The sequence below is a fragment of the Chenopodium quinoa genome, unplaced genomic scaffold, assembly GCF_001683475.1.
Source record: "Chenopodium quinoa cultivar QQ74 unplaced genomic scaffold, ASM168347v1, whole genome shotgun sequence".
In the NCBI taxonomy this organism is placed as follows: domain Eukaryota; kingdom Viridiplantae; phylum Streptophyta; class Magnoliopsida; order Caryophyllales; family Amaranthaceae; genus Chenopodium; species Chenopodium quinoa.
Window position 1 is genome coordinate 2,373,186 of NW_018744466.1, and position 72,089 is coordinate 2,445,274.

The 72,089-nt window shown below is 42.1% G+C and overlaps 2 protein-coding genes across 7 annotated transcripts; both read left to right on the forward strand.

Annotated features, from left to right (window-relative positions):
* Nucleotides 1-22,547: 22,547 nt before the first annotated feature.
* On the forward strand, nt 22,548-23,375 carry LOC110697544. The gene has a single exon (XM_021874910.1). The coding sequence runs from the start codon at nt 22,548-22,550 to the stop codon at nt 23,373-23,375; it is 828 nt and encodes a 275-aa protein (XP_021730602.1).
* Nucleotides 23,376-42,689: 19,314 nt separating this feature from the next.
* Nucleotides 42,690-53,433, forward strand: LOC110697512 (retinoblastoma-related protein). 6 transcript variants are annotated; one of them, XM_021874873.1, is made up of 19 exons: nt 42,693-43,144; nt 43,725-43,867; nt 44,808-44,912; nt 45,192-45,334; nt 45,429-45,525; nt 45,625-45,671; nt 47,106-47,304; nt 47,547-47,613; nt 47,748-47,927; nt 48,013-48,206; nt 48,550-49,426; nt 49,959-50,115; nt 50,255-50,327; nt 51,575-51,769; nt 51,883-51,999; nt 52,104-52,248; nt 52,361-52,467; nt 52,787-52,902; nt 52,982-53,433. In XM_021874873.1, exons 2-19 carry the CDS (start codon nt 43,775-43,777, stop codon nt 53,124-53,126), a joined length of 3,057 nt encoding a protein of 1,018 aa, XP_021730565.1. In that variant the 5' UTR covers nt 42,693-43,144; nt 43,725-43,774; the 3' UTR covers nt 53,127-53,433. The 6 variants fall into 6 exon arrangements, with proteins under 6 accessions (XP_021730569.1, XP_021730565.1, XP_021730564.1 ...); XM_021874872.1 differs by having other exon boundaries at nt 42,694-43,144; nt 43,763-43,867; XM_021874875.1 differs by lacking the exon at nt 42,693-43,144 and adding an exon at nt 44,020-44,098 and having other exon boundaries at nt 43,763-43,867.
* The last annotated feature ends 18,656 nt before the right edge of the window (nt 53,434-72,089 follow it).

The following is a 72,089-nucleotide window of genomic DNA, read 5'->3' on the forward strand; positions in this document are numbered from 1 at the left end:
AAATTAACATCATCCGCCTCCTCTGATACTCCTCGAACTGTTTTTTGGGAAGTAATAGAGAAGAGAAGCATCGAGGAAAACCCTATTGGAATCCTAGACAGAAGCTCAACCTGGATGGATTCAATCAGGGCATATCTGACAAACGGTACACTTCCGGATGATCCTCAACAGGCGGCAGCACTGAAAAAACGAGCCACCTGTTTTGAAATGATAAAAGGAGAACTTCACAAAAGGGGGTACCTTCAACCCTTCTTAAAGTGTGTTACTCCAGAAAAGGGACGAGAGATACTAGACGATCTTCACTCTGGTTATTGTGCTTCTCATATAGGCGGTAGGACGATTGCTCAAAGGGCAAGGCGGCAGGGCTACTTTTGGCCTACTTTGGAAGCAGATGCAATGGAGATTGTGAAAAAATGTGACAAGTGCCAAAGGTTTGGCAAACTAATTCACCGTCTGGCTACTGACCTCACTACCATTCATAGCCCACTACCGTTTTCTAAGTGGGGCATGGACATCCTGGGTCCATATACGCCTGCTACAGGCGGAAGGAGGTACATACTTGTTGTCGTCGACTACTTCACTAAATGGGTGGAGGCGGAGGCTGTAAAGGGAATTAAGACGAAAGATGTAATTTCATTCATTTGGAAAAATGTCATCACTCGGTTCGGGGTTCCCATGTCCATGGTTTTTGATAATGGTCCCCAATTTGAGACGCCTGTTCTCAAAAGCTGGTTGGGTGACCAAGGAATTGCAAACTACTTTGCATCTGTCGGTCGTCCACAAGCAAACGGCCAGGTAGAAGCCTTTAATAAAATCATCTCAGACGGTCTCAAGAAAAAGATTGAACGAGCAGGCGGCCTATGGGCGGATGAATTACCACATGTTCTCTAGGCCATTAGGACGACTGAAAAAGGGGCGAATGGAGAAAGTCCATTCCTCCTAACTTACGGTGCGGAAGCTGTTCTTCCAATAGAACACTACGAGCCGACTCTTCGAGTAATGCTATATGACAAAGAGGCAAACTGGGAAGCCATGCGCCTGGCATTAGACTCACTTCCTGAAAAGAGGGGCAATGCTGTCTTGCGCCATGAAATCTATCGCCTGAGAATGACTAGATCATACAACAAAAAAGTACACAGGCGTCCACTCAAAGTAGGGGACTTTGTACTTAGAAAAATGGAAGCAGTTGGTAGGGCTAATGAGTCTGGCAAACTAACTCCCAATTGGGAAGGACCCTACCGAATCTATGAGGAAGTGAGGGACGGTACCTACCGTCTGGAAACACCAGACGGACAACCGTTGCCTCGAACTTGGAATGTAGATAATCTTAAGAAATATTTCTTTTGAATGATGTAAATTGTCAAGAGCTACTTAATAAAAGTGCATTTACTATTCAATTTTGTACTAAGAGGGGCACGCCTACTAACAAATAGTCGGCTACTCTCCATGTTTAATTTTTATTACTTAAGAGGGGCATGCCGTCTGTACCTTTACAGTCGGCTACTCTCCATTGAGTATTTTACTCACAATAGGGGCATGTCGTCTGGACATATAGTTGGCTACTCTCCATAAGAAGATGGCCGACTGGTTCCAAACACAGTCACCCCCCTAATACTTAGCTAAAAATATTAGGGCCTGGCCGACCCTGTGCCTAACAGGCGGCTACCCTCCTTTTACTTAGCACCTACGTTCGCCAACGAACTTACCAAGGCCACAGGCCGAATGATCAGACCAGGCGCCAAGCCAACTGATCAAATCTACAAAACTAATACGACCTGTCCCATCATAGCAGGCGTCCGGCGGCATCCCTCCGGATGAAATTCGTCGCAGAGAGCAGCTCCCTTTTGGGTGGAACATTGCTCTATAAACTAATTACACGGCACCTATACGACTGTCCCCAAGGGCAACCACGTAGCCGTTTTTGAGACAAGGATAACTCTATCACTAACCAAACCAGTGGTAGCAGTTGACATCTGAGTCAGATGACCGCCTGTATTACTTGGGATAAATGCAGGGGGTACCTCTTGAGTTAATAGCCAACAAACATTGGCGAATCAAGGGGTCTAGCCGGCCTCCGCCGCCCGGTACCTCTACTTCTCAAGCAAGAGTGACGGCGACTGAGTAACTCCAACGTTAACTCATAGTCACTCCCTCAAATTTGGTAGGGAACCTAAAAGGTTTGAGTAGACCGCCTGTTTTTTGGCAAACAGGGGCACTCAAACCCCTATTCCTACTAGGTAACCTATTGAGTTAATAGCCAACAAACATTGGTGAATCAAGGGGATCAGCCGTCCTCCGCCGCCTGGTACCTCTACTACTCAATCTAGAGTGTGACGGAGACTAAGTAACTCCTATGTTAACTTATAGTCACTCCCTCAAACTTAGTATGGAGCCTAAAATGTATGAGTCGTCCGCCTGTTTTTAGCAAACAGGGGCTCTCAACCACTACTCCTGCTAGGTTAACAAATTATGATTTAAAAGCCAACAAACATTGGCGAATAAAGGGAAACAATCGGTACCCGCCGCTTGTTATCTCTACTACTCAGTTCCTTGGCGACTAGGTAACACTCATGTTTACTTGGTCAGACCACTTTCCTACTTGGATAAATTTACAAATGACAGGACCGCCTACCTAAAAAGGATCCAGTCTTTAAAATAGTTCGAATACCGATTGGATAAATGGCCGACTGATCGTCTATCCTGGAAACAGACAACCAGTCGTCCAGGGGCATAGGCGGCGTGACTAACTATCCGTACCTGTCTACAACTATCGGCCATGCAAAACAGTCGGTCTAGTGAACAATTGGATATTAGAATATGGAATACTTAGACAAATTTGAGGCAAAACAAAAATTCATTAAAAAGAAGCCGGCCATTAAAGACCGGCAAAATATTCAAAGCCCCGGCCCCCTGGCCGGGTAAATACAAAACAAACGGCACGCAGGTCGTGGAAAGAATACATAAAGCTTAAGAAGGGGGCAGATCTTCAATATTAGCAGCTGCCGCCTGGTCAGCACTCTTCTTGCTGGACTCGGCTTCAGCTGCATCCTTTTTTGATGCTTTATCCCCAAGCGGCACAAGCGCCACTACCGGCTCCTCCTCCTCCAACGATTCCTCCAACGCCTCTTCCTCAGCAGCCGCCAGGATCTCTTGATTATAAGTATCCGAACACTGGCGGTACGTTCTTTCCCAAGAGGCAAAGTCGGCACTGGGGAAGAGGCGACCCCAAGTCATGCGCTGGATTTGAGCGGAGTCTTCCATCATCTCCCGGACCAGCTCTTTCTTCTCTTGCTCGGCCTTTTCCGAGAGCTCTTGGGTAAGACTCTTCTCCTAGGTCACCAGGCGTTCCTTTACGCTGGCCAAGGATTTCTCCATGGCTTCGTAAGAGTACATTTTTAGGCGAAGAGGTTTCAGCTCGGCCTTGGGATTTGTAATGGTCGCCTCCAGCTCGTCATTCTTCTTCTGGGCCGCCTCTAACTGAGCCCGAACAGCGGCGGTAGCCTGCGCCTGATAATAAAGAATATCAATGGTCAGAACTTCATTTTGGGCAATATGAAACATTGCCTTATCACAGTCAGAGGCGGCCATAGCTTTTGCAGCCTTTACCTCTTTGTTCTTCCGATCAAGCGGCTTGCGAAGGCCGTTCACTCGGAGCAGGGCCTAAGTACAAAGAAACAGGCGTCAGTTTCCAAACAAAAAGAAAACAGGCGTCCAGAAATTCAAATACTCAAAAATATGCTAAGTATACCTCAGCAAGGACCCCTGCAATCCCGTCAAGGTCAAGGGTGCCGACACCCCTGGCCGCCTCCCTTTCAGCTGGAGGAACTGCCCTGATCATAGACTTGGCCATCTCTACCAAGTCAGGCTCCTGAGGGCCGGCTGCATCAAGCATAAGCAAACGGATTAGACCTAGTAAAAAAAGGAGCGAGTCTAAAATTTACAAGGACAACTTCTTACCTCTAGGCGGCCCAGTTGGAGTTTTAGAAGAAGTGGCCGGCTGTTTCTCAGCCGCCACCTGTTTCCTGGCAGAACCAGGAGAGCTCCCAACAGTCGTCTTCCGGGTCTTGGGGTCCGGCTGTTGGGAAGATGAAGCTCTTGGAGCACCCGTCTAAAAAAGAAGAAAAAAGTCAGTATATGCATAAACACTCCAAAAAGAGGGTGAAAGGTTCGGAGCTCACCAAGGGTGCCCCCTTCTTGGGGGAGTCGGTTGAAGCTTGTTGCATGATAGAGGCCCGCAACATGGTCGCCGCAGTCTTGGAGGCAGTGATCTTGCTCATGGCGTCAGCTGCAAAAACAAACAGCAAAGTTAATAAATCATAACAAGAAATGTATGGAACAACAGAGTATTCGACAGGCCGACTACCTCTTGAGCACCGACTGCTGAGGCCATAGGCGGCCAAAAAGTACTCGTCATAGAGCCACTTGAAGCTCGGGACACAGTGCAGGGGTACTTGCTCTCGTACCCCTGAAGTAGAGTCGACCCTCGACTCTACTTTAAAGAGTCCTTTATCAAGGATCTCTTTCTTAGCCTTGGGGGGAACAGGCGGCATGCTGCGGCCGCCTGCAAGAAGAGGCGGATTCCTGTTCCACCTATTGAAGCGCTTGTTCAGTTTAATGTCTGAACTCTCAATGATGAGGAAGGTGCTCCGCCAGTCCTTCCACTTGTTTGCTTTACCTCTTGTCATGAGGTAGCCCCTGTGGCTTGTCAATTGATACCAGCCGGTACCGCCTGTCTTAGGGGTCCGGCTGAGATAGTTCATATGGGCGAAAGCCTCGAAGCTCGGCTCCACCCCGTGCAGTTCGCACCCGGCCACATAGCCGAGTACGTTGACCCAGGAGTTTGGGGCTAACTGCCATAACCCCAACTCATACCCATCCAAAATCCGATGAACAGCCGGATGTAATGGGAAGCGAAGCCCTGCCTTGATGGCCGCCTCGTAGCAGCCAAAGCAGGCGCTATCATAACTGGAACCAGCCGGCCAGACGACTGTGTCTTCTGGATCCGGCACAAACACTAGATAGTCAGGGCCCATGGTGTGGTTTGCAATAAAGCTCTCCACTTTCTCTTGCATGGCTGTGATCCGGCCCCGAGGTACCGTGCAGTAGTAGGGGGGTATTTAGCTCTCGGTAAGAGGCGGATGGCTCTGCCCAATTGTCCCCCTTCTCAACTGCGTGAGAAAGTCTCGCCTCTTGCAGGCGGCTGTTTTTCTCTTCTGTGTCCAAAGAAGCATGGCCAGAAGAGCTTGACTCAGAATCGTCCTCTGACGAGTCCGAAGAGGACGACTCCTCCCCTCTCCCGGAGGGGCCCGCCTCCTCTCTTTGAAAAGGAGCAGATTTGTTAACTGTTAAATGGGAAGGGGTCACTATGACTCCCCCCACAGAATTGCCGGCATTCAGGCCGCCTTGTTTCACTTCCACATCTGGCGCCTGGTTAGATGTTTCACTAAGCGGCACCCTGTGGGAGGAGCCGTCTGAATTTGAGATCCTAGCTGTCTTTTTCGTTCTGGCCATCCTGCTCTGCATAGACACAGATACAGTCGGACTTTGTATAAAGGCCAAAGATGGGTCCGGAAAAGGGCAGGCGGCACTCCTAGTCCTAGATTCAGCCGTCCCCGGTGACCGGCTGATCACTAACCTAGGTCGTGTCGTGTGCTTCCGTGGTGCCATTTCAAAAAATAAAAAGAAAGTTAAGAGTAAGAGAACTGACAGTTACCTGAACGAGTGACGGTTGATGAAGTTCTGAAAATCCTGTGCAGTCGGCTTGTCAGAACAGGCGGTAGGCAGAAAAGGTCCGAAATGTCAGAGCAAGTTCAGGGGTCCGAATGTTCTCAAAAAGTTCTCAAAGTGTGAAAATGACTCAAGACAACTCTCCCTTATATAGGCGAAGTGAGAAGGCGAAGGGTCACTTTCAGAATTCAAAATTTGGGCGGGAAAATCTCTCTTCCTTTGGCCGACTGACACCTGTAGAAGGTCGCTGCCTGTTACAGTGCGACACCTGTCACAGGTAACACGTGACCAATCACGTGCCACCTGTGAGGGGCAAATGATTAGGGGATTTTTCTCCCACCAATCGGAATGCGCCACGTGGGCCAATCAGGACCTGCCAAGTGTCTCCCAGTTGGAACTGTCAGGGCTTGCCACGTGGCACGCGCTTATTCGTCCACCTTGGACCTGTTATGTCACGACATGTGGCATACTCCATGCCTAATGGAGAAACCGGTCACCCAGGCCCAACTTCCGAGGGAAGCCCAATCGGCCCTAGGTTAACCTAAACCTAGGATGGGCACGTTTTCCAAGGTTATAAATACCTCTCTTAATCCTCATTAAGGGGGGATTACGAAATTATTACGGAAAAAACACATTAATTACACACAGTAATAACCGGCTGATCTCGCTAACAAAGCAGATTACCTACATTAAACGCTCTTACCTAGAGAGACCCAATCACTTTAATTTCCGCATTAATTACTCCTTAATCAAGTACTAACTTGACCGTTGGAGGCGGAGCTCCCAGGAGTCTCCGTTATTTTGCAGGTACAGGCGTCCGGTTCCAGTCTCGGAATTGTAACTCTCCCGCAGGACATCAGAAAACCCCGAAACAACATCCATCCAGGTAGAGCTTCGGTCAAGAACTCCAATGGGATCATGTTCCACTTGGCGAAAATACGAATTCCCCACTGGTTCAAACCCCCCATTTTGCACCGGTTTTGAACCGGGCTGGATTTGGGGGGTGCTAAAACCCCATAGATTTCGCACCGGTTCAAAACCGGTGGGAATAATGACTTTTTGCACCGGTTCTTGGGGAAAACCGGTGCCAAAAACGAACTTTTTGCACCGGTTTTTACTTTAAACCGGTGCCAAAAGTCTCCAAAAAAATTTGCATTTTTTTCACTTAATTTGTACCAAATACTTATATATAATCATAATATACATAAAACACATATATTTTCTTCAATAACTTGTAATATTACACTTTAAAAAACTAAAAAAAATGGCCATATAAACACTAACATATATATTGTCTTCAAAAACAGCATATTATCTAAGTTCCAGCAGGAGCTGTCCTGGTCTTGTGCTGGTGGCTGTTGTGTTGTTGTGTGTTCAAACTGACAGGCTGCTCTGCTGCTTACTGTGCGGCTGTTTCTGTTCTGCTGCACTGCTGTCCCTTTGTCCTGTTCAGGCTGGTTGGGCATCTGTTTGCTTCTGTGGCTATGTCTCTGTTATGTTCAGGCTGGCTGGGTGACTGGTTTGAGTTCTTAAGCTGCTGTGTTTCTGTTCTGCTCTGGTCAGGCTGTGCTGGGTGTTTGCTGCTCTGCTGTAGTGCTGTGTTGCTTCCTGGTTTGGCTGCTCTAGGTCAGGCTGCCTGTTTTTGCTGGGTTTTACTGCGGCTGCTATGGTGCTGTGCTGGTGGCACTTTGCTATATCTAGAGATCACTTATGGGAAAAAAAACTCAATGCCAGAAAGAATAATCCATCACATGCAAGGCACGAACAGACTAGAATAACAATTTACTATGTAGTCAGCAAAGATCACTCAAGAGCATTTGTAACATTAGTGGTTCCCACTTCTCAGACTCTGGCCATTATGTGCATTACAAAGTTGATTACCTTATAACAGAATACGTAATGTGAAGTACTTCCTCCTATCTTTTTTGAATGGCCTAAGTTGACATATATGGTCAGCATAAGTCAAGAATAGATCATAAAATTTTGATTACCCTGTCTTGAATCCTGAAGACATCTCTTAATTGATAAAAATAAAGACTTTGATAAAATCCAATGTCTGTTTGTCAAGCATACATCAGAAAAGATAGATATATGCAAACAACCACGAATTATATTGCAAATCTTTTCTTACTGATATATCGTGTTTTGTGTATATTATTTGGCTTATTTTTATTTAGTTTTGTTAGTTTAGTTGAGTATTTGAGTCCGTTTTGGCGTATTTTGCTTTAGTTTGGATAATTCGATGCTTTTATGGGTAGTTGTGTTGTTTTTAATGAATTTCAGGAATAATGGAACCAATTTGGATGAGTTATGGATCCATGAAGTAAGCCAAGGCCCATGAAGTTAAAGGATTGAAGAAAAGGCCCTTTTAGAGGTAGGCACGGCCGTGCCTACTATGAGGCACGTCTGTGCCTCTAAGTATACAGCAGCGCCTTACTGAAGACCCTAGGCACGTCCGTGCCTAGCAAAGGGGTATGTCCGTGCCCAGGTAAAGAAGCAAGCACGCCCATGTTTAAACACCCAGCACGTCTGTGCCTAGAAGAGCAAGAAGGCACGTCCGTGCCCAGCAGTCAGGCACGTCCGTGCTTGGAAGACAGACTCAGCAGCGTTTTTATTTTTAGAGAGGCACGTCCGTGCCTCACACTAGGCATGTCCGTGCCTCCTGAAATTTCAGTGCGCCAAACTTAGGAGTTAAATCTTATCTTTTTAGGTTTATTTTTATACCTTTTAGCCTTGTTTTTAGAACGATTCATTAATTAATTAAGTCTTGTTTTTATTTTTATTCTCTCCTTAAGAACTAGTTCTCCATTATTATTTTCCAAGTTTTTGTAATTCAAGATTCAAGCTTTCTACTTTCAATTTTATTCAAGATTTGGTATTTATTTTTCATCCTTTGTTATTTAATTATGTTTTCATTATTTATTATTGTTTTTGTTTCTTTAATCATGTGTGAGTAGATTCTTTAATTCAAGGTCTAGTGTAGCCCTATTATTATTGATGCATGAATTAAATCTTTAAATTCTTTAATAACTTTAACAATTGAATTGCTAAATTGATTGTGATTATGTCAATGCTAGGTTAGACGTAACTATAGTATTGCGATTATTCCATTGTTTTTATCACAGCGAGAGTTGGGTATAAACGGATTTGAGTAAATTAATTTAGGGTTTGATTCATATCACGAGAGTTGTTATATTTGATAATGGGGAAATTAGAGTAATGTGTTTAATGTCTTTAATATGCATGATACCATGAGAATAGGATTGATTGTATGTTAGGGAAGCCATTGATACTCGAGAGAGATCCTTGGTATTTATTAGGGTTTACTTTTCCCCGTTCGATTGAAATCGTATGTTAAGGGTAGAATTACAATTGCATCGATAATAATTGTGGTGAAACTAGATCTTGGATGTTTTAAGTACTTTATTTAATCATCTCATTTAGTTTATTTTCGAATTCTTCTCATACTTAGTTCCTTAGATAATTGATTATAATTGATTCTTGCTTAGTAGAAATTCGAGTCTATTAAATTATTTCTGAACCTTAGTCTCTTGGGATCCGACCCTTACTTACCAGTCTACATTAGTATTGGTCTGTTAGGTTATTTTTAATAGGTACGCGACACGCCTACCAAATTTTGGCGCTGTTGCCGGGGACTAACGGTTTCATTAGAATTATTTGTGATTCATCTTTACTAAGTTTATTTCGTTGCTTCGGCTATTTTCCTTTGTGTTTTTGATACTTTTCTCTAGTTTTTCTTGTGCATGCCCACACGACGCTCAGGTTCTGAAGATCTTGAACCATTTGATTCTGAGATCGAGGCAACTATAAGAAGAAGGAGAACAAGGAACAGACGCAGGAGAAACATGGTAGACCAACCAACGAAATCCCTCTTGGAGTATGGTATTCCTGATACGACTATCGGAGTCCTTTCAAGCATCATAAGACCACCAGTCACGGCTCAGCACTTTGAGCTCAAGCCACGGTTCATACAGTTCATCTCCAATGATTCATTTGCAGGGCTACCACATGATTGCCCCGTAAATCATATAGATAGCTTTTTGGAGAAATGTGATACTATGAAGTTGAATGGTGTTACAGATGATGCAATCAGACTACGCCTTTTCCCCTTCTCACTTCGAGACAGGGCAAAGGAGTGGTTAAGAGATGAAGGCACTGGCTTGTTCGATACATGGGACAAGTTAGTGAAGGCCTTCCTAGTGAAGTTTTCAGGGAATGAGAAGACTGCAAGATTGAGGAATGACCTACAAACTTTTAGGTAGTCAGATGATGAGTCTCTCTATGAGGCTTGGAGGAGATTAAAAAGACTACAGAGACAATGCCCTCACCATGGCATTCTAGATTGGATTTTGATGCAGACCTTTTACAATGGCATGACTCATGAGTTCTGTATTTACATAGATGCTGCGTCAGGAGGTTCTCTCTTGACAAAGAACCCCACTGAAGCTAAGGAGCTCATAGAGAAGATGGCGGCCAATGATAACTATCATCCTGGAGGCCGAAACACTGTGAAAAAGGGAGGTAAACTTGATGTTGATGCTTTTACTATGCTAACTAGTTCTGTGTAGGCACTAACAAGCAGGTTTGATAAGTTCCAAGCAGGAACTTCTAACAACCCAAAGGAGTTGTGTCGGTTATGTAATGTGCAGGGTCATGTTGCTCCAGATTGCCCACAGATTTTGCAGAATACGGAAGAGATGTCAATCGAGCAAGCCAATGCTTTCTACTCCTCTAACCCAAAGAGGCCTTATGACCCTTATTCCAACACCTACAATGAAGGATGGAAACACCATCCTAACTTCTCATACAAAAATTCCCAAGCACAACAAATCCCTCCACCACCACCTCCCCCCAACACCTACAACCAACCACCACCTGGTTTCCAACAGAAAACACCCAATTCCCACCAACCAATGCAACAACAACCTCAGAAATCAAGCCTAGAGGTGACATTAGAGAGCTTTATAACCGCAACAAACAGTGCCATCCAACATCAAAATAGCTCTATCCAACAGTTGCAAGCTCAGGGTAAACTTATGGAGAATCAGATAAGCCAATTGGCCAACCAATTTAGCCAAGCCCTAAAGACTCTAGGAACCTTCCCGGGCTAGACTGAACAATCTCAAAAAGGCCAAATGAAGGTCGTCACCCTAAGGAGTGGAAAGCAGTTGGAAGATCCTCCTACCAAGGAGCCATCAAGAGAGGTCATTGAAGAAGTGGGTGCAAGTGAGAAGGAAGTAGAAGATGCTAGGGTCGAGGAAGCATCAAAGGAAGCACCACCAAAGCCACCTGCTCCATATATGCCTAAGGTTCCTTTTCCTCAAAGATTAGCACAAGCTAAACTTGAGAAAAAGTTCATTAAGTTCCTCGATGTTCTTAAAAAGCTTCATATTAATATTCCATTCCTATATGCCATATCTGAGATGCCTTCTTATGAAAAAATTTTAAAAGATATGGTATCTAACAAGAGGAAATTAGAAGAGAATACTACAGTTGCTTTGAATGCAGAGTGCAGTGCTATTTCGCAGAACACTCTCCCTAAGAAATTAGGAGATCCATGTAGCTATTCAATTCCAGTGAAGCTTGGAGATATTGAGATCGACAGGGCACTATGTGATCTAGGTGCAAGTGTGAGCCTCATGCCACTGTCTATATGCAAGAAGCTGAAGATGGGTGAACTCAAACCCACACGCATATCTCTGCAACTTGCAGACAGGTCAGTGAAGTTTCCTTTGGGTGTACTTGAGGATGTACCCCTCCGAGTAGGTAAGTTTTTCATTCCATGTGATTTTGTTGTGATGGAGATGGATGAGGATGTAAATGTTCCTATCATACTAGGTAGACCTTTCTTAGCTACTACAGGTGCAATTATAGACATGAAGAAAGGTAAGATTACTTTTGAAGTAGGTGATGAGAAATTGGAATACTCACTTTTGAATGTTATGGGTGCTCCTTCTATGGGAGACACTGTTTCTCAGGTTGATGTGCTCGATGAGCTGCAGAATGAGCAACTTCCCTTGAATCAGAATGATGATGCTCTTGAACAAGTGCTATTAGGGAAGGAAGATGATAATGGAGATTGGCAGTCTAAGGAGTATACCAGGTTACTTGATGAAGCAAAGGCCGATCCAAATCAGAACCCGATTAGAGAGACATTGGAAGTAATGAGTATTTGGGAGAGTTCTAAGCCTCCCGAGGTAGAGTTGAAACCCCTCCCCTCTAACTTAAAATATGCATATCTTGGTCCAAATAATTCATATCCTGTTATTGTCAATGCTAAACTCAAGGACACAGAATTGGAGCAATTGCTCAACATTCTGAAAACATATAAAAGTGTCATTGGTTACACCATTGATGATATCAAGGGCATTAATCCTTATTTCTGTATGCATAAGATCATTCTTGAAAACGATCATGCCTCTTCTGTAGAACCTCAGAGAAGACTCAATCCTAATATGATGGAGGTAGTTAAAAAAGAGGTTCTGAAATTGCTTGTTGCAGGTATAATCTACCCTATCTCTAATAGTAAGAAGGGAGGTATGACCGTTGTCAAGAATGACAAGGGTGAGCCAGTCGCCACTAGAACTGTCACAGGATGGCAAATGTGTATAGATTATAGAAAGTTGAATAAGGCCACACTGAAGGAGCACTTCCCCTTACCTTTTATTGATTAGATGCTTGAAAGGTTGGTAAAGCATTCCTTTTTCTGTTACTTGGATGGATATTCAGGTTTCTTTCAAATTCACATCCGTCCCTGTGACCAGGAAAAGACTACTTTCACATGTTCATATGGCACCTTTGCATATCGCAGGATGTCATTTGGATTATGTAATGCTCCTGCCACCTTTCAGCGATGTATGATGGCAATTTTCTCAGGACTTATAGAAAACTCTATGGAAGTATTTATGGATGATTTCTCTATCTATGGAACATCTTTCGATATATGTCTTGAAAATTTGAAAAAAGTGCTCCAAAGATGTAAAGAAGTTAATCTAATCTTAAACTGGGAGAAATGCCATTTTATGGTACAACAGGGAATTGTCTTAGGTCATGTCGTGTCTAATAAGGGTAAAGAGGTTGAAAGAGCTAAAATAGAGGTCATAGAGCGCTTACCACCTCCTAACTCTGTAAAAGGAGTTCGAAGTTTCCTTGGTCACGCAGGTTTTTATCGGCGTTTTATTAAGGATTTTTCGAAAATTGCTAGACCTTTAACTGAGCTATTGGCCAAGGATGTCCCTTTTGTCTTTTCTGATGCTTGTCTTGAAGCTTTTAACAGGTTGAAAGAAGCTTTAATCACTGCTCCAGTCATGCAACCCCCAGATTGGAGTCTGCCGTTTGAAATCATGTGCGATGCTAGTGATTATGCGGTAGGAGCCGTGTTGGGGCAAAGGAAGGAGAAGAAGCTCCATGCCATATACTATGCTAGCAAGACTTTGAGCTCTGCTCAAATGAATTATGCCACAACTGAAAAAGAAATGCTAGCAGTTATATATGCTATTGACAAGTTTCATTCTTATTTGGTAGGTTCTAAAGTCATCATACATACAGATCATGCAGCATTGAGGTTCTTGATGACCAAAACACATGCCAAGCCTAGGTTGATTCGATGGATTCTACAGCTACAGGATTATGATATCGAAATTAGGGATACCAAAGGGACAGAGAACGTTGTTGCAGACCATCTTTCCCGTCTTCTCCTTGACCCCGAGGATGGAGATGATACTCCTTTTGATGATTCTTTTCCTGCTGAACATTTACTAGCTTTATTACAGACTGAATCCCCTTAGTTTGCTGACTTAGCTAATTTTCTCTCAACAGGTACAATGCCTCATGGCTACTCTTCTCAACAAAGGAAGAAATTCTTTTCTGAGGCAAAGAGATACCACTGGGACGATCCCTTCCTTTACAAAGAATGCGCAGACACCATGATCCGTAGATGCGTTCCAGAAACCGAGGTAAGTAATATTATTTCACATTGTCATGACTTACCCTGTGGTGGACATGCAGGCCCCTCGAAGACAATTGCAAAGATTTTGCAATGTGGATTTTATTGGCCTACGATGTTCAAGGATACCTATGCCTATGTCAAAGCATGTAATAGATGTCAACGGACGGGCACAATTTCTAAGAAGAACGAGATGCCACTTAACAACATACTCGAGGTCGAGTTGTTTGATGTGTGGGGGATAGATTTCATGGGTCTGTTTCCCTCTTCTCATGGCAACTGTTACATATTGCTAGCTGTTGATTATGTTTCAAAGTGGGTGGAAGCAATAGCCACTCCAACCAATGATGCTCGGGCGGTAAGTAAGTTTTTCAAGAGAGTTATTTTCCCTCGTTTTGATTTACCACGTGTTTTGATCAGTGACAGGGGAACACATTTCACGAAGCATCGGTTTGAAGCAATGTTGAAGAAATATGGAGTACAACACATACTTGGCATTGGCTATCACCCACAAACTAGTGGCCAAGTTGAAGTGTCCAACCGAGAAATCAAATCTATCTTGGAGAAAACGGTTGCAAGGACAAGGAAGGATTGGTCAGTTAAGATTGATGATGCGCTATGGGCATACCGAACGGCCTTCAAAACGCCTATTGGTACAACCCCATATAGACTTGTGTATGGAAAGGCGTGCCACTTACCAGTCGAGCTAGAACACCGAGCTTTTTGGGCTATTATAAGATTAAATTTCGATGCTCAAGAGGCAGGAGAAAAGAGATTATTACAATTAAATGAGCTAGATGAGCTCCGCCTTGAAGCCTATGAAAGTTCAAAGTTGTACAAAGAAAAGACTAAAAGGTGGCATGATAAGGGTCTTGTGAGAAGGGAGTTCAAAGAAGGGGATCAAGTCCTTCTTTTCAACTCTAGGTTAAAATTATTCCCTGGTAAGCTTCGGTCTAGGTGGTCGGGACCGTTCAAGATTAGGAAAGTCTTCCCCTATGGCACTATTGAGTTGGAAAACACAAGAGGGGAACCTTTCAAAGTCAACGGACAGCGAGTGAAGCACTACCGAGTCGGTGATCCCATCGATGAGGGGGTGGATATCACACTCTTGTCCCCATCACTAAGCTCCTGAGAAGCCATACGGTCAAGCTAAAGACCTTATAAACAAGCTCTAAATGGGAGGCAACCCATTCTTGAGTTTTTACTCTTATTTCGTTAATCTTTCTTTATTATTTTCATTATTTTATCTTGATTTTTTTTTTATTTGATTCTTATGTCTAGTTTTTGTTTTGTTTGTGGTGTTAAATTAGGTGAAAAGTAAGCAAAAAGAAGAAGAAACAAGGAGGAAAAGCGCTAAGAAGAAGGAAAAAGGAGAAAAATCAAAATTTGTAGAGGCACGTCCGTGCCTCCTTATTAGGCACGTCCGTGCCTCAGGTTTTCCGTATTTCACTTTTTTTTATTATTTTTATTTAAAAAAAATCTGAATAATTAGGCACGTCCGTGCCTCTGAGGCAGAGAGATCAGGACTTTAATTTCCAGAGAGGCACATCCGTACCTCCCTATAGGCACGGCTGCTTTATATTTTTTTTTTCTCTTTCTTTTTCATTCTTAAACTAAACCTTCGAAGCTTTCTCTCTCCTCCTTTCCTCATAAAATTCGCCCCTCCTCCTTCAATTACTCACTCAATTTCTCAATTTTTTTGCATCAATCTTCAACATTTTCATCTTTCTACTCAATTCTCACACTCTATTAACAACAAAATTCAACCCAAACCCCAATTTGTGCAATTTTTCAAAGAACCCTAGATTTAAAAATCAATTTGGGGCTTTTTGATTTGAGACTTTTTCAAGCAATTGGGAAGCAAGAAAGGGATTCAAGGGTGATTATTGCAACGTTTGTTGATCATTTGCGGGTACCTAACACCCACCACACCTTGGGTAACCCCTTTTCTCATACTTTCTCTCTCTAGGTTTTCATGAATAATTTTTTATAAGTTGCTCATAAAACATTGTTAGAGATTGTTGATTGTGTTTGGTTTGTTCAATTTGTTTTGATATTTGTGATTATAAGTTTGTGTAGTGTGATTGAGAAACTAATATTGATTTTGAAGCATTGTTGAAGTATTGTGGATTTTTGTGAGTTTGTGGTTGATTAATTGATTGTTTCTTTGTGTGCTTGATTGATATACATTGCTTGAAAAATTGAAATCATGGCCTCCTCATACAACCAAAGAAGAAATAGGCCTAGGATCACCTCTTCCAAAAGCCTTAGAACCCCTCCCGTTCCACAACCTCCTCCCGTACCACATGCCCATATTCCACCCACTGAGACATTCGGGATTGATTTCAAGGGAAATGAGGAACACATGAAGAACTTTCTTCGCATTAGATCCCGACCCTTAGTGCATACACGGTTCCTTGACCAAGAGGCTATGGAAACCTTGGGTATGGGAGGTGAGGTCCAACGCATACTTAGTCGGCTAGGATGGAGTGGTTTCTTAGCCAAACATGCCAACACCTACTCCAACATTACATACGAGTTTCTATCTACCTTAGAAGTCCGTCGTAGACCCGACGGCCACACCCCTAGAGACGTTTCATTTAATTGTCTTGGTGAACGTCACACCCTTACGGTGAGGGAAGTTAATGTCTTGCTAGGCTTCCCCACCTTTGGCTAAATAGGTAGGCCAAACTACAGTAGGTTGACTGGCTATAGTGACCTTAACACATGGCGGGATTTGACTGGGCTAGATGACTACGACCCTAGCCACTCTAAGACCTCATGCATCATCCACCCAGCCATGAGACTTATCTGCCGACTCTTTTCCTGGACCCTATTTGCTAGATGTAACACAGGGGGAGTTTGCTTGGCTAAGGAGCTCTATTTTCTATGGCATTTGTTAGCTCACCCCGACCCCACTGAGTATGATGACATGATTAACCCAGAGGCATGGTTTTTAGATCACCTATATAACGTAGCCATGGGGTCCGTGGACATTGCTATAGGTGGTATGCTTTCTTTGTTGGTTGTTGGCTATGTGCAAGATTGGGCAGGTTTGGACCAGTACAGGGTCGGAGGCCCCACCACACTGAGTTTTCAGAGCTTCTAGCAGATGAGTTGGGTGAAGAGGCGCCGTCAATCCCAAGGTTATGTGTGGTTGGTCGGCCGCCCCACTCTACCCCGGCCGGCTTCCTATGCTTATCTCCTGAGGTTTGGGATTCCTTAGGTGGCCGGGAGGGATACTTGGATTATCCCTCCTGATTTCATGTGGCCACCGCAGCACATCGAGGGTGTCCCACTACCTATGGGGGAGGGAGCCCAATTGCCCGGTGGTGAGGGGCATGCTTATGGAGGAGAGGGGCATGCACATATGGAGCAGGATGTTCCACATCAGGAGCCGCCAGCTCCACCTAGCCTGGAGGAGCAGATTGCCTCCATGAGGACTGATCTCAACCATGTCATCCTGAGCATGGGTGACTTGAGGAGGGACGTCAGTGACACGCAGAGGGCGGTCACAAACCTGTCGATGTCCCATGATAGCATGGCGACCACTTTCGACGACCTGCGGGATCAGCTCGCCGCCTTCCAGGCCGAGTTCTTTGATATAGGGGGCATGATGAGACAGCATTTCCAAGGCAGTCCTAGCACCGGCCCGAGGTATGGTCCCCCACCCCTCCTGATCAGTAGTTTGCTTTCCCTTCCCCCTGTTTATTTGCTTTGTTCTATGCATACATTGAGGACAATGTATGGTTTAGCTTGGGGGAGAATTTGCTTTTCACCTTGTATATATTAGATTTATTTCAGTTTTTGGGTAGTTTATTTCTTTCTAGTGTCGAATAATATGCCATTGCATGACTATGCTTCTATGATTATAATCACATATGTGCGCTTTTTGAAGAAAAAAAAAAGAGTTTTTGAAAACCCATTCATTGATGTGCTTGGATTTTAGTTGGTCTCCCCGCTCTACTTATGTGAATAGTTTGTTTACCCGGTGAGAGTCTTGAGCCTTATTTGACTGATTTCACTCTACCTCAGTCATGTTTCTTCTTGTGTGATTAGATTGTCCATCATATAATCGAATTCTTGGTCTTGCTTTTTGACTATTTGAGACTTTATGATGCATGTCGCGAAAAGATGATTGAAATTTCCTTGTAGAAAATAGAGCATCCACATTTTAGGCCTTCATGTTTTTTCTTTTTGTTTTTATTTATTTTTATTTTACATTCACCCGTAGGTTGAACCAATTTGAGCCATATTAACCCCTTCTTGATACCCTACATGTAAAGCTTTAGAGCTATTTTTCTAGGTTTATTTTGAAGGTGTTTTACATTTGTTAAGCCCTATGAGTGTGAATGATGTTAAAAAAAATAAAAATAAAAAGAAGAAAACAAAGAAAAAAAAAGGAAGAAAGAAAAAAAAAAGAAAAAAAAATATGGTCTTAAAAGGCCTTTGAAAAAATCGAGAAGTCTTCCATTTTATTTTTATTTAATCCCTTCCTCTTTGTGTGAAGAAAAAAAAAAGGGAAGGAAAGAATAAAGGGCTATGTTTATAATTGTATGAAGTTGGAGGAAATAAGGTTGGATTGAACCCGACATTTGAATGTGTAGTGGGATTAGGATTTGTTTTATTTTGAGCACCACATTCCCAAAATACGTCGTCCAACCCTTATTTACCGAGCTTACCTAATATGGATTTCATGATTTTCGTGTTTGCATCAATCACTAAAACTGGAGAAAGTCACATTGCAAGCCTAAAGAGGCCGGTTGTGTGAAGTTGATATGCATGCTATGCTTAGGTTGAGTGGCTTCATATTTCACCCCGAAAACACATGAGCGTTACTGTTTTTATTTTTCACAACTAAAGTGAGAACTATTCATGTTTGTGTGAGTAGGTATGGGGAGATGTGTGGTAAGATTGGTTGTCAAGTCCAAGTATATGAGATGAATGGTGGTTTTTGTGCATGTTGACTCTTGATTTTGTTTTTTATCATGGTTTTGAACTTGATGGCACATTGTGATTGTTTGAGGAGTTGTCATTCTCCTCCCTTGTGATTCATGGTTAAATGCTTGAGGACAAGCATTAGTTTAGCTTGGGGGAGTTTGATATGTCGTGTTTTGTGTATATTATTTGGCTTATTATTAGTTAGTTTTGTTAGTTTAGTTGAGTATTTGAGTCCGTTTTGGCGTATTTTGCTTTAGTTTGGATAATTCGATGCTTTTATGGGTAGTTGTGTTGTTTTTAATGAATTTCAGGAATAATGGAACCAATTTGGATGAGTTATGGATCCATGGAGTAAGCCAAGGCCCATGAAGTTAAAGGATTGAAGAAAAGGCCCTTTTAGAGGTAGGCACGGCCGTGCCTACTATGAGGCACGTCCGTGCCTCTAAGTATACAGCAGCGCCTTACTGAAGACCCTAGGCACGTCCGTGCCTAGCAAAGGGGTACGTCCGTGCCCAGGTAAAGAAGCAAGCACGCCCATGTTTAAACACCCAGCACGTCTGTGCCTAGAAGAGCAAGCAGGCACGTCCGTGCCCAGCAGTCAGGCACGTCCGTGCCTGGAAGACAGACTCAGCAGCGTTTTTATTTTTAGAGAGGCACGTCCGTGCCTCCTGAAATTTCAGTGCGCCAAACTTAGGAGTTAAATCTTATCTTTTTAGGTTTATTTTTATACCTTTTAGCCTTGTTTTTAGAACGATTCATTAATTAATTAAGTCTTGTTTTTATTTTTATTCTCTCCTTAAGAACTAGTTCTCCATTATTATTTTCCAAGTTTTTGTAATTCAAGATTCAAGCTTTCTACTTTCAATTTTATTCAAGATTTGGTATTTATTTTTCATCCTTTGTTATTTAATTATGTTTTCATTATTTATTATTGTTTTTGTTTCTTTAATCATGTGTGAGTAGATTCTTTAATTCAAGGTCTAGTGTAGCCCTATTATTATTGATGCATGAATTAAATCTTTAAATTCTTTAATAACTTTAACAATTGAATTGCTAAATTGATTGTGATTATGCCAATGCTAGGTTAGACGTAACTATAGTATTGCGATTATTCCATTGTTTTTATCACAGCGAGAGTTGGGTATAAACGGATTTGAGTAAATTAATTTAGGGTTTGATTCATATCACGAGAGTAGTTATGTTTGATAATGGGGAAGTTAGAGTAATGTGTTTAATGTCTTTAATATGCATGATACCATGAGAATAGAATTGATTGTATGTTAGGGAAGCCATTGATACTCGAGAGAGATCCTTGGTATTTATTAGGGTTTACTTTTCCCCGTTCGATTGAAATCGTATGTTAAGGGTAGAATGACAATTGCATCGATAATAATTGTGGTGAAACTAGATCTTGGATGTTTTAAGTACTTTATTTAATCATCTCATTTAGTTTATTTTCGAATTCTTCTCATACTTAGTTCCTTAGATAATTGATTATAATTGATTCTTGCTTAGTAGAAATTCGAGTCTATTTAATTATTTCTGAACCTTAGTCTCTTGGGATCCGACCCTTACTTACCAGTCTACATTAGTATTGGTCTGTTAGGTTATTTTTTATAGGTACGCGACACGCCTACCACTTACCAAACTGATGGTTGTTTTCAAGTATCACTCATCCCATCTTAAAATAATATTCAATCATCAAAGATCAAACCTTGCTAACTTTGATCATTATTATTTATCACACTACCTATAAATATAGCATACAAACCATAAAATGATTTTCTTTTGGATTAATTTATTGAGATGAATCTAATTCTAACTGTATCATTGTTCATTGTTGGGAGAAGAGGTCCAAATTCATATTTCCAATTAAACTGTAGTAGTAATGGGAGAATAGGTCCAATTTCATAGTTCAATAATCAACCTAATTTGTTTCAATTATCAAATCAGGCTCATAATTTCTTCTCTAGCAACATAATTGCTCCTTAGTATCAGAAACTTAGATTACATAGACCATTTTACACAGACAGAATCCTACACAAATGGTTTCCTCTATCCTATAGCACATTATTTTACCATGGACTCCCTATGCTATGCCATGTGGCCCTTCAGCCTTGTCTAAACAGGTAGCAGATTTGGCCCAAATCCCAAGAAAAGCCCAGTCAGTCCTAGGGTTGGCCAAAAACCCTAGAACCTGGCACGCTTCCCAAGGCTATAAATACGGTCATATGCTCATTTATGACAGAGACTGTTCATAAGAAACACACGGATTGCACAAATCCCAAGACAACCACACACCACTCGGTACCGCCTGCTAGACCCGTCCTAGCATCCGGCACCTATTTACATTCCGCATTACAACCCCTTCATTCGCTAACTTGATCGTTGGAGGCGGAGCTCCCTACCCAAGGAGTCTCCGTTATCTTGCAGGTACAGGGGCGTGGTTCCAGCCTCGAAGTTGTAACTCTCCCAAGGGACACAGAAAACCCCGGAACATTTTGGCGCCGTATGTGGGGAGAGTACCTTTGAGATGGCATCACAATCTGTACCGACTAATAGTGACAAGCGTCCTGAGGACGACTACCGAGAAGACGAGCCTCATGTTTCTTCTGATCAGGACACTGAGCCTGAAGTTGAGACTCGCACGGCCCCAGACGGGTCCTTGAGGGCTCGACGCACTACCCCTCGTGAAAGGCATGAACGACAAGACCAGGCTAGTCTAGGCCAAACAGTCGGACCTTCGGCCGACTTTCATTAAGCGGTCGACTAGACAGCTCCTGTCTCAAGAAATGATCTTATGACCATCATGAGAAGTTTCAAGGGTGAGATTAAAGATCTCATCAACAAAAAGGCGGCTGTCTCTCAAAAAGGGCAGTCAAGCAAAAAGCCTTCCTATTCAGGAAAGAAGAAGTCATTGAAGGACTGTGAGGCAACCCCCCACCCTCGCCAAGAGGAGAGGCGGGTACCTCTTGTCAATTTGTCCAAGCACTGTATCCCTGCCTCATTGGAAAGGAAACCAATCCGCCTGGTTCAACCAGACGGCTCAAAGAAATCCTACAACAGTCTGAGTCGGCCTCCACTTCTGATTTTCTTAACAGTATACAAAACACTTCTATGAATCATTCAAGGTCAAACTATGAGATCCGGACAGGCAGTACCACTAACCCAGAGGATCACCTGATGGCATTCACCAATCTAATGTACCTTCAAGGATTGGACGATGCCACATGGTGTAGGTGTTTTTCTGCCACTCTAAAGGGAGTCGCCCAGCAGTGGTTCGGCAACCTGTCGGCCGGTTGTGTTAACAACTTCAGAACATTGGCTTACTTGTTTGCATCAAACTTTTCCATGAACATACCTGCTAGGGTGACGACTCTTGATCTAGGAGCCTTCCAACAGGGAGAAAAGGAGGGATTACGCTCCTACATAAAGAGATTCAATCTAATGAGGATACAAATACCCATTCCTCAAAAAAAAAAAAAAAAAAAAAAAAAAAAAAAAAAAAAGGATACAAATACCCAACCTGCCGGATGAAGTAGCCTATACTGATTTCTTCAAGGGATTGAAGGACGGGTCGAACTTCAAATTCGATTTAGTAAGAAAAAGAGTGGCTACTCTCCAAGAGGCAATGATTGAGGCCGAGACCTACATACAGGCAGTCGACCTCTGTCACATGGGAAAGCAAGGGGACCAGAAAAGGTCCGAGAAAAAGGAGGGTCGTTCACAAAAAGCGGCCCCCAAGGAAGAGAAACAGAGAAAAGATGTTTGGATGGCTGACTCCACTAGTCAGCCGTCCAGTAAGAAGAGAAAAAAATTCACTCCATACTCCCCCAAGTATGAGTTCAACAAAGATAATCATACCATTTTCAAAGAAGTTAAGGGTCGACTCTCACTTGAGAAGCCGGCACCTATGAAGGGTGATCCTAGCAAGCGCAACCCAGGCAAGCATTGCCATTTTCATGATGACGTTGGGCATGAGACCAATGAATGCATTAGTCTCAAGCGTCTGCTGGATCAGTTGGCTGAAAGGGGTGATCTGGACTCTTATGTCAAGAAATCTATAGGAAAACAGCCCCCCAAACAAAATCAGTCGGTCAGGCCAAAAAGACAGAAGTCGGCCGACAGCTCTGACACTGATGAAGCAGCCATCAATACAATAGCAGGCGGCTATGCAGGGGGAGGCCCGACTGTTCAGGGAAACAAGGATAACATCAGGCAATTGGATGTGAACTCTATTAATCGAGGTGAGACCTCTGGTACCTCGTTTCTTGAGGTTATTATTTCTGAGAAAGATTTTGGTGGTGTCCAACGGTCGCATGACGACCCAATTGTCATCGAGTGTAAAGTGGCCAACCAAAGAGTCGGCAGGATACTTATTGATACAGGGAGTTCGTCGGACCTCATCAGCCATAAGTGCTTGACCAAGCTCAAGTACAGGCTTGAGAGTATACAGCTTGTCTCCCATCCTCTCGTAGGATTTGGTGGGGGAGTCGTCCATCCGATTGGTCAAGTTGACTTTCCCGTCCGTCTGGGTGAGAGAGGCGAGGGCCGCCACATGGTCATTCGTTTCCTGGTTGTGAAAGAACTTACTGCCTACAACATGATCCTTGGGCGCCCCACCCTTAATGACTCTAAAGCAGTTATCATTCCATCCCTTATGTTGCTCAAGTTTGAGAAGGATGACAAAACAGTCGGCTCCATAAGGGGAGACCAGAGAATGGCCAGAGAGTGTTACTGATGAGTGACATTTATGTTACCCTTAGGGGTAGTGTATTGGTCTCTTTTCTCCTGTTTTTCTTAGGTTTTCTACCTCTTTTCTCCTCTTATGGCTTCCTTTTCTTTTATGGATGAAAAGTATGCTTATTTGCGCTTGTTTTGATAATCTTTATGCATAATTTTATCATCCCCATTCTCTCGTGATCTTTGCTATCTTTTGCAGGTTCCATGACGGTCCTAAGCACGGTAGGAGGCCCCTTGGCCAAGTATGGAGGCATGGACAAAGACAAGAGGAGCAAAAGGGAAGAAGAGGAAGCAAGAAGAGGAAGTTCAAGAGGAGGTGTGACCACACCTCTAAGAGGTTCGGTCGAACCTAGGTGTGGTCAAACTTTTGAAAAGTTCGACCGAACCTCCAAGGCAGTTTCAACCAAGTTTTCAGCATGTTTACAGGAGGGGTCGAACCAGGAAAGTTCGACCAAACAAGGATCAGGGAGGTTCGACCGAACCTACCCTGAGTTCGGCCGAACCTACCCTGAGTCCGACCGAACCTACACAGAGTTCGGTCGGACCTTTTCCCGTTTCAGCTGACTTTTTGCGGAGCTTCCTAAGCAATTTTGTAAAGGGTATAAATAGATTTTTTACTCATTAAAGAAAGGAGAGATTTTTCAGTTTTAGAATAGTTTTTAGGTTAGTTCTAGGTTTTTAGAGAGAGAAACTCTCAAATTTTGGAGAGAGAAAGTGAGGAGCACAATGGTTTTCATGGATTTTGGATAATCAAAGGAGGAATTTGATGATTTGAAGATCTCCATTTTATATCAATGAGCATTTCTTACTCTCTTCTCTCTTTATGCTTTATTAATTGCTTTGTTAATCATGTTTGAGTAGATTTCCTTCTACTAGGTGTTGAGTGAAGCTTTGTTATGGTTAATTGAGTTATTTGAGATAAATTTGATGATAATTGTGTGATTAAATTGATTGAATTGATGTTGGCATGTTGTTTGTTTTAGATTGGATTGATCTCCCATGATAGCACACTTAATTGCATGTTAGTTCTAGTTTGACAAGGGATTGTGAATTAGAATTGATATATTTGATTGCATTTTGGGTAATTTTCTTCTATGCACCTAGTCAATGAGGGATCTAGGCTAGGAATTTGAGAGATTACTTTTGAGTGTAGTTAATTCTCATTATAATTCTTTCTTTGCATGATTGATTATCAAATGGATTATCATTATCTTATTAATTGTTCTAAGTGGATCTTTTCCCCTAGTAGACTTTATCATACCTTGTTCTTTATATGTGTTTTAGTGTAGTTGTAGTGTCCACTATCCATAAACCGATTTCGGCGTAGCTTAAGCATTAGATCGAGAACAATCCAACATTACCGTTCCTTGTGGTTCGACTCCGAACTTACCACTAGACTTGTTTAGGGGTTAGTTTTAGGATTTATAAATTTATTTGATTGAGTGTGGAATGTGCGACCGTTCTAACGCCCGTACAAAATTGGCTGAGATCGGGAAAAGGTACGACCGAACTCTGGGTAAGTTCGGTCGGACTCAGGGTAGGTTCGGTCGAACCCTGTGTAGGTTCGGTCGAACCTCCCTGATCCTTGTTTGGTCGAACTTTTGAGGTTCGACCTCTCCTGCAAAATTGCTGAAAACAGGTTTGACACTGCCTTCACTGCACCCTGGAGGTTCGGTCGAACTTTTCAAAAGTTTGACCACACCAAGGTTCGACCGGACCTTCCAGAGGTTCGGCCACACCTCCTCTTGCACTTCCTTTTCTTGCTTCCTCTCCTTCCCTTTTGCTCCTCTTGCCTTTGTCCATGGCTTCCATGCTTGGCCAATGGGCCTCCCACCGTGCATAGGACCGTCACGGAACCTGCAGAAGATACCAAAGTTCACGAGAGCATGGGGATGATAAAATAATGCATAAAGATTATCAAAATAAGCATTACTTTTCATCAACACAAAAAGAAGCCATAAGAGGATAATGAGGTGAAAACCTAAGAAAAATAAGAGGAAAAAGACCTAAATACTACCCCTAAGAGTGACATAAATGTCACTCATCAGTTACCTCACTGACATCAAAACAACGGTAACTTTAGACGGCCCAACTGACAAAGCTATAGAAGAAGTGTCTGCCCAAGAGGCAGGCGGCAGGAAGAGAAAAGCCTCCGAGACGGAGGTTAAGAAATAGCATAAACAATAGAAATCACTAGCTGAGGAGCGGCCAGATGAATTCCGCCCTCAAGCAGCTGGGGAGACCGTAGATGTCGCCCTCGATGACAGTCGACCAGACCGAACTGTTAAGGTGGGGACGACTGCTCTGACTGAACTTGGCAATGACCTTCGCCAACTGCTGAAAGATTTCCAAGATATATTTGCATTTGAGGTGCATGAGATGCCAGGTATTAGTCCGGACCTTGCGGTACACAAGCTAGATGTCGACCCAAAAAAGAAACCGATACAACAGAAGAAAAGGCATCATGGTGAAGAAAGATCAGGCGGTCGCCGCCGAGGTAAAGAAGTTACTTGATGCGGGATACATTCGGCAGTGTTTCCACCCAGAATGGGTTGCAAATGTGGTGCTAGTCAAGAAGCCGAATGGTTCCTGGCGCATGTGTGTGGACTACACTGATTTAAACAAGGCATGTCCGAAAGACAGATATCCTTTGCCAAAGATCGACAACTTTGTCGACTCAACAGCCGGCCATGCCTTGATGAGCTTCATGGACGCCTACTCAGGCTTTCACCAGATCCCTCTATGGAAAAAAGATCAAGAGAAAACTGCCTTTGTCACAGAACAGGGGCTCTATTGTTACACGGTCATGTCGTTTGGTCTGAAGAACGCCCCGGCAACCTTCCAAAGAATGATAAACACTGTGTTTTTTTAACAAATTGGAAGAAATGTGGAGGCGTATATTGATGATATGATTGTAAAGTCAAAATTCCAAACGGACCATCTGGCAGACCTCCGAGAAACATTCGCCACACTCAGGCGGCACCGAGTCATGCTTAATCCAAAAAAGTGTGTCTTTGGAGTTGAGTCTGGGAAGTTTCTCGGATTCCTGATAAATCAAAGGGGAATAGAGGCAAATCCTGACAAGGTGCAGGCGGTTATTGACATGCAGTCGCCTCGCACCGTCCGAGAGGTACAAAGGCTAACAGGCTGCCTCGCCGCTCTCGGAAGGTTTCTCAGTCGGGCAGGCGACAAGTGCCTCTACTTTTTCCAAGCAATTAGAAAGAAAGCAAAGTTTGAATGGGGACCGGATGCTGAGTCGGCCCTCCAAAAGCTGAAAGAGCATCTGCATTCCCTGCCGAGACTCGTCAGTCCTTTGCCAAAAGAAGTGCTTTACATGTATCTCGCAGTATCAGATCATGCTTTAAGTGTCGTCCTCTTAACTGAAAGAGACGGCTGCCAACTCCCAATCTACTTTGTCAGTCATGTCTGGAAGAATGCAGAGTTGAGGTACCCACTGGTGGAGAAATTTGGACTCGCCCTGTACATGGCAGTGAAGAAATTGAAGCCTTATTTCCTGGCACATCCAGTGGTCGTTTACACAGACCAGCCAATCAAACGGCCCCTGACGACCATGGAGTCGTTAGGACGGATGATAAAGTGGGAAATTGAGATCCAAAGCCTTGAGCTCACGTTCGAGCACAGAAAAGCTATGAAGGGGCAAGCCTTTGCAGACTTTATAGTTGAGATGACCCGACCGCCAGAATATGAAGAAATTGATCAACTCTGGAAAGTCTATATTGATGGGAGTTCCACAACAAATGGTTGTGGGGCAGGTATTATATGTCAGTCGCCAGAGGGCGACAGGTATGAATATGTGCTTTGTTTCAAGTTTCAGACGTCAAACAACGAAGCTGAGTATGAAGCCCTTTTAGCTGGTATCCGCATGTGCAAAGCAGCCGGGGCAAGAAAGATAGCTGTTTCGGGGTTTTCTGATGTCCTGCCGGAGAGTTACAATTCCGAGACTGGAACCGGACGCCTGTACCTGCAAAACAACGGAGACTCCTTGTGGTGGGAGCTCCGCCTCCAACGGTCAAGTTAGTACTTGATTAAGGCGTAATTAATGCGGAAATTAAAGTCATTGGGTCTCTCTAGGTGAGAGTGTTTAATGTGTGTAATCTGCGTTCTCTGCGTAATCTCCCTTAATGAGGATTAAGGGAGGTATTTATAACCTCGGGAAACGTGCCAATCTAGGTTTAGGTTAACCTTGGGCTGATTGGGCTTCCCTCGGAAGTTGGGCCTAGGTGACCGGCTTCTCCATTAGGAATGGAGTATGCCACATGTCATGACATAATAAGTCCAGGGTGGAAGAATAAGCGTGTGCCACGTGGCAAGCCCTGAGAGGTCCAACTAGGGGACACTTGGCAGGATCTGATTGGCCCACGTGGCGCATTCCGATTGGTGGGAGAAAAATCCCCTAATCATTTGCCCCTCACAGGTGGCACGTGACTGGTCACGTGTTACCTGTAACAGGTATCGCCCTGTAACAGGCGGCAGCCTGCTACAGGTGTCACTCAGCGAGAGGCCGAGAGATTCTCCCGCCAAAATTTTGAATTCTGGAAGTGACCCTTCGCCTTCTCACTTCGCCTATATAAAGGAGTGTTGACTTCGGTCATTTTCACACTTGAAAACTTTGTGAGAGAACATTCGGACCCCTGAACTTGCTCTGACATTTTGGACCGTTTCTGCCTACCGCCTGCTCTGACAAGCCGACTGCAAAGGATTTTCAGGACTTCATCAATCATCACTCGTTCAGGTAACCGTCGGTTCTCTTACTCTTAATTTTCTCTTTACTTTATTCTTTTTTGAAATGGCATCACGAAAGCACACGACACGACCTAGGTTAGTGATCAGCCGGTCACCGAGGACGGCTGAATCTAGGACTAGGAGTGCCGCCTGCCCTTTTCTGGACCCATCTTTTCCCTTTATACAAAGTCCGACTGTATCTGTGTCTATGCAGAGCATGATGGCCAGGACAAAAAAGACTGCCAGGATCTCAAACTCAGACGGCTCCTCCCACAGGGTGCCGATTAGTGAAACATCTGACCAGGCGCCAGATGTGGAAGTGAAACAAAGCGGCTTGAAAGCCGGCAGTTCTGAGGGAGGAGTCAAAGTGACCCCTTCCCATTTTACAGATGACAATTCTTCATTCTCTCCTGCTCCTTTTAAAGGAGAGGAGGCGGGCCCCTCCGGGAGAGGGGAGGAGTCGTCCTCTTCGGACTCGTCAGAGGACTATTCCGAGTCTAGCTCTTCTGGACATGCTTCCCTGGAAACAGAAGAGAAAAACAGTCGCCTACAAGAGGCGAGGCTTTCTCACGTAGTTGAGAAGGGGGACGATTGGGCGGAGCCATCCGCCTCTCACCGAGAGCAAAATACCCCCTACTACTGCACGGTACCTCAGGGCCGGATCACGACCATGAAAGAGAAAGTGGAGAGCTTTATCGCAAACCACACAATGGGCCCCGGCTTTTTAGTGTTCGTGCCGGATCCAGAGGACACAGTCGTCTGGTCGGCTGGTACCAGTTATGATGGCGCCTGCTTTGGCTGCTACGAGGCGGCCATTAAGGCTGGGCTGCGCTTCCCACTACATCCGGCTGTTCAGCGGATCTTGGATGGGTATGAGTTGGGGTTATGGCAGTTAGCCCCGAACTCCTGGGTCAACGTACTCGGCTATGTGGCCGGGTGCGAACTGCACGGGGTGGAGCCGAACTTCGAGGCTTTCGCCCACATGAACTACCTCATCCGGACCCCTAAGGCAGGCGGTACCGGCTGGTATCAATTGACGAGCCACAGGGGCTACCTCATGACGAGAGGTAAAGCAAACAAATGGAAGGACTGGCGGAGCACCTTCCTTATCATTGAGAGTTCAGACACAGAGCTGAACAAGCGCTTGAACAGGTGGAACAGGAATCCGCCCCTTCTTGCAAGCGGCCGCAGCATGCCGCCTGTTCCCCCAAGGCTAAGAAAGAGATCCTAGATAATGTACTCTTCAAAGTAGAGTCGAAGGTGAACTCTACTTCAGGGGTACGAGAGCAAGTACCCTTGCACTGCGTCCCGAGCTTCAAATGGCTCTACGACGAGTACTTTTTGGCCGCCTGTGGCCTCAGCAGTCGGTGCTCAAGAGGTAGCCGACCTGTCAAATACTTTGTTGTTCCGTGCATTCTTGTAATGACTTTTATTAACTTTGCTATTTGTTTTTGCAGCGGACGCCATGAGCAAAATTACCGCCTCCAAGACTGCGGCGGCCATGTTGCGGGCCTCCATCATGCAACAGTCTTCAACCGACTCCCCCAACAAGGGGGCACCCTTGGTGGGCTTCGAACCTTTCACCCTCTTTTTGGAGTTGTGTTTATGCATATACTGACTCTTTTCTTCTTTTTTATACGGGCGCTCCAAGAGCTTCTTCTTCTCAACAGCCGGAATCCAAGGCCCGGAGGACGATTGTTGCGAGCTCTCCTGGTTCTGCCAGGAAACATGTGGCGGCTGAGAAACAGCCGGCCACTTCTTCTAAAACTCCAGCTGGGCCACCTAGAAGTATGAAATTGTCCTTGTAAATTTTAGACTTGCTCCCTTCTTTACTAGGTCTAATCTGTTTGTTTATGCTTGATGCAGCCGGCCCTCAGGAGCCTGACTTGGTCGAAGTGGCCAAGTCTATGATCAAGGTCGTACCTCCAGCTGAAAGGGAGGCGGTTAGGGGTGTCGGCACCCTTGACCTAGACGGGATTGCAGGAGTCCTTGCTGAGGTATACTTAGCATATTTTTGAGTATTTGAATTCCAGGACGCCTGTTTTCTTTTTTGTTTGGAAACTGACGCCTGTTCCCCTTTTTACTTAGGCCCTGCTCCGAGTGAACGGCCTTCGCAAGCCGCTTGACCGGAAGAACAAAGAGGTAAAGGCTACAAAAGCTATGGCCGCCTCTGAATGTGATAAGGCAATGTTTCAAATTGCCCAAAATGAAGTTCTGACAGTTGATATTCTTTATTATCAGGCGCAGGCTACCGCCGCTATCCGGGCTCAGTTAGAGGCGGCCCAGAAGAGGAATAGTGAGCTGGAGGCGACCATCAACACCCTCAAGACCGAGCTGAGACCTCTTCGCCAAAAGATGTCCTCATACGAAACCTTGGAGAAATCCTTGGCGAGCGTAAAGGAACGCCTGGTGACCCAGGAGAAGAGTCTTACTCAGGAGCTCTCGAAAAAGGCCGAGCAAGAAAAGAAAGAGCTGGTCCGGGAGATGATGGAAGACTCTGCTCAAATACAGCGCATGACTTGGGGCCGCCTCTTCCCCAATGCCGACTTTGCCTCCTGGGAAAAAACGTACCGCCAGTGTTCTGATAGATATAATCAAGAGATTCTGGCGACTGTTGAGGAAGAGGCGTTGGAGGAGGAGGAGCAGCTGGTAGTGGTGCTTGTGCCGCTTGGGGGTAATGCATCGAAGAAGGATGCAGCTGAAGCCGAGTCCAGCAAAAAGAGTGCTGACCAGGCGGCAGCTGCTAATATTGAAGATCGGCCCCCTTCATAAGCTTTATGTCTTCTTTCCCCGGCCTGCGTGCCGTTTGTTTGTATTTACCCGGCCAGGGGGGCGGGGCTCTGAATATTTTGCCGGTCTTTAATGACCGGCTTCCTTTTAATGAATCTTTTTGTTTTGCTTCAAATTTGTTTAAGTATTGAATATTCTGATATCCAAATGTACACTATACCGACTGTTTTACATGGCCGATAGTTGCAGACAGGTACGGATAGTTAGTCACGCCGCCTATGCCCCTGGACGACTGGTTGTCTGTTTCCAGGCAAGACGATCAGTCGGCCATTTATCCAATCGGTATTCGAACCATTTTAAAGACTGGACCCCTTTAGGCATGTGGTCCTATCATTTGTAAAATTAACAAAGTAGGAAAGTGATTTCCTACTTGTCATGTTTTTAGGCTAGAGACTTTAGGCCGTCTAGGCGACTGTTCCCCGCCATATTTAATCTAGTGTGAAAAGGTGTTGTATGAACACCTTTTTAGTTTCATACTAAATTTTTAAGGAGTGACCAAGTAAACATGATTGTTACCTAGTCGCCAAGTAACTGAGTAGTAGAGGTATCAAGCGGTGGGTACCGGTTGTTCCCCTTTATTCGCCAATGTTTGTTGGCTTTTAACTCATAAGTTGTTAACCTAGCAGGAGTAGTGGTTGAGAGCCCCTGTTTGCTAAAAACAGGCGGACGACTCATACCTTTTAGGCTCCATACTAAGTTTGAGAGAGTGACTATGAGTTAACTTTGGCGTTACTCAGTCGCCGTCACTCCTGCTTGAGTAGTAAAGGTACCAGCGGCGGAGGCCGGCTGAACCTTTTTTATTCGCAATGTTTGTTGGCTATTAACTCAAGAGGTACCCCTGCATTTATCCCAAGTAATACAGGCGGTCATCTGACTCAGATGTCAACTGCTACCACTGGTTTGGTTAGTGATAGAGTTATCCTTGTCTTAAAAACGGCTACGTGGTTGCCCTTGGGGACAGTCGTAGAGGTGCCGTGTAATTAGTTTATAGAGCAATGCCAAAAGGGAGCTGCTCTCTGCGACGAATTTCATCCGGAGGGATGCCGCCGGACGCCGCTATGATGTTGGGACAGGTCGTATTAGTTTTGAAGATTGGATCAGTTGGCTTGGCGCCTGGTCTGATCATTTGGCCTGTGGCTTGGTTAGTTCTTGGTGAACGTAGGTGCTAAGTAAGAGGAGGGTAGACTCCTGTTTAGGCACAGGGTCGGCCAGGCCCTGATCATTTTTAGCTAAGTATAAGGGGGGTGGCTGTGTGTTTTGGAACCAGTCGGCCCTCTTTCTATGGAGAGTAGCCGACTGTAAAGGTACAGACGGCATGCCCCTCTAATGATAAAGTGAAATACTCAATGGAGAGTAGGCGACTGTAAATGTATAGGCGGCCTGCCCCTCTTAAGTAAGAATAAAAATTAAACATGGAGAGTAGCCGATTGTTTGTCAGTAGGCATGCCCCTCTTAAGTAAAAATGAAAACTGAATATGGAGAGTAGCCGACTGTTTGTTAGTAGGCGTGCCCCTCTTAGTACAAAATTGAATATTAAGTATGCAAACTTTTATTAAGTAGCCCTTGACTATTTATATCATTCAAAAGAAATATTTCTTAAGATTATCTACATTCCAAGTTCGAGGCAACGGTTGGCCGTCGGGTGTTTCCAGACGGTAGGTACCGTCCCTGACCTCTTCACAGATTCGGTAGGGTCCTTCCCAGTTGGGAGTTAGTTTGCCAGACTCATTAGCCCTTCCAACTGCTTCCATTTTTCTAAGTACAAAGTCCCCCACTTTGAGTGGACGCCTGTGTACTTTTTTGTTGTATGATCTAGTCATTCTCAGACGGTAAATTTCATGGCGCAAGACAGCATTGCCCCTCCTTTCAGGAAGTGAGTCTAATGCCAGGCGCATGGCTTCCCAGTTTTCCTCTTCGTCATATAGCATTACTCGAAGAGTCGGCTCGTAGTGTTCTATTGGAAGAACAGCTTCCGCACCATAAGTTAGGAGGAATGGAGTTTCTCCAGTCGCCCCTTTTTCAGTCGTCCTAATGGCCCAGAGAACATGTGGTAATTTATCCGCCCATAGGTCGCCTGCTCGTTCAATCTTTTTTCTTGAGACCGTCTGAAGATGATTTTATTAAAGGCTTCTACCTGGCCGTTTGCTTGTGGACGGCCGACAGATACAAAGTAGTGTGCAATTCCTTGGTCACCCAACCAGCTTTTGAGAACAGGCGTCTCAAATTGGGGACCATTATCAAAAACCATAGACATGGGAACCCCGAATCGAGTGATGACATTTTTTCAAATGAATGAAATTACATCCTTCGTCTTGATTCCCTTTACAGCCTCCGCCTCTACCCATTTAGTGAAGTAGTCGACGGCAACAAGTATGTACCTCCTTCCGCCTGTAGCAGGCGTATATGGACCCAGAATATCCATGCCCCACTTAGAAAACGGTAGTGGGCTATGAATGGTAGTGAGGTCAGTAGCCGGACGGTGAATTAGTTTGCCAAACCTTTGGCACTTGTCACATTTTTTCACCATCTCCATCGCATCTGCTTCTAAAGTAGGCCAAAAGTAGCCCTGCCGCCTTGCCCGTTGAGCAAGCGTCCTACCGCCTATATGGGAAGCACAGTAACCAGAGTGAAGATCGTCCAGTATCTCTCGCCCTTTTCTGGAGTAACACACTTTAAGAAGGGTTGAAGGTACCCCCTTTTGTGAAGTTCTCCCTTTATTATTTCAAAACTGGTTGCTCGTTTTTTCAGTGCTGCCGCCTGTTGATGATCATCCGGCAGGGTACCATTTGTCAGATATGCCCTGATTGGATCCATCCAGGTTGAGCTTCTGTCTAAGATTCCAATAGGGTCTTCCTCAATGCTTCTCCTCTCCATTACTTCCCAAAAAACAGTTCGAGGAGTATCACAGGAGGCGGATGATGCTAATTTTGAAAGTGCATCCGCCTGGTTGTTTTATGATCTCGGCACTTGGGTCAGATGGAAATCCTCAAGGGAGCCGACTACTTGTCGGACCGCCTGTAAATACTTGATCATGGCCGGATGGGTTGCTTTGTATTCGCCATTGTACTGACTCACTATCAATTGTGAATCGGAACATGCGTCTATTTTTCTTGCTCCTGCCGCCTTGCACATGCGGATTCCGGCTAGTAAAGCTTCATATTCTACCTCATTGTTTGAGGCCTGAAAACTGAAGCGTAAAGCATACTCGTACCTGTCGCCCTCTGGCGACTGACATATGAAGCCTGCTCCACAACCATTTGAAGTAGAGCTTCCATCCACATATACCTTCCAGACTTGGTCTGTAACTTGAGAGTCAGGAGGACGAGTCATCTCAACAATAAAGTCAGCAAAGGCTTGCCCCTTCACTGCTTTTCTAGGCTCGAAAGTAACTTCGAGGCTCTGTATTTCTATGGCCCATTTGATCATTCGGCCTGACGACTCCATGACGGTCAGTGGCCGCTTGATAGGTTGGTCTGTATACACAACGACTGCATGTGCCAAAAAGTAGGGCTTCAATTTTTTAACAGCCATGAAGAGTGCAAGACCAAATTTCTCCACTAAGGGATACCTTAACTCGGCATTTTTCAGTACATGACTGACAAAGTAGACCGGGAGCTGACAGCCGTCTCTTTCAGCAAGGAGAACAGCGCTTAACGCATGATCAGAGACGGCCAGATACATGTAGAGTACTTCTTTGGGCAAAGGGCTGACCAGCCTCGGCAAGGAATGCAAGTGAACTTTCAATTTCTGGAAGGCCGCCTCAGCATCCGGCCCCCATTCAAACCTTGCCTTTTTCTTAATTGCCTGGAAAAAGTATAGGCATTTGTCGCCTGATCGGCTTAGAAATCTTCCCAAGGCCGCCAGACAACCTGTTAACTTCTGAACCTCTCGGATGGTACGAGGCGACTGCATGTCGATGACCGCCTGCACCTTCTCAGGGTTCGCCTCTCTTCCTCTCTGATTGATAAGGAATCCGAGAAATTTCCCAGACTCAACTCCAAAGACACATTTCTTGGGATTGAGCATGACATGGTGCCGCTTGAGTGTGGCGAAAGTTTTCTCGGAGGTCCGACAGATGATCTTTCTGAAGTTTAGACTTGACAATCATATCATCAATATATGCCTCGACATTTCTCCCAATCTGATCAAAGAACACAGTGTTTATCATTCGCTGGAAAGTGGCCGGGGCATTCTTAAGACCAAACGGCATGACCGTGTAACAATATCACCCCTGATCAGTGACGAAGGTCGTCTTCTCCTGATCTTTCTCCCATAAAGGAATTTGATGGAAACCAGAGTAGGCGTCCATAAAGCTCATCAAAGCATGGTCGGCTGTTGAGTCGACCAGGTTATCAATTTTAGGCAGAGGGTAACTGTCTTTGGGGCACGCCTTGTTTAAGTCTGTGTAGTCTACACACATTCGCCAGGTGCCATTCGGCTTTTTAACAAGCACCAAATTTGCAACCCAGTCTGGGAAGTAACATTGCCGAATGAACCCTGCATCAAGTAATTTTTTAACTTCGGCGGCTGCCGCCTGACTTCTTTATTCGCCATGGTTCCGCTTCTTCTGCCGTACCGGCTTTTTTTCGGATCCACGGCCAGTTTATGTACCGCCAGATCAGGACTAATGCCTGGCATTTCATGGACTTCGAATGCAAAGATGTCCTTGTATTCTTTCAATAGTTTGTGAAAGTCGTCACCCAGGTCCCTTAGAGCAGTCGTCCCAACCTTGATTGTTCTGTCAGGACGCGAGTCATCTAACATCAGGTCCGTATGCTCACCAGCTGGCTGAGGGCGGAATTCATCCGACCGCTCCTCTGCCAATGATTGCTATTTTCTGTCTTTTCTTGCGGCCCCTGTCTGGGATGCCTTTCTCTTCTTGCCGCCTGCTTCTTGAATAGGCGCACTCTCCTTGACATTGTCAAGGTCTATTTTTTCCACCGCTCGACATAGTGGCCATAACAGTGGGCTTGACATCCGAGAGATAGCACTCTTGGGCCATCCTCTGATTTCCCCTTAGGGACCCGACTGTTCCATTATCCCTCTCAAACTTGAGCAACATAAGAGATGGGATTATAACAGCCTTGGAATTATTCAGGGTTGGTCGTCCCAGAATCATGTTGTAGGCCGAGAGTTCTTCTACTACCAGGAACCGGACTACCATGTGTCGTCCTTCCCCTTTTTCGCCCAAGCGGATGGGTAAATCCACTCGTCCCACTGGGTGGACGACTCCTCCTCCAAACCCTACTAAAGGGTGGGATGCCGGATGTATGCAATCAGTCTGATATTTTAGTTTCGACAGACATTTGCTACTTATGAGATCTGAGGAGCTTCCGGTATCTATGAGGATTCGGCCAACTCTCTGGTTGGCCACTTTACATTCAATAACGATAGGGTCGTCATGCGGCCCTCTTACCCCTCCTAGATCTTCTTCAGTGATGACAATCTCAGGAAATGAATATTTGGAGGGTCGTTCTTGGTGAACGGAATTTACATCTAACCGTATGATATTGTCTTTGTTGCCCCTAATAGTGGGGCCGCCTCCTGAGAAGCCGCCTGCAATGGTGTAGACGACTGCATCATCTGTATCAGAGCTGTCGGACTGTTGATTCTTTTTGGTCAACTGCTTTTTCGAGGAAGTGTTCCCCGTAGATTTCTTGACATAAGTGTCAAGATCACCTTGCTCAGTCAGGCGGTCCAGATACCGCATGAGACTGATGCATTCATTGGTGTGATGACCAACATCTTCATGATAATCACAGAATTTTTCTTGGTTCCGATTGTTTGCAGAACCCTTCATGGGGACCGGCTTCTCAATTGAGATCCGTCCCTTGATTTCCTTTAGGATAAATTGGCTATCCTTGTTAAACACATACTTTGGGGAGTATGGTTTGAATTCTTTTTTCTTCTTCTGGGACGGCTGTTTAGAGGAATCAGTTGCCCAGACCTCTTTTCTCTTCTCGTCTTTGTTTGACGACTGCTTCTGTCGTCCTTCTCTTTTGTCGGACCTTTTCCCGTCTGACTGTTTTACCGTACTACAAAGATCAGTCGCCTGTATATAGGCTTCCGCTTCAATCAAGGCCTCTTGAAGAGTCGCCACCCTCTTTCGGACCAAATCAAATTTGAAGGTCGACCCGTCTTTGAGACCTCTGAAAAAGTCAGTATAGGCTACTTCATCCGGTAACCCTTGAATCTGTATTCTCATCAGGTTAAACCGCCTGATGTAAGAACGAAGCCCCTCCTTCTCGCCCTGCTGAATTGTTCCTAAATCAAGGGTCGTCTTCTTCGCAGGGATGTTCATGGCGAAGTTGGAGGTGAATAAGTAAGCAAGCGTCTTGAAGTTATTTACACAACCAGTCGGCAGGTTGCCGAACCATTGTTGTGCGATTCCTTTGAGAGTCGCTGGGAAACACTTGCACCAAGTGGGATCATCCAACCCTTGAAGGTACATCAGGTTGGTGAATGCCATCAGATAGTCTTCTGGGTTAGTAGTGCCGTCATAGGCGCCTACTAATACATTTTTCACTTTGGCCGGCTGAGCGGCTTCAGTAATTTCCTTGCAGAAGGCCGACGGCTGTTCACCAAGTCTAAGCAACCGTAGCTGCCAGTCCATAGGTTGGACATTTTTTGCTGTATGTCCACCAAACGGAGGTGGCTGTAAAAAATACTGTTGTTGCGGTACAAACGGTAAGTTTGGTACCGCCTGGTCGCTATGAAAGCCGGACTAACGGGAGGTGCCGCCTGACTGACTCTCATGATACGACTGAGTATGCCTCATCGAGGTATTTCGCAGACTGTCTTGGAAGTTTGAAGTAGAGGCCGACTTTGACAATCGGTCACTCTTCTTCTGTTCTAGCAGTAACCGAGCGTCTGTGTATGTTTTCCTCGACCCGTCCGCCTGAATATGACGAACAGGTTTCCTATTTCCTGGAGTAGGAAAACGGTATTTTGTGAAATCAAGGGCAGGTGGCTCCCACTTCCTAGATTTAAGATGAGGGGTCGCCTCTCGCCCTTGAACTAGCTTCCTCTTCCGTGAAGTGGAGGGTTTCTTAGCCGACTGCTCCTTGTCCAAAGCAGGCGGCTTCTTGTTGATCAACTCTTGAATTTCTCCCTTGAAGTCCCTCATGAAGGTCATGAGTTCGTTCCTTGTGATGGGAGCATACCCATCAGTTGGCTGCTGCCGAACAGGCGGTGCGCCTGCTAGCTCGCTTCCAGTTTGAAGATGTTCTCGTTCCCTCCTTTCGGTATGACGGGTACGTCGGGCCCTTAGGGTCCCGTCTGAAGCTGTGTGAGCTTCAACTTCAAATTCATTCTCAGTATCGTGGTCCGACTGAACTAGAGGGTCGTCCAGGGGACGTCTCTCTTCAGGAGCCGGTACAAACGTGGATGCCATCTCAGAAGTACTCTCCCCACAGACGGCGCCAAAATGTTTCGGGGTTTTCTGATGTCCTGCGGGAGAGTTACAATTCCGAGACTGGAACCGGACGCCTGTACCTGCAAAACAAACGGATGCTCCGGATGATTGGAGATCCGCCTCCGACGGTCAAGTTAGTACTTGATTAAGGAGTAATTAATGCGGAAATTAAAGTGATTGGGTCTCTCTAGGTGAGAGAGTTTAATGTGTGTAATCTGCGTAATCTCCCTTAATGAGGATTAAGGGAGGTATTTATAACCTCGGGAAACGTGCCAATCTAGGTTTAGGTTAACCTTGGGCTGATTAGGCTTCCCTCGGAAGTTGGGCCTGGGTGGCCGACTTCTCCATTAGGCATGGAGTATGCCACGTGTCATGACATAATAGGTCCAAGGCGGACGAATAAGCGTGTGCCACGTGGCAAGCCCTGAGAGGTCCAACTGGGGAACACTTGGCAGGACCTGATTGGCCCACGTGGCGCATTCCGATTGGTGGGAGCAAAATCCCCTAATCACGCCTTTCTTCCGCCTGACCCTAACAGGGGCCGGCTGTGCTATCCAGAAGGCCTTTGATTTCCCCTTTGAAACTCATCATCATGTTCATGAGTTCATCACTAGAGACTAGGGTGGCCCCTTCTGAAGCAGGAGTTAACCCAAGCGGTCCCCTAATGGGATGGTTTGGGCCTGCCTGCTGCTCTGCCCATTCCCTTTTGTCTTTGGAACGAGTATGCTTTGTTATAAAAGAACCATCGGCAGCTGTGTAAGTTTCAACCTCATAATTGTCGGCTGTATCTTGGTCCGAGTGGACCTCAGCCTCGCCAGCAGGTTGATTATCTTTACCCGATAGTACAGGTTCTGAAGTCATCTAGAAAGTACTCTCCCCACAGACGGCGCCAGATGTTTGGGGGTTTTTTTTATGTGTCCTATGGGAGAGTTACAATTTCCTAGTATGCTCCTTCCTTTGCCTGTACCTGCACAAGTAACGGAAAACTGCGGCTGGGGCTGGGGTATTCCACCTCCGAAGATTTAGTTAGTATCTTTCTTAATGAAGAAATAAGACAATAAATGCTTCTCGATTTGAGAGTGTTTGCAAGGGGATTTGTGTTTGGTTGGTGGTTGGAAAAATGATTCGATCCCCATAAATGAGGTTTGCCCTTACTATTTATAGTAAGGGAGAGTTGTACCTCAATTTAGGGTACAATGACACGTGTCGCAAAGGGATTGAGCCTTTGCTGACCGTTGTGAACTTGACACGTGGCAAGCCATTATAGGGCCACGTATCTTAGGGGTATTTTTACCCTAAACAAGCTGTACCATTCCATGTAACGGTGGTCACACATAGGAGGCACCCCAGTTGGCAGCCTCTGCAGCTCCGTAGTCCATAGGTAGGCGTCCATCAGAAACTGCTCCCACGTGGCAATCATGCTTTCCAGCCATTGGACGACATAATCCTTCAACGAAGTAGATCGGACCGCCTTACTGGGCCATGCTGGTGGAGGAGGGACAATTTGGACAAATCCTAACCTGATAGAGACAGCGCTGGGGCATGTACGCCTCTACGATCTCACGGTACTGAATCAGTCCCGTGTAGAGGGTCCTAGGTACCCTATTATTAGGGTTCTGGCCGAAAGGCATCCAGTTCACCTGCACATTTTTCAAATTAGTAAGATTCATATAATAAATTCATTACAATATAAAATTAAATTTATACACTTTACCTCTAAGGGGGACATCCTGTTAAGCAATAACCATATCGATCGAAGTCGGTCAACGGACTTTTCTCAAACCGCGGACTCCACGCACAGGCACGTGGCATCCCATCACCAATAGGAACAGGGTCACGGTGTGGTCGAAATGCAGGAAAATACTCGTATATCCGGGTCTGTAATAAAGTCAGACATCCAGTGATACTTGCAGCGTCAGCCCGACTCGAGAATCCTAATTGGCGATACAGATACGCCAACGTAGCCGACCCCTAAGAAAACTGGCCTATTGTGTCGGGCTCACACGCGTCAACTATGTCGCGTGGCCTAAGCTTATTTCCGCTCTTATCCGGAAACAAGGTACACCCGAGGAGAAGAAAAACATATGTAGCCAATTGTGTGTCATGCGTCCTACGTGCAGTGGGGTGCAAACAACGCTATAAAACGGATACGATCTTCACACCGCCGTGATTCCAAACACCAAGCGCCCTAGTGTACAGGGCAGCCCTGTCCACCCCCAACAGCTCCACTAGCAAATCTGTCTGATCCGCATCAGTCATAACATAAAGTCGTTTTCCCTCTGCGAGAATCCCAAGGATGGCCTCGATGTCATGCAGCATGATCGTCATCTCATCGAACGGAAGGCGGAAAGAGTTCGTATCCGACTGCCATCACTCAACGAAAGCCGTGATCAGTGTTGAGTCAATCTTATCGTGCATAGTGGCAGGAAGGTGACTCACTCTAGTGCCTTGCAACCGGCTGAACATCTCGTTCTCCTCCGGCTAAGCCTCAGCCCATCTACACAAAAAGCTACAAGTCCTTTCCCGAGTTTGGCATTTCAAAATGCCCGTATCCAAAGCCCTCTCCTGGTCCTCCCAGATACGGGTAGCTATGTGTCCTAGAAAGCTAGGAATCACACTCCGGTCTACAGGTCCCCCAACCACCTCACCCCTCACCACCCAAGAATCATTAACGGCCCTCGACCGTTTTCTGCTTACCGCAGACACAGTGGACGCAGATGATGTGCCAGATCTACTAACAAATCTACCATCTCTACCCTTACGCACATCTACCCTATGCGTCTCATACATATCATCAAGCCTCTAACTGAATGGACCGTAATCATCATATGGTCCACTCTGATCATCTATCCTAAGCACCACATCCTCATCTGCGTCCTCCTCCTCATCTTCCTCATCACCATCATCATCTTCATCCTCCTCAGGATAGTGAACCCGTTCTCTGCGAGCCAAGGCTGAAATACCACGGGTGATGTGTTTCTTGATTCGTTTGGTCTTAGGTTTAAACAAGCTTCACTCGTTTGTTTTCGCCTAAGGGTTCTAAATCTGATTTCAAGGCTTCACTCACCTTAATCTCGTGATTTAGGGGTTTTTTTTAGGATAGTTTGAATTAGCTTCACTCACTAATTAATCTAACCTCTCTTAAATCAGGTTTCACTCGCCTAATCTAAGGGTTTTTATGTTTAACTTCACTCGTCAAACACAAAGAAAACATGGAAAGAAACGTTCCAAATTAACAAGCAATAAAGCTTTAATCAACAAAACAAAACTTGTATAATTCGAAGTTTACAACCTTTATTTATAGACTCAAAACTAATCCTAAACCTAATCAAATTAGAAGACTAATCCTAATTGAATTAGAATCCCATTTGACCTAGAAAACCTAAGAAAACCGAAACTTGATCCCCAAGTTCCTAATTCGGATATGACTAAACTAACTAAGTTTAATTCAACTTAGATTAGGTTATTCAATCCTCCTAAAACTCCTAAACACGCCTAAAAACCAAAGTCAAGTCCTAATCCACTTAGGAATTTACTTTGCTAAAAACAAGTCCTAATTCAAATAGGAACTCTCTTTTGCTAAAGACAAGTCCTAATTAAAATAGGAACTCACTAGACCAAAACAATTCCTAATCAAAATAGAAATCCTAACGCTTAAAACAAGAAAAACCCTTTCAAGTGAAAGGTAAAAACTTGTAAGCCAAAATCTAATCTAAGAAACATTAAAGAAACGGACCAAGAAAGGAAACCTTGAATGCTCCCGCATCAATGGGATCTAACGTTTCTGGGGCCCGAGCTCTCCATTGAATAGTTTCCACTTCTAATAACGTCCATACTCTTCCCCGCACCAGATCGAAAATGCGATACCGAACTCCATTTAAATAACGAAAAATAATAGCAATTGTTATTATTATTACAAAAATCTGAAAAAAATATAAAAATAAACAAAAAAAAATTACAAAAAACCCTAAACACAAAAAAAAAAAAATCTGAAGAAAAATAAGAAAAATTACAAAAACATGAAAAAAAAAACAAAAAAAAATAAAAAAAAATAAAAAAAAACCTAGCCGGCGTCCCAGCCAGACGCCAGCCCCACAGCGACGGCGGTTGGGCAAGACGTCATGGCCACGGAGGCGGCGCCCACCCAAGATGGCTGATCCACGGTGGTAGCGTCCTGCCTGGGCGCCAGATCCACGGTGGTAGCGTCCTGCCTAGGCGCCGCCGTCGTGGGTCTGGCGTCTCAGACACCCCGCCGCTTCGAGGTTTTATTTTTTTTTTTATTTTTTTTATTTTTCAAATAAAATTTACCTTGCCACCTTGTGACCGCCTTTCCTTGCCTTACCGCCTCGACATTATAGTTTGAAGATTATTTTTTAGAGAGAGGTGATGAGAAGGTAGAGAGTAGATAGAAGATGAGAGTGTGTAGGTTTTTTATTTATTTTTATTGTTTTTTACATATAGGGCAAAAGTGTCAATTCAACTAAATTTGTGTGCTTTATGTAGAGATTCGCGGGCGATGTTTAACAATTGATTAATTATTTTCCTAAACATACATATACCCCTATTAGACGATCCTATAAAGTTCCGTCCCATTTATTTATTGAACGGTCTGACCCATTTGTAACTAGGGCATTAATGAGGCTCCAACCCGTTGACTTGCTCTGTGAATAAGGAAAAAAAACAACGGGCGAACATAGCCCTGCCTAGTTCCTCCTCCTCTTGTTCCCCTCCCTCTCTCAGTTCTCCATTGAAGCGCACTCAATATCCCACTTCACGTTCTCCATCGAATTCTTGTATCGCCCATCGAAGCAGCTTCTGAGGTAAGTTGTTGTTTCTTTTAATAATCATCATATCAATTTCAAAATCTAGGGTTCATCTTTGATCATAATGAGGTAAGTGTAAGGTTCGAAAATCTGAACTATTGGCTCTAAATACTAAGATTATGAAAGATCATAATGAGTGATTATGTTCCTAGAAAAGAAAATTATGAGCCTAATTGAATCACATATCCCTAAAATTATGTGATTTGTTTGATAATTGAAACAAATTTGGTTGCTAATGTATTGCAAAACCCTTTAATGTTAGGATTGAACTATGAAATCAGACCTCTTCTTCATTGACCCAGGGCGGCTGCCCCTCCTCCCCTGGCTCAGGGACGGGCCTGATGATTTGGATATGAAACCCTAGAGTAGAGTATAATTTGTGTGAAATTTGAAGGTTTAAGAGTGATAATTGAATGGTGATCATGGTGTTTTTTATGTCAGTATAATTGCTATGGGTTGTCGTTTTCGAGTTATGATTATGAATTGGACAATTTTGTTTGTTATACGACAAAGAAATTATTTGATGAAGTTTTATTTTTGCTCAATTTTTGTCGTTCATATGCCTAGTTTGTTGCAGGATTTGGGGTGTAACTCTGTACTTAAACTTATTTGCAGAACCAATTTTCGATGGATGAAAAGATGTTTTCAGACGCCTTGAAATTGTTTAACATCAGCAAAAGTATTTTGTTGAATAATGTGTCGCCTATTGGAAGCATAAAGGTACTTTTTCATCTCGAGTAGGCTTTATAAGCTATGTTACTTGGACTCAGGTACTTGTGTTGGACATGGGTCCATGTCCAATTTCCAAGTGTCCGACTTTTGTCTTGATTTTGACCCGCAATAGAGTAATGAATTGTCCATCTCCATTTCAGATTGTCTAAGATTGTACCTGGGTACTAAGGTGAAATGAAGAGTCCAAGTAACATAGCATAGTTTATTTGACATTTATTGGTAATTCATGTTTACTTTCAATGTCTTATGTTTCTGCACATCTCTGATTTAAGCCAGAAGAATTAGAGAGATATATGTTTGCCTTTCTTATCTACATCAGTAAGAGACTGGGCGAGGGAAGTACAAGTGATAAGAATGAAGGGGGTAATCAGAGTGGAGTTACTTTGTGTCAGATACTAAAAGTCGTGAAGTTGAAGTAATTCATCACTATAAGATTATGAAAGATCATAACCAGTGATTATGTTGCTAGAAAAGAAAATTATGAGCCTAATTGAGTCACATATCTTTAAAATTATGTGATTTGTTTGATTATTGAATCAAATTTGATTGCTAATGTACTGCACAACCCTTTAATGTTAGGATTGAACTATGAAATTGGACCTCTTCTTCCTAGCAGGCCAGCCACCCCTCTTGCCCTCGCTCAGGGATGGGCATGATGATTTGGATATGAAACCCAGAGTAGAGTATAATTTGTGAATTTGTATGATATTTGAGGGTTTTCTAGAGTGATAATTAATGGTGATCATGGTGTTTTTGTGTCAGTATAATTGCTACGGGTTGTCGTTTTTGAGTTATTATTATGAATTGGATAATTTTGTTTGTTATACAAGAAAGAAAATGTTTAATGAAGTTTTTCTCAATTTTTGTCGTTCATATGTAGTTTGTTGCAGGATTTGGGGTTTAACTCTGTACTTAAACTTATTTGCAGAACCAATTTTCATTGGATGAAAAGATGTTTTCAAACGCCTTGAAATTGTTTACTGATAGCAAACGTATTTTGTTGAATAATGTGTCGCTTATCGGAAGCACAACGGTATCTTTTTATCTCGAGTAGGCTTTATAAGCTATGTTACTTGTACTCGGGCACTTGTGATGGACTTGGGTCCATGTCCAATGTCCAAGTGTCTGACTTATGTCTTGATTTTGACCCGAAATGGAGTAATGGAGTGTCCATCTCCATTTCAGATTGTCTAATATTGTTTCGGGTACTGAGGTGAAATGAAGAGTTCAAGTAACATAGTTTATCATGATAGTTATTGGTTATTCACGTTTACTTTCAATTTCTTATGTTTCTGCACATATCTGATTTCAGCCAGAGGAATTAGAGAGATATATGTTTGCCTTTGCTATCTACATCAGTAAGAGACTTGGTGAGGGAACTACAAGTGATAAGAATGAAGGTGGTAATCAGAGTGGACTTACTTTGTGTCAGATACTAAAAGCCGTGAAGTTGAAGTACTTCGTCACCCTATGATTTTGATTATGATGTTTATATAAGTGGACTGTATTTTGCTGTTCAGGATGTGATTGTTTCTATTTCTTTTACCAGTCTTGTAGATTTCTTTAAAGAGCTTCCTCAGTTTATTGTTAAGGTTGGCCCAATCTTAAGTAACATGTATGGTGAAGATTGGGAGAAGAGACTTGAGGTATGTGGAACATCTGACATCAGATGCCTTTTCTTTGTTTAATGTATTGGAGTATCCACTTATTTGATTGAGAATTATTCTAACTCATTATTTGATCAGGTGAAAGAGTTGCAGGCCAATTTTGTGCATTTGAGCCTTTTAAGCAAGTAGGCCTTCTTTTTGTACTGGGTATTCTTTCTGAGTATATGTCTTGGTTTTTTGGATTAAAAATTCACTTAAACTGTGCTTTTGCAAATCATGCCGGATTTACTGCATAGCTTATAATTATAGTTAAAACTGAAGTCCCTAAGCTCTTTGTGCTGATGGCTGTGATATTTTTTTTTTTTGTTATGTGATTTTAATGTAAACCTGTAAGGCTGTAATGTAAACATTTTATTTGGTAAAGTTTCCCTTATACCATCTATGGCGGACATAGTAAATTGAGCTGCGATGTTGTTGATCATGTTGTTGAAGAACTTCATTTGAATTATGACAAGGATGACATATTAGGGTAAACTGCTATTTTACTTATCTGATTTGCTTTTAACATGGCCAGAGACTTGTTGTTAAACGGCTTAAACCTCAGAGCCCTGCCTTGGAGTCATACATTTCTAGCCATAGCAATTTTCGTGCTATATTCTGAAGACTGCGTCACTTAATTTGTTATTGTTTCTCCTATGGTCTATAGTTGTAGTCGACAACTAGGATTCTTGATTCATTGGATAATAGTGTAGTCATAATATATATGCTTTCTCATTGTTTCCATTATATCTTTTTTTCCCCTTATATTACAGATAAAAAATTGTAATAGGGTTGCTAGAGTTGAAGCTTGAAGTGTCAAAATTTATTCTTAGCCCATCTTCCCTTTAGATTGTGTGCAGCTTATTTATTCTTGGCCTTTCGTAAACGTATCTATTCTCTTTTTTTTTCTTTGTTTTGGATTTTAAAAACTTGTCTAGGCAATGATTACTTTTGAAACTGTCTGTGTTTGAATTGAGAGTTAAATTGTTTTATTAGTTGTCTACCACATCTAAATGCTCTCAAACTGATGATGCACCAGTGTAGTTATAAATAATGTAAGCTGTATGTTTTTCAAAAAAAAAAAAAAAAAAAAAAGGTAAGCTGTATGAGGGGGGAACTAAGAAGATAAGCCCTGACTGGTTTTTAAGACAGATTGAACACTTGAGAATAGTAAAAGCTTTCTTCATTATTGGGTACTGTACAAACCACTAACTGCAACTGTGGGAACTAGGAAGGGAGGAAACCCATACTTCGTGTACAATACTGTTGTTAATTTCATGTTTGGCATAGCAGAGCATACATGCACTATGTAGCATTTCTAATCTTCTCTCATTGTGAATGAGCATACATGCACTATCATTATGATGAAGTCAAATTCCAGTTTGAATTTTGTGTCGGGGACATTTATCATTGATGCAAGAACCCTTTGGAATCAATTGTTTCTAATGTTATGTTACCTTATAATAAGATATATTAGAATTTTCAACATTTTCTCACCCTTTGCAGAATTTGCTTGAACAAATTTATTGTGAGATATTTATTGGGATTTGTGACTAATTGTTGTGTCATGTCTTTTTAAGGTACTACAAGCGAGCATACCAAGAATTTTTCAAGACGAATGAAGCTGATAAGGAGGTTGCTGATGCAAGCACCTCCTCCTCTGATAGTATTTCAGACTATTATAGGTTCGGATGGCTGCTGTTTCTGGCCCTTCGTGTCCATGCATTCAGCAGGTTTAAGGACCTAGTAACCTGCACTAATGGATTAGTCTCTGTATTGGTAAGTTTAGACTTATCACCTATTGTAGTATTGACTTGTAGAATTGTGGGATGTATCCTCTCTAAAAAATTTATTCAATGCAAGAAACATGAAGACTTGAACAAGTTTTCAAAGTGTTCTGAGTTTGTATAGTGTGATTATTTTCTTAATCAGGATTCTATATTTATGTCAATTTCTTGAACAATTGAATATACATTAATTTCACTGCTAGCTGCCATTTTAAAAAGTTAAATTTGATGCAGGGTATCTTGATCATTCACATCCCTGCTCAGTTGAGGAAGTTCAATGTTCTCGACTCACCATTATTTGGTACAGTGCTCATAATAAATTGATGTTCTCTTTCTTTGGCTATATTAACCTCTTTCCTTTGGTGTTTAGAGAGGAGGGGTAACTCTACTAACTGCGGATAGCATCAAATTGATGGAAATAAAATTCTGTTTCAGAAAAAAAAAGTGATCGAGGTGTGAACCTGATTGCGTCACTTTGCCAAAAATATGACACATCTGAAGATGAGGTGAAGCAAATGATGGAGAAAGCTAATGAATTGATTTTAGAGATTATGAAGAAAAAACCATGTACAGCATCAGAATGCAAGACTGAAAATCTAGACAACATTGACCCAGGTCAGTAAGATTTGTGCTCTTGTATTTGCCTGTTTAACAGTAATTTGACCCAGGTTAGCTCAATTACTATCTTTGTTGAGTGCAGATAATTTGACTTACTTTGAAGACCTGTTGGAAGACTCGTCACTTCCAAATTGTATTAGCATGTTAGAGAAGGATTATGATGCGGCAATTTGGAACAAGGGTGATATAGATGAAAGAGTCTTTGTTAATGTGGATGACAGCTTACTTGGATCAGGGAGTCCTTCTGGAGGTGCCATTAACATAAGTGGTACTAAGGTAATCTTTTATTTAATGTGCAAATTTATTATACTACCCTGCGTGAATATCACGCTATTTTATATGATTTATATCATTTTCCTTTTCCCCATGCACTATTGAGTCTCCTACCTAGGACCTGAAGAATGGTTATAAATCACTTAATTAACATATATATATATATATATATATATATATATATATATATATATATATATATATATATTTCACTGTAGCATAAATTGGAAAGGCTTGAAGTGGTGTGTTATTTCATTAGATAGTAAGGAGTAATGTATAAGTAATGTTTTAATGCATTCGAATGATCCTTTCTTTCTCTCTTTCTTATTTTCCCTCATAAATTCAGAGACAATTAGATGCAATGGCCTCTCCAACGAAAACAATTGGAAGTCCACTTTCACCTTGCCGATCACCTTCACTGCATGTAAATGGGGCTCGTGGTGGTGTCAACATAAGAATGATATCTACACCAGTGAGCACTGCAATGACAACTGCTAAGTGGCTTCGTACTTACATTTCTCCACTTCCATCCAAGCCGTCTCCTGAGTTGGAGAAGTACCTTATGTCATGTGATAGGAATATAAGTAATGAGGTTGTACGTAGAGCTCATATTATTATGGAAGCCATTTTTCCTAATAGTGCTCTTGGGGAGAGATGTGTTGCTGGGAGTCTACCAAATTTTAACTTGACGGACAATATATGGGCACAACAAAGACGGCTGGAAGCTTTAAAACTGTACTACAGGGTTTTGGAGGCAATGTGCACAGCAGAGGCTCAGTTGTTGCATGCGAATAATTTGACCTCTTTGCTAACCAATGAAAGATTTCACAGATGCATGCTTGCATGTTCTGCAGAGCTGGTTTTGGCCACTCATAAGACAGTGACAATGTTGTTTCCAGCAGTATTAGAGAAAACTGGGATTACAGCTTTTGATCTTAGTAAGGTGATTGAAAGTTTTATCAGACATGAGGAAACTCTTCCAAGAGAGCTTAGAAGGCATTTAAATTCCTTGGAAGAGAGACTCTTGGAGAGCATGGTTTGGGAAAAAGGTTCCTCAATGTACAACTCTTTGATTATTGCAAGACCAGCTCTGTCTGCTGAAATAAATCATTTCGGATTGCTGGCTGAGCCAATGCCCTCCCTAGATGCAATTGCTGTACATATTAACATGTCTACTGGAGGCTTACCTCCTCTGCCATCATTTAATAATGAGATTGCAGCAGGTATATCAGTCATCTTATTTTTCTTCCCCCACAAAATAAAAATATATTCGGTTTTTAACATCTTCAAATAATTGATTAAATACATAATGTGAATTTAGGCTCTTTGAGCTGTTTACATATGGGGTTTTGTGACTTGGTTGATTATGTAGTTTTCATGACCGAATCAGTTTGGTGCAAGCTTATCACAATTTGTGCGCTGTTAGGTTATGTAACAATCGAAAAGAGAGGGTTCTAGGAAATTTAGCATGAGGATTACGCAGGTTTCGGGATTCTTATGCATCCCGCTTCCCTGCATATATTGTATCAAAATAAGCATATTCTGACTCTCTGCTCTCCTAGTCTCCTGCCCTATAGATTGCATTGTTTAGGCAAGGGATTGATAAAGTATTGTGTCATAAGTAGAGATCTATGGGTGGTCAAACTCTCACCTGTTGGTATTTGCTTTAGTTTTGTGACAAGACGACAAGTATGTTATTGCAGTGTAAATTACAAATTTTCTGACTATATATTATCTCCGTGCTGTCATTTGTAGCAACAAATGTAGATATTAGGTCTCCAAAAAGAGCTTGCACAGAGTATCATAGCATGCTTGTAGAACGCAACTCTTTTACATCACCTGTGAAGGATCGTTTAATAAACAACCTCAAGCAGAAGCTAACTCCTCCAGCTTTGCAGTCTGCTTTTGCAAGGTACTGTGAACTATTAAATTAGTTGGAAGGACCTGTAAATTCATATTTATTTATGTTTTTTTTAGTGTTTTGGAAAAGGCATCTTCTGTTACTTTGATTTGGAAGATTTATTTGAACTTAGGGTTTTGGTGTTTTTCAGTCCAACAAGGCTGAGTCCTGGTGGTGGAGGAGAAACTTGTGCAGAGACTGGGATCAATATATTCTTCAGTAAGGTATGAGATGCTAGATTGCTAGTGCAGTTTAGCAGCAAACTGAGTGCTCTTGGTCATTTGCGCTCTCTGTTTGTTGAGTATCTTGACTTAGTTTTACTGACCTTTAGTGTATTTGGGATCAATATGTTCTTCAGTAACGTTTGAGAGACTAATACTTTTTAGCAGCAAATTGAATGCCTTTGATCACTGGTGAGCTCTGGTTGTGGAGTGTCTTGACTCAGCTGTATTGACTTTTACTGTTCTTTATAAAACTAGATGGCCATCTTCAAGCTTTGAGTATGCCTGTGCCTAGGGCCTAGGGGTGAGCACAACCGCGAACCCAATCAAAGCTGTAGGAACTGAAACCAGTTCTTGAAAGTCGAACCTGGTTATAAATGTGATTGTTAGATGAAAAAAACACATTTTATTTTATTTTTGATTATTTGGCTTTTTAAAATTCATTTTTATTTAGTTTTTGGCTATTTATTTTATTTAGACTTTAGTAATACTTATTTGTTTCATTAACCAAATACCATTCAATATAATATAATTAATAAATAAAAAATAGATATATTAGTATTTATCGGGTAACCAAGTGCCATCCGGTTTTTATTTTTTTTAAATAGATATATTAGTATATTCATATCAAATCAAATTGTTTAATCTGATACCAGTTCTTTGTTTCAATAAGTTATTGGCATAAGAGTTTTCACTTTTCTCATTGGTCTTTGTTGTTGTCCCTGCTCTTCCTCATCCAACTTAGCTGCCTGATTTGGTGCCTTTTACTAAATGCCACTCAGTTATCTTGTATTCGAATTTCACATTTTTACTCAGTGGCCTTTTTCTCGGCCCCTCTCCCTTCCCCAAAAAAAAATACTTCCACTGTTTTTATTTACTTGTAATACATTGAACTTTTACACTTCATATACTCCACATTGACTTTTACACTATTCATATACTCCACTATTCATATACTCATATACTTCCCCCAAAAACACTAGCTTTGATGATTTTTAACTAAGGAAAAATATAGTTATGTGGGATCTTGTTAGATTCATCTCTATATATACTTTCATAATATCAAATTTTATAATTTTTTACATATTGGTAATTAAACTTATGGTGATTGAAATAATGCATTGGCAAGTGTGAAATGGCAAGTGTTGCAAGTAATAAAAACACAAGTATTATATAAAATTGTTGCTTGGTTTGGATATTTGGACCTTCTGCTGGAAATGTCACTTAGATATTTTGCATTCTTGTATCAGATTGTGAAGTTGGCTGCTGTCAGAATAAATGGTATGATTGAAAGGCTAGAAAAGCCTGACAAGCAATCTGAGACTCAGCAATTGAGGGAGAGTGTATATTGTGTGTTCCAGAAAATACTTAATCAGCGGACTTCACTTTTTTTCGATCGCCACATTGACCAAATAATCCTGTGTACTGTCTATGGAGTTGCAAAGGTTTGTATATATTAAATTAACTAAAACAAAATCTCATAAAATATAATGGGGCTTAACTTGGCTCTCACATCATGCTTCTAGAACATTTTGAATAACTTTGCTTGTTTTTTCAGATTTCTCAATATGAGCTTACATTTAAGGAGATTATTTTAAACTACCGCAAGCAACCTCAATGTAAACCCCAAGTTTTTCGCAGTGTATTTGTTAACTGGTCTTCTTCACGCAGAAATGTAAGTTCTGTGAAAGCTGCTTAACTTAATTAGTAGCTAACAAGTGTTTTTGACCTCATTGGTAAGGGGGCTAAAATCTGAGCTTTCTTTTGATCATCTAACAGAGACAAGGGCAGTATCACGTTGACATCATAACGTTTTACAACGAGGTCTTCATACCTTCTGTAAAGCCTCTTCTAGTTGAGCTTGGACCTCATGCTGCATGTACGAGAACTAATTTAATTCCCGAAAGTAATAGTGACAAAGATGGTATGCTTTGTGATGAGTATTTTATTTTTTCTTATATAGAGAAAGAAAAGAAAACACAAAGAAACTTTCATTGTTAGCAAGGCTTAGCTTCTTTTTTTTACTTGTTAATTAGGTCAGTGCCCTGGGTCACCAAAATTATCTACATTCCCAAGTCTTCCTGACATGTCTCCGAAGAAAGTTGCAAAGAATGTCTATGTCTCCCCATTGCGCTCATCCAAGGTACTCATTAGTTATCATACAAAGTATTTATATTGAGTTTAATTCTTTTGGTTTAAATTGAGGCATCCTAGAAGACTAAGTATATAAGTAGCCATGGATAAATAATTCGAGATTCATCTAGAGGGCTTTAACATAAATATGTACTCTGGAATCTGATCTAGTGCAGTTTCAGTTATATCCTTTTGCAAGGCTCTGCTACCCAAGTTTCACAGCCGCTTCTTGTCCAATATAAATTTCTAAGCCATCTTTGACATTGCCAAATAGTTTTAGTTCACTAAACACTGACTCACATATCTGATTTTCACAATTTCCACTGTAGATGGACGCTCTAATTTCAAACAGCTCAAAGAGCTACTATGCTTGTGTGGGGGAAAGCACTCATGCTTTTCAAAGCCCTTCCAAAGATCTGACTGCAATAAATAATCGTTTGAATAGGTATAGATTTGATTCGCTTACTTAAGTAAGACGTATGCTTTATATGGTGGTGCTGATTGTGCACCTCTTATCTTCACAGGAAGGTTAGGGGAGTACTGAATTTTGATACTGATGCTGGGCTGGTAAGCGACTCTCTTGTGGCTAACAGTTTCTACATCCATAATGGAAACGGTGCCACTACCCCATCTGCAGTGCCCTTGAAAACACAACAGCCTGATTATTAGTTAGTGGGTACATGAATGATGTATATTCTAGACTCCTCACATTATGTATATACATCCATAATGGAAACGGTGCCACTACCTCATCTGCAGTGCCCTTGAAAACAGAGCAGCCTGATACTTAATGGTTGTACATGAATGATGTATATTCTAGACTCCTCACACTTGTCTACAACCATTTCTTTCATTTTTGTTTAAAAGCCAGACCTAAAGTGAAAGAGCTAGCATAGCTGCCATCACTTTCAGACGCTTGTGTATTATCTTTTATTGTAAATAGTTTTATATTATTGGTTGCCTCTGTTTATCTGAAGTGTAAATTACCATGTGTTTATCGCCTCTATCGTCTGTTCTCATTCTTAGATATCGATCCAAGAACTGAGGTCCTCTCCTCTTTAACTTTTTGATTATAAATCTCAATAAATATTGATTTAGATACAGCAATCTAACGTTCTGCAAGTAAAAGTAAAGATATGACAAGTAAAAATTCAAGATTTGACAAAAACCAGGGTTTGACAACATTTTTACTATTTACTCTCAAAAACATTGTATAGTTTAAGTATGTGGGCCTGTAAGAATCAATCAAAATTTTAATTTCGCAAAGAATCATCCTAAGATTCCTAACCCTCCAAATCTCCAACAAGAACCAGAAATAAGTGGATCATATCATCTACTGTAGCAATGAATGATCAAGTATAAGAATATTTTACTTTATCTAACAATACAAGCACTGTTTAGACTTTTTTTACAATACGGTTATATTCTAACTCTAACTGCGTTTTATTTCTAACATGTAAAATTTTCATTATTTGAGAGTGAGGTATAGCTTAGGTTGGGAATTGTGGGATAGATTTTCATTACTCACACTTGTGAAACACTAAACAAATGTCGTCATATTAATTGTTGGGTTATTTTTAAAATATATATATATATATATATATATATATATATATATATATATATATAATTTTTTTTTTTTCCAGAATATCATTGTTTCATTAATGCCATAATTATTTTGTTTGCAAGTGTAAAAATCTAAGGTGTATGTATGGTGAAATAAAGAAAGTGCAAATATTCTTTTTTGATAGGGTTGTGACCAATGAGAAAAATTATAAAATGAGAAGCATGAGAAGAAATCTTGACCGTACAAATAAATCCAACCATTCACATCTCACATGTGCAAATGCACATTTAGTACAATTATTATTTACATTTATTTTTCACATTTATTTCCTCATTGTTTATCGTTGACGAACTCTCTTTCTCTCTCTTCTCCATTAAAACGTATTTAGAGTTCTAATTTTTAATTTTAGAGATGATTGAGAAAGTAATTGTGGCCATGAAAGACTTGCAACCCCAATAATAAGGATTCACTGACCTTAGTTTAGATCATACATAGATTTGTTCGGAGTATGTTCAACAATATGCTCATTAATTTAATTTAAAAGATATGCACCCTTAGTACAAAAGATTTGCACATTAAACTCAATAAATATGCACATATCATCAAAAATATATACTTACAATCATAATTCATGTCTAGATTAAAAATTATGCATTTGAGATATGTTGGTTCATTGACAGGAACACGCTAATTTGAGTCACTCAATCAAACATATGTTCATAGATTCGACTGAGTTTGCCCCAGAAACTCCCAAATCCATTTTGATCTACAAATGAAAAAAAATTGATGATTAATTTGATTTTCGAATTTGTGACTAAGTTTACCAACTTGTAATTGTTTTTGTTCAATAATACTTGTATTAATCAAACGACAATTCACTCAGAAGTTCAAAGGTTTGAGGGAAGGGACTGGAATTTGGATGGTAGAGAGAGAGAGAGAGAGAAGGTGGGGGAAAAAGATGATCAGGGAGGAAGAGAGAGAGAGAGAGAGATTGGATCTTCTTTTGAACAAAAATGGGGAAGAGTGATGAGTCCCCTACCATATTAATTGTTTAATCAAACACTTATGAACAGTGCTATGCCAACTATATCCTTTAAAATGTCTATTAACATATATACCCCTATTTATGCATACAACTCACATGTATGTATATCCTTTAAAATGTCTATTAACATATATACCCCTATTTATGCATACAACTCACATGTATGATTTATTTTTTCCTTTTGTTTTTAACATCGCAACTTTTTGGCTATTTTTTATTTATTTATTTTCCCTACATTTTAAAAAAAATTAAGATAACTCTTACAAATAGATTTTGGACAACTATATTTTTTAAAAATAAAGTAGTAACATAAAACCAAATTGAAAGAGATTCCAGAACATGGCTAGCTATACGCGTTAGCCACCCTAGTATAGAGAAAAGAGAGGGAGAAGTACACGGGAAGGAGAAAGTGAATTGGGGAAAAGAAGTTTTTAATATTATTTACAGTTTTGCCATTAATGAGACATATAATTAGAGCCATTAGATCATTTTATTTGAACGGATGAGATCACTTTTCATTCTTCTCATTATAAGACTTTTCTCATTTGACCCTTTATATACATATACACACACTAGTACGTACCCCAGGGCGATGTCTTGGGTTCCCTCCAAATATATCCTTATGATTTAAGAATCCTCACACTAGATTGCTACTTATAAAATAATTATAAAGTAACAATTATTTTCTCAAAGGCATTATCACTACTGTGTAAATCTATCCACGTTTGAATCATTTGTTGCTTTATATGTTCATAATTGGATGAGTAATTTAATTTTACAGTTTCATTGTTATTTAACAATTTGAGGACTCCTAGACTTTTAGGGATTTTTTTTAAAGACGATTGCCTATTTGGATTTTAACTCTGGTGGCAATGCACGGTTTTTTTTATTGAATTTTAAAACAAAAGTTTTATCTATATGCCAATTTAAAAAAATATATCATTGATACTGTACGAGGATGATCTCGGTCAGCCAATCCAAAAAAGTAGAGCCAACAAAGGTCAGACACTTGAAAAGGCTGGCACAGGTCCTGCGTACCACCTCTTGGGGGGCTAGTTGTATGGGGTAGCTCTGATGGAGATCTCCCCATGCTCCGAATGTAATACTCCGTATTTTTATATATTTTTTATATATAAAAATTATTTATTTTATTTATTTTTATAAATTAAAATGATTCATTTCAGTTTAAAAGAAATTATTTATTTAAATATTATGTAAGTGTGCACAAAATAACATGGGTCATTAATTGAGGAAATAAAAGTGTTTTGAAGAGTCATCTTTATTTAAATAGTTGGATCAACTTGTTGGGAAATTGAGGCACTTAAGAGCCCAACAAGTTAGCCCAAAAGGAAGAAGTTAAGGGGGAGTAGGATTTAGCAATGACAGTTTTGTAATTATGAGTTTTGTTTTAAAAGGGGAGTATAAATATTTCAAAACCTCATGACTTTTCACTCTAAAATCATTATTGTCAGATTTCACAAAAATCCCAAAAGTTTTCTCTTTATTTTCTCTCCCCTTTTTCTCCTTATTTTTCCTCTCTCTTTTTTTTTTTTTTTCTTTTTTCCCTCTTCTACCACGCCTCTCTCCTCTTTCCCCCTCACGCACGTCGGCAACCACCGGCGCCACCACCAGCCACCGGCGGCCAGCAGCAGCAGTCGGCACACCGCCGACCACCTCCCTCTCTATCTCCTTTTGTTTTCGCGGTTTGGTATTATTATTATAAAAAAAAACTCTTTTTCTCTTCCTAATTTAATTCTATTGTTTTTATTGAATTAAAGCATGATTTTGATTATGTTTTGGTATTGATTTTGGGAATTTGATGTTGTTAAATTATTTATATGATTTTCAGATTTTTATTCAATAAAAAAACTCCAATTTATAAACCCTAGAATTTAATGTTTATGGTTAGGGTTTGATCCTAGGTGGTGGTTGTTGTTTAATTAATGGTTTAAACATGTTTTTCATGAGTTTAAAGCCCTCAAATTAATGCTGGAATTTATTTATGCACACTACTTTTTTGAGTTAGGGTTTGATTACCCATAAAAGAGAAAAGGTTTTAATGATTTAAATATGATTTCCTAGTCTATTAGTGATGTTTTATATTAAGTAAGTATGCTAGAATTTTATTTAAGTCATAAAAATTAAGTCTTTTTGAAAGGATTTGAAGTACCCACTTAAAGTAAAGGTTTTACGGGTTTCATGAAATTGGGTTAATTAGTAAGGTTTAAAGTGTATTATAGTTGATGGGAATTTGTGAGAATAGTAGATTAATTATAGTTATGTATTCTTATTTGTAGGAAGCTTCGAGGTAGGTGATTTCTAGCGAGTGTGGCCGAGTCTAGGCATTTTTCAAGGTACGTATGTGCGCAAGAATATTTGTGTATGTGTAGTATCATGTTAGGATTTGTAAAGTATGATTTAAGTGATGAATTAGTAGCATGTTTGGTTGATTATATACTTGGTTGAGCATAAATTGTTATGAATTGATGTTGGTTGAGCATAAATTGTTATGCAAGCATGTGAATATGTTATTTGAGGCATGATACAAGCTGAATATGTATGAATCATGGAAGTATATTTTATTTTCAAGTATCAAGAAAGCATGTATTTAATAAACAAGGCTTATATATGAATTAAAGAGCTAAAGTTAGAATTATTGATCATGATTCGTGAATTTATTTCTCACTCATTTATTATGAGAGTTGAGTCAAGAAGTTAATTTATTTATTTATTCGCTCATGTAAGTTGAGTTTGAGTCAAGGAAGTTTAGTAGTGCATTTTATGCACCAAGGTAGTAATCGTGCAATTTTGTGCACAAAAGCTAGGCAAGGAACCTTAATTAAAATAAATAGTATGTACTCACTAATTAATCCAAGAATGAATTGGAAGTATGTGTTGAATGTTGCTTTGTTATTCTTGATTGATTGGTTGGAGTCATCACAAGTTAAATTGGTAAATCACGTAAAGTGTAAGAGGATACACACCAAAACTCTTGGAACGTATATACCTTAAGTATGAACATATGGGGGGAGTTATGGGGTTTAATATTTAACCATAGCTTCTACAAGGGTACAAGACTCTTTACTTTCTTTTATTATTAATGCGCTGGAATTTCGTCACAAGTGTGACATAATAGGTGCCAATTGGGGAAGCTCCCTAATTGGAAGCTCAATATTTAAATGGGCTATTTTCAAGGAAGGAAACTCGTTCGATGCGTAATCCAAAAATATTATTAATAATTAATATTGCTAGTTATGAGTCAAAGGTAAGTTGACTTGTGATTGTATGACGAACATGTTTTAATTATTATTTTTATTTTGATGCTAGTATATTCATGTTAGTGTGGTACATATGTAATCAGCTTTGCTGATTCGTATTTTTGTGTTTGTGTTTGGGTTTCCTTTGGATTGACCCTACTATGACCCATTTATATGGTGAGTAGAGGGTTGAATAAAGAGGAAGTAACAGGTACTTGAAGCATGAAGAGCGAGTGCAGAGAGTTACTTGTTATGTTTCTTAGTTTTAATCTTTTTGAATTAATGGTTATTGTTTATGGACTAACAATATTGTATTTATTTTTAATTGGTTTTTAAGAAGGACTATGTTTGAATTGGTTCCAACTTGTGAATATTTTATTCTACTTTTGTTTTGAGGTTGTGAAGTCAAGTTTTAGTTTTAAAAGTTGGTTTTTGTTTTTAGACTTTCGCTGTGAGATATTGAAAATTAGCCTTAGCCGTTATCACGGTGGCGGTAATATTTTGGTTATTTCCTAAAAAGGGGTTTTATTTGGAGTAAAATGAGTATTTTTAAAAGAAGGAAATTTCCACGGTATTATAAAGTGGTATCTGGGAGCTTTGGTTGGATTTTAATTACCACAAAGCCAAAAACATTTTTTTAGGTACTTATGTTTTGGAACTTGGCCAAATTCTTATTTAATTAAGTTTGAAAATATTTTAAAGAGGTCAGATTTTTTTTACAAATGCCGATTTTTTTTTTTTTTTTTTTTTTTTTTTTTTTTTTTTTTTTTTTTTAATGAGGATCGAATTTTTTTTTTTAATAATGGGGTCCGAATTTTTTTTTCCTTTTTGGACAATTATTTTCGAAAAAAGAAGTTCATTTTATAAAAATAATTATATGTGTAGGTATGCGAAGGAATTAAGGTATGTAATTATGTGTTAATTTGAATTTGAAAGCATGTGGTGAGATTGGGTAGGAAAGAAAGGGCATATAGGTTAGAATTGTATGTCTTCTTATGTGCATATTTTATTATGTAAGGTGTTCAAGCATGTTATATGATAATATGTATCTATGTGAAAGCATGTTTATGTGTAATACTTAAATTGTATGATTGAACACCAAACTTAATTTTTTGCAAAGAACTGTATATTGGTTGAAAAGGAAATTTCTCTCATTGAGTCATAACCAGAAATACCTTGCAGGATGTTTGATTTACCAAGTAGATTCACTACCATGGGTACTTTAGTAAAGAAGGACTATGAGCAGGAGTGGGATTATATTCGCAGGATTCACTTTTACTGTACTTATAGATCTGATGTGTTTAGAGAGCTTCATCTTGACCAACCTGACTATGTCTTTGCCATGATTGTTCATTGTTTGCCTAACTATCCTCCCTATGAAGCTATTAAGAGTCGGCTTTGTGATTTTCATTTGCCTAATGGTGTAGCTAACTATACTAAGTATAAGGACTCTAATGGTCAGTGGGGAGCAGATTGGAGATATTTATACCGTTACATTGCTCACAAAGAATTCATTTACCTTAACCCTCATTATGCTTCTTATCCTCCGCCTTACCATAACTTTGGTGATCCAGCTCCATAACAAAATGCACCTTATTATTCTTCAGAAACGATGATTCCATGTCTGAGTCAGAACCTGAGCAAACTTATGAGAGTCTGGGTGAGCCAATGGAGCAAGATAATGAGTTTGGAGATTCTTCATGTTAAATCATTCCTAATCCAAATCCTCTAAGCCCTCCAGTAATCATTAACTTAGAATCTGATGAGTTTGAGGAAGATCATGAGGAAGATCATGAGGAAGATGAGGTTGATGATGATGATGATGATGGTGGTGGCAATGAAGCTGATAATGGGAGTGATCCTGAGTATAATCCAAAGAAGTACAAGGAGATAAAAGACAAGACTGACAATGTCAACATTTGAATATTTTAGACTAACTTTCTTTAGTGCTTTGAGTATTTATTTCATTCTTCATTCATAGTTACAATTTAATAAAGTACTGCGTGAGTAATAAGAAACAAAGCTAAATTTGGGATATTCCAAACATTTCTTTTCGTAATTTCAATAAAGTATTATTATTCTTTTATATTTATTTCCAATTTCAAACAACCTTATCAAACGTCATTTATTACCTTTCTGTAAATGGTATCAAGGGAAATGACTCAAAAACATTTTTTTTTTGTGATGTATTAACCTAAGTGAAGTGGTTGCATGACAACCAAACAATATGTTGAATTATTAATAGGAGAATTGAGTAGTTGTTGTTTAGTTACAAGAGAGTTATGACCAACCTAATAGTAGCCATCTCTTTATACAGGAGGACTAGAATGGCAGAGAGAAAGCTGATGAGTGAAAGGAATGGTGTCCTTCGAACAAGTGTATTATTCCGATAGAGGGTTCGAAATTAATTAGAAAGCTAATTATTCAGCGAGGTCAAGTGATCGGAATGCCTAGCTGGAGGTCGCTTCCGATTAGTAATAATAATGAATAATTAATATTACAGCTTAATTTTGACTGAACCCTTCGGGTCACACCCAATCGTGTAACCGAACCGAAGTGACTAATTAATCTAAATGATTAAATATGTCGATAGAGATTTTACGAACAAAGATGTCGGATTTCGATCTTAGAGCGTCAAACGTCGAGTCGTTTCAAGGAATCGACGAGACGAGAAAATAAGTCAAATGACAAGTCATCGGACCTAGCCTCGGATTGGCCGAGCCAACCGAGGACTAGGCCGTGCTAGCTAGCATGGCTACTAGCCATGGACTAGCCTCGGCAGCAGGCCCAGCAGCCACGCATGTGCGCTGGCCTGACATGCCAGCGGAGCTAGCTAGCTAGCAGCGTAAGGGGGCCTTGCGCGCGTTGCCTTGTGGGAGAGCTAGCAGCGCTAGCATCAGCCTGCAAGCATGCGAGCAGGCAAATGCTAGTAGTGCTAGCACCAGTTCGCAAGCACGCGAGCAGGCCTAGCAGCAACCCGCTAGCTCGCGTGGGCTTGCGGCATCATAGCAGGCCCAATCGAGGGCAAGGTCACCAGCTAAGTGAGCCTTGAGGCCCAAGGCATGTGGCTGGTCTTCCTTGTGTTGACCAAATATGTGTGTTTGTGGGTTTATGCTTGCTCTCCAAGGATGGGTATGTGGTCCTTACCTACTCCCTCCCTCATGTCGACACTTGTCATTTGACTATTGCATAGCTTATTTAATTTAATTTGGAATTAAATTAATTGCTTATTTTCACATTTTACCAACTATCTCACATTGAAAGATGATTGGAATTCTTGGGGACATTTCCCTATAAATACCCATCATTGGCTATTTGGAAATTCACTTGAGTTGGTGAACTTTAAGGGATCTCCAAAGAAGAGAAAACCTTTGTTCTAATAACTCTAAGTTGTTTTTGGTTTAGCCCCGACTAAGCTTCGGGGTAGGGACCGGTGCGGTTCGGTAGCGAGGGTGTGAGACGGTGGAGGTTCTCGCACTTGCGGAACTTGAATCTTTCAAGTCCGAGCTCAAAGGTTGAGCGAAGCACGCTACAAGGGTGAGCATTCTCTCTCTTCTTTTATGTTTATGTTTATTTTGCATGCTTTTGTTTATGTTGTAATAATTATGCATGCGATCCGGTTATCGAGTTTTGTTGCATTAAATTTTTACAACTAAAAAAGTAATTAAGGTGATTTAAAATGGATTTAAATTTCTGATTTAGCAGTCTAATTAGATTAGGAGCTCGTTTTTAATTGGATTAAAGTCGTATTTATGCTAATTTTGGATTACGAACTCCGATTTTTCTCATAGATAGTGAATTTTGGGTGGAATTGACAATCTAAATCAGACTTTACCCACATTGTGTTTAAAAAGGGCCTTGCAGAAGCCAAAATCCACCTGGAAAGTGGTTTTTCGAGGGATTTTTTGTTTTTGACGAATTTTTTTAAATCTTTAAACCTTGATTAATTATGGCATGAATTGTTGGATTATGTGTTTGATTATACCATTAATCTTCTGCAATTTTAACCCTCATTAAGCATATTTATGAAGTCATATTTGGTGCTTAATTTGGTTAGCTCTTATCTTCACATAAACTTGCAATTTCACATTTTTGCAAATTAATTGCTTGGAGTGTGAATGTTTATGGTGAAAACGTATCTTTGAAGCTCCTAAAATGTTAAAGATTCAATCTTTAATTGTTTATTTGGTTGGATCTTAACTTTCTAAAATCCACAATGAACAAAATTTTGGTTTTAATCATTTTTGAGTTGATTAAAATCTTAAAAGGTTCAAATTGTGCTTGAAAATTATTGTTTTTCATATTGGAATATTACAATAATTTAAAGAATGGTTCTTGAATTAATTTTGGTTTGTGCACTAAAACTAAATTTAATTAAGTTGGACTTGTTTTATTTTCATTTTGCTCAATGTTAGTTCTAAAATCAATTTAGAATTAATTTTTTATGTCACACAAAAATCGGAATAAAATTACAAGGCACAAGCACGCAAATCAAGGCACGAAGCCTCGAGCATAACTCTCGGCCAGCTGGACTGCTTGCACAACCCGCATGTGGCTACCGAGAGTGCGCGGCGTGCTAGTACATCGGTGTGTGCGAGCAGCACCAACTTGGTGCGCCATGGCTACGAGCGTGTGATGTGTGTGCGGCTGCTAGGCAGCGCCAGCCCGCACAACAAGGCCTTTGAGGCCAGTACTTGCATGCGTTGCAAGCACACTACTAGGGCCAGCATAACGCGCGAGCAATGCTGTCAGCCACTAGCAAGTGGCTTGGCGCAGCAATGGCTGTACGGGGCAGCACCCATGCATGGTAGCCCGAGACTTGGTGCCTAGCAAGCCAAGCCTCGTGGCTTAGATGCTAGGCACTCGGCCGTACAAGGGGCTATTAATTTTGCGAATTTTGCGGTTTTTCGTTTTGATTAAAACGAGGCTAGGCATCGATTTTTCCCGTCACTTGCAAAATAATTTGGCAAAATTTTGGGTTAACCGGCTTAATTAATTTTAATTGGATTAATGTTAATTAAGTTGGATGTGAAATTTAGTGGGAGCTTCATTAATCGTTTTGAGCAATTATTATTGCATTAATTCACATAATCGTATAACAACTTTGACTAGTTTTAATTAGGTGCGTTAATTGGATTAACCACCTAAGTTAGTAACTAGTTTTGCGTTCGTTTTGAATTGTTGCTTGAATTATTTGTAAAGTGCATGGGCCATTCATGTTAGTGAATGGATGTATGGAATAGATATTCTAATGCAGGTTTTACAAAATGGAAACTAGTGGGGCCCGACTAGGATAGTAAATACGGATTGCGTTCCATTTTGTATTTTTGTAAATCTAAATACAGAATGCGTGCCATTAAGTATTTTTGTATTTAAATTATTTAGATTAGTCCTAGATTTTCTAGTAGTTGTATTATTGGTGGTGATGTCTCGAAGACGGCGTTCCTAAGAAGACGAAGCCAAGAGGATGCAACGAAGGCCCTTGAAGATTTGAAGACTCAAGTTCAAGGGGTCATGCTAGTTGCCAAATGCATCTTTATTTATGCCCTATATATATTTTTATTATATATAATTGCGATGTTAGATGCATGTTTAGGATTTCAAATGTTGAATGGTTAGTTTAGTTCACTTAAATCAACAAACATAGAAACCCTATGTCCCAAAGAAAATTTAGATAAATCTGCCATTCCAAAATGACACTTATGGAACTAATGAGAATAGTAATGGGCTATGCCAAAGCAAGGCATTAATACTTTCCTAGGGAAGTAAGGTATGTTGGTGCGCTTGCCAAAGCAAGACATCATATACACGTTATTTTTGGTTGGACTCAACGATATTAGTTTGGAGTCCTTAGATGTCGTGGCAATGGAGATAAACGTCAAGAAAGCATTAGATGCGATGTTTTATCGAACCAAGAGTAGCTTAGAGCTATTAGCAATTGGATTTCTTACCTTAAAATATTAATTGTTAAGACAAGCCAAAGCATGCTTAATCACTTTTTGATTTTTCGGATCTTGGAATCGTTTTATTCTCGCCTAACTGGGACAAATTATAAATGTGTGGATAAAACGCTTAATAAGATTGAAAGTTTGCATGTATACTTTAAATTTCAAACTTATTATGTTATTATCTTGCTAAATGGTTATACTTTGCACTTATATTTGTAGTATTCTAAATCAAATTATAATGTTTCCAACGATTGGTAAAAGGAAATCTTTTGAGAATGGTTCTCAAGAAAGAAAAGACATTTTTAAAATACAACTCATAAATGACTTTTATGACTTAGTCCGAAAGGACAGTTGGACATCATGTATTCAAAATACTAGGTAATTTTGATAAACATGTAGTATTGACTTGAAAAACTCAAATTGTCAATAGATGACAACCAACATATCTTTTCGCTTCATACACTAATGAGTAGGACTCATTGATGTATTAAGTTAAGTGCGAATGAAAGAAAAAGATGGAACTTTGTTTTAGGGTGCATTAGATGCTCAATTATGCCCAAAAAAGTATAAAAGTCAAAACACTTAAAGAAATGGTTCTTAAAAGTTATGATATGATGTATGATAAGAAATATAGGAAACAAGGAACAAAGAAAAGGAATTTGAGATACCAATTCTACCTAAGAGTTTGTAGGGTTTCGTAGAGACCCACTCTACGCGGAAGGAAACCCACTAAGACCCACCCCGATAACTAAAGTAATTAAACCTAGACGCGTGCTTCGCTCACCAAAAGAGCTCTTACTTGAACCCCGCAATCGCAAGGTCTCCGACGGCTCGTACCCACGAACCCTGACCCGAGCGATCCAAGTCCCGAAGGTTAGTCGGGACCCGATCAAATAAAAAGGGAGTTTTACGAACTTAAGGCTTTCTCAACTATTGGAGATACCTTTTGAGTTCTACTCAAGTTTTTTGTATTCTCAAAATCCCAACCAAGGGGTATTTATAGAGAATGGGGACTTGAATCCCATTTCATGATCAATGTGGGATCATGTGCAATTGCACTAATTTATTTAATTCCAAAATAAATTATTAAGCAAATGCAATCACATAGCAACAAGTGGCAAGAGGAGAGAATGGGTTAGGTGAGGACCATATCCCATGGGGGGACCATTGCCTTGCTCCCCAAGGGAAGCCTTGAGGCCTTGGTCCCCACCTCTCCTAAACCGCCACAAGGGTAGTTGTGCTGGCAGCCTACCTTGGCTGCCAAGGCTGCCAGCTGGCGCTTGGCACCAAGGCTGGGCAGCCAGCCAGCTTGCTGTGCCAGCACGCACTGGCCCAGCACGCCCAGCATATGCGTGCTGCGTGTTACTGGGTTGTTGGGCGCTGGGCGCTGCTTAGCGTAGTGCTGCTGCCTAGTCAACGCACACCCACGCATAGCTTTGATGGCCGGTGCGTAGTGCTGGCCCAAGGCATTCGCACTCAGCGCATAGCCAGCATGTGTGCTGCTAGCAAGCCACGCATGCTGGGCATTGCCTCGCCAACCACACACACATGCACGCTATTGCTTGGTACTTTGCTAGCGATGCAGCCTAGTGCTGTGCTATGTGCTGCGATGGTGCGATGAGCGATGCTAGGCCTTGCATAGTGCCAGCGCCTAGCATGCAAGCAAGGCCTACCCTTGCGATGCTTGGGCGCATGGCTTGCTAGCATATGCGCAAGCACCTAGCACGCCTTGCATGCTAAGCTTGCGATGAACTAGCCTAGCCTAGCACTCACATGGCTAGGCCAATGTGATGCTACGGCTTTGCTCCTACTTGTTGCTTGTGATTTTGCGATGCTCGGTCTCGACGCCCTAGGCTCGATATCCGACGTCTGTGTTCGTAAAACTCCGACGACTCATCGAATCCTTCGGATTGATTCGTCATCTCGGATTGGTTGTTCGATTGGGTTCGACCCGAAAGGTTTAGTAAAGAGTAAGTTGTAATATTAATTGTACCTTAATATTACTGATCGGAAGCGGCATCCACCTAGGCATTTTGATCACTTGTTCTTACTGAAGAGTTAGCTCTGTAATAATTTTGAACCCTCTATCAGAATAATACACTTGTTGAAAGGACACCATTCCTTTCAATCTCCCACTTGTCCTTCCGGACAAGTGTGCATACAGTGTATAACCTATTTACTATGTCGCTTAATGTCTCTTCGTGAACTATAAGGTAAGATTCATCGTCATCCTTAATACGTTCAGAAGTGTTTCTCGATCTCCGAGTTCGACTGTTAATAAGCAGATGATTTCTAAAATCCATTTGAGCACGACCATGCATTTTCATAGTCTCGCTCTTCGAATGGCCTTGTAAACAACAAAGACATGTTCCCTTTTGTTAATAGGGGGACATTCCAAGTCTTGTACTGTAAGGTTCTCTTACTAAGAGGACCTAATCTCCCGAGTGTTCCCGTTACGATCCCTAGTTACAGTTGACGTTAGGTAACATCAAAGAGACTAGTACTCAAACAAGAAAACTTCACAATACTCATGGTTGAGGAAACAGGTTCCGATAGGGATTAGGGTAAAAATTACCCCTGCCACGTGGCCCAATGAGGGCCTGACACTTGTCACCCTCATACAGGCCCCAAGGGATCCAATGAAAGGATGCCACGTGGCATTGAACCCCCAATGGGGGAGCAGATTCTCATCTGCTATAAATAGAGGAATCATCCTCATTTATTGGCATTCATAAATACGTACACAAATACCGAGCAATATTAATCGCGGAATCTCCCTGAATCAGAGAGAAATACCCATTTTACTTTCCGCTCGCTTACTCATCCGGAATCATACTAACTTGATCTTTGGAGGCGGAACTCCACCCAACCGGAGTTTCGTGGTTTTGCAGGTACAGAAGTCAGGCACTCATACTCAGTGTTGTAACTCTCCCGAGGGACTAAAATCACCCGAAACATTTGGCGCCGTCAGTGGGCAGAGTACTACTGAGATGGCATCTGATGCTATACAGAATGCAGAGGGCAGCCGGCCTACGGCTGACCCTGAGGTCCATACGGACCATGAAAGTGGCAGTGGTGACGACTAAAATGTCGAAACCTACATGGCCCCAAACGGGTCATTTCGCTCTAGGCGCACCCGTTCCAAGGAAAAGAAGGAACGGGGCCAAGACAAAGCTTGTCCCAACAACCCAGGCGGCAAGCACCCTGGACAACCCTAGGCAGCGGAGGGTGCTGCCCCTATCACCAGAGACGAACTCTTGAATCTCATGACTAGTTTCAAGGGGGAAATTAAAGACATACTTAAGAAGTCAACTGGCTCAAACAAGGGTCAGTCGGCAAAGAAGCCTTCTCCCTCCAGGAAGAAGCAAATCAAAGGCCGGGTGCCTACTCCGCATCCCAAACCCAAGGGGACGGATGGGCCCCTGATCGACCTCTCCAAACTTTGTTTCCCTGAATCAGGGCAAAGGAAGGCCATCCGGCATACACAGCCGGATGGGTCAAAGAAGACTTTCTCTAACGCCCGGATGTTCATCCAGGAAAGAGAAGTCAGAGCATGTCTCAGTCGGCTTCGACGTCGACCTACCCAGACAGTTTCCGAATTGCTTCAATGAAGCACTCGGAGACGCAGCAAGGTAGCCAGTCACGCGGCGTGTCCGCACGTACTGGTCCTCATGTGATCCCGCAGGCTCCGTATGTGCCCCAACATCCATAAGTATCGTATGGATCTCCCTTCATGCAGTCGGCTCCCTTTGGGTGTCAGGCGGCATACCAGGTCCAGCCTATGGACTGGCAGCTGCGGCTGCTAAACCTTGGGGAACAGCCTTCGGCTTTCTCCTGAGAAATAACCGAGGCGGCACAGCCGGCCAAGGTTAAAAATGTGTTGGTCGGTGCCTACGACGGCACCACCAACCCAGAAGACCACCTTATGGCATACACCAACCTCATGTACCTACAGAGGTTGGACGACGCCGCTTGGTGCAGATGCTTCCCGGCTACATTGAAGGGCATTGCCCAGCGATGGTTTGATAACCTGCCGGTTGGGTGTATTAACAACTTCAAGACGCTTGCATATCTGTTTGCGTCCAACTTCTCCATGAACATCCCTGCCAAAAAGACAAGTCTCGACCTAGGGGCTATACAGCAGGGTGACAAGGAGGGACTTCGGTCCTATGTCAGGCGGTTCAATCTGATGAGAATTCAGATTCAGGGGCTGTTTAACGAAGTTGCAAACACAGACTTCTTCAAGGGTTTGAAGGATGGGTCAACTTTCAAATTTGACCTGGTCCGCAAGAGGGTAGCTACCCTCTAAGAGGCGCTGATGGAGGCAGAGGCCTATATACAGGCAATTGAGCTCTGCGCCATCAAGCATCTGTTGGAGCCCAAGCGGTCCGACAGGAGAGATAGCCGGCCTACCCAGCCGGCCAAAAAACAAGAAAAGAAAAGAAAAGAAGTCTGGGCAGCAGACCGCCCAGGTCAGCCAACCCAGAAGAAGCAAAGGAAGTTGGAACCGTATGTCCCCAAGTACGAGTTCAAAAAAGACTGCTCCTCCATCCTTATGGAGATAAAGGACCGGTTGACAATTGAAAAACCGGCTGCAATGAAAAGCTTTGTGAAGAACAGAGACAAAAGCAAGTATTTCCAGTTCCATAAGGACGTTGGCCATGACACCAATGGTGCTATAGTCTCAGGCGGCTATTGGACCGTCTGGCTGATGAGGGGGCTCTAGAGTCCTATCTGGTGAAGTCCAAGGGCAACCCCAAACTAATTGGGGGAAAACCGTCCAAGAAACCGGCTGCTAGCACTGAAACTGATGAAGAGCACATCTTCACCATAGCAGGCAGCTTTACAAGCGGAGGTCCCATTATCCGGGGCACCAAGGATAACATCAGAAAAATATCCAGCCCAGATGATGAGGGCCAGGCGTCGAAAGATACCTTCCCTGAGGTCTTCATCTCTAAGAAGGATAGGGGCATGGTCATGCGGCCCCATGATGACCCCATCGTCATCAAATGCAAAGTTGCCAACCAACGAGTTGGCCGGATCTTAATCGATACCGGGAGCTCGTCTGACCTGATCAGCTACCAGTGCTTGACAAAACTCAAGTACAAGACTAGCAGCATGAGTGCATCTGGTGGGAAGGATTGACCTACCCATCCGGCTAGGAGACAAAGGGAAAGGGCGGCACATGGTCGTCAAATTTTTGGTGGTCGAGGAATTGACCGCCTACAATCTTATTCTGGGCCGCCCCACCCTCAACGAGTCCAAGGCTGTCATCATCCCCTCTCTTATGATGATCTAGTTTCAGAGGGATGACGGATTAGTGGATGCCCTAAGCAGGGACCAGAAGACGGCTAAGGAGTGTTACCTCTCAGACGTCAGGCCGACTGTTGCTGCAACCGGTCATAACGAGGAACCCGCTGACCTCGAGGACTCAGAAGTCGCGCCTGCCCCCAAGGCAGCCGACAAAAAGCGAAAGGCGGACAAATTGGCCCACTCCAGAAAAACAAAATAGCAATCACTAGCCGGGGAAAGGCCAGATGACTCCCGACCCCAGCCGACTGGTGAGAGCATTGACGTCGTCCTGGACGACAGCCGTCCTACAGAACAATCAAGGTTGGGACGGTAGCTTTTGAAAAGTTGGGGGCAAACCTTCTCCAACTTTTGAGAGAATTTAAAGACATTTTTTCCTTTGAAGTAGAAGAGATGCCAGGCGTCAGCCCGGATCTAGCTGTCCACAAGTTAGCTGTTGATCCCAAAATAAAGCCGGTTAGACAAAAGAAGAGGGATCATGGCGAGGAGAGGTCTCAGGCGGCAACCGCCGAGGTCAAAAAGCTCCTCGATGCTGGGTTCATTCGGCAATGCAACTACCTGGATTGGGTAGCAAATGTTGTCCTTGTCAAGAAGCCGAATGGTACCTGGCGGATGTGTGTAGATTACACAGATCTGAACAAGGCATGTCCGAAGGATAGCTATCCCCTTCCTAAGATTGATAGCCTAGCCGACTCTACAGCCGGCCATGCCTTGATGAGTTTCATGGACGCCTACTCAGGCTTCCATCAGATCCCCCTGTGGAAAAAGGATCAAGAGAAGACGACCTTCGTCACTGATCAGGGGTTGTATTGCTACACGGTGATGTCGTTTGGGTTGAAAAATGCGCCTGCTACCTTCCAACGAATGATAAACACGGTTTTCATCAATCAAATCGGAAGGAATGTAGAGGCGTATATTGATGACATGATAGTCAAATCCAAGCTCCAGGCGGATCATCTAGCCGACCTCCGAGAAACCTTCACCACCCTCAGGCGGCACAAGGTCATGCTTAATCTCAAGAAGTGTGTCTTTAGTGTTGAGTCTGGGAAGTTTCTCGGATTTATGATTGATCAAAGAGGCATAGAGGCTAATTTGGAGAAGGTACAAGCGGTGATTGACATGAAGTCACCCCGCACCGTCAAGGAGGCCCAAAGCTAACCGGCTGCCTGGCGGAATTAGGAAGATTCCTCAGCCATTCAGGTGATAAGTGCCTTTACTTCTTCCAAGCAATCAGGAAGAGGTCTAGATTTGAATGGGGAGAAGAAGCTAAGGCGACATTTCAGAGGTTAAAGCAACACTTGCATTCTTTGCCAAGGCTAGTGAGCCCCCTGCCTAAGGAGGTTCTCTACATGTACCTAGCCGTCTCGGATCACTCCCTTAGTGCTTTTCTCCTTGCTGAGAGAGACGGTAAACAACTCCCGGTGTATTTCATCAGCCTATACTCAGAAATACTGAACTCCGGTACCCAATGGTCGAAAAATTTGGGCTAGCTCTTTACAAAGCAGCCTACTTCTTGGCTCATCCGGTGATTATCTATACTGATCAGCCACTCAAGCGTCCAATAACTACCATAGAGTCATCTGGCAAATGATTAAGTGGGCTGTTGAAATGCAAAGCCTGGAGATAACTTTCGAACCTAGGCGGGCAGTGAAAGGTCAGGCGTTTTCCGACTTCATTCGTAGATGGTAGTTCTACCTTGAATGGCTGTAGTGCAGGCGTAATTTGCAAGTCTCCGGAAGGGGATACGTATGAATATGCACTACGGTTCAAGTTTCAAGCTTTAAACAATGAAGCTGAGTATGAAGCCCTGCTAGCCGGTATACGCATGTGTAAGGCGGTAGGGGCAAGAAAAGTTAACGCCTGTTCTGGTTCTCAATTGATTGTTAGCCAATTCAATGGTAACTATGAGGCCACCCATCCGGTAATGATCAAATACCTTCAGGCGGTCAAAGATGAGGCAGGGACACTTGACGAATTCCATCTAAGTCAGGTGCCCCGGTTAGAAAATAATCAGGCGGATGCTCTGTCCAAATTGGCCTCATCCGCCACTTGTGATACGCTTAGGTCAGTCTTCTGGGAGGTCATGGAAAAAAGAAGTATTGAACATGATCACATTGGAATTATTAACCGAAGCTCTATCTGGATGGACCCCATCCGGGATTATTTAGTAGACGACACTTTGCCGGATGCATCTTCAGAAGCGGCCGCACTTAATAAACGAGCGTTGAGCTTTGAAATGTACAAGGGGGGAACTCTTCAGAAAGGGTTACCTCCAGCCGTTGCTGAAGTGTGTTACCCCCGAAAGGGGAAAAGAGGTGCTAGAGGACCTGCATGCGGGCTTCTGTGCGTCACATATAGGCAGCAGGACTCTAGCAAAGAGGGCCAGGCGGCAGGGATACTTTTAGCCCACCCTTGAGGCAGGCGCCATGGAATTGGTGAAGAAATGTGACAAGTGCCAGAGGTTTGGCCGGCTCATACACCGTCCGGCAACAAACTTGACGGCTA

Excerpts from the sequence above, each read along its gene's own strand:
- LOC110697544 (XM_021874910.1), top strand. The coding sequence starts at position 22,548 with ATGAAGGGTGATCCTAGCAAGCGCAACCCAGGCAAGCATTGCCATTTT.
- LOC110697512 (XM_021874873.1), top strand. The coding sequence starts at position 43,775 with ATGGATGAAAAGATGTTTTCAGACGCCTTGAAATTGTTTAACATCAGC. Across the intron at positions 45,526-45,624 it reads ATTGGGAGAAGAGACTTGAG|GTGAAAGAGTTGCAGGCCAA; the intron begins GTATGTGGAACA and ends TTATTTGATCAG. Across the intron at positions 49,427-49,958 it reads TAATAATGAGATTGCAGCAG|CAACAAATGTAGATATTAGG; the intron begins GTATATCAGTCA and ends TGTCATTTGTAG.